Here is a 61416-nt window from a genome sequence, read left to right on the forward strand (position 1 = left end):
CACACGACTCAACAAGACAAATCCTAAAATTCTAATGCAGGACTTGACTCGGACCAGGATGGCCATCCATCCTAGCTGCACTACGTATCCCGGCCTCGGGAAGAATCAGAGCCAACGTAGTTCGGTGTCCTATACTAAACTACAATGCCTAAACCTCTAGGACCGCTATCCTAGACTCGATCAACTAGACTCGACTAGTTTTTAAAGCTTTTTGTGCGATTGCTTAAATTCAAGTGGATTGTGATTTTTACGACTCTCTATATGTCCTAACTAATGCAGGTTGTTTAGCCTTAAGCTAATGCAGGTGGGCCCTACATCCTATGTGTATCTAGGCTGTGCAACATAAAGAAAACCATGGGCTGACTATATGCTTCCTAGTCTAGCCATCGGTTCGACTAAGTGTCTGACCGATCGACTCGAGGCCTCCTAACTCTAGGGACACTCACACGACAGGACACACCACATCAATACAAATCAAGACCGACTCCTAACTCTAAAACACCCTAAATATCTAGGACAGACTCCTAACTCTAGGGGAAGATCTTTTTGAAAAGGTTTTGAAGTTTTTTGTATTTTTGGGAGGTTTTGAAGTTATGAAAAATGGTGAAAGTTGTGAGAAATATTTACAAAAATGGTGACTGAAAATGGTGAAAGGGTGTAAAAATGGTGTCTAAAAATGGTGAAAGGGTGTAAAAATGGTGTCTAAAAATGGTGACTGAACTCAGGGTGCCAGCAGCACGCCTGAGCTGCCTACGTACCCCTCAGCTAGGGATCAAGCCATCCGTAGTTCGGACCGAATTCCTAACTACTCTGCACATGACTCAAGATTTTTTGAGATTTTTGATTTTGATTATGCTTTTGGATTTTGAATTGTTTTTGAGATGTTTTTGAATTTTCAAGTGTTTTTTGGAATGTTTTTGTTGTTTTCAAGTATTTTTGAAATGTTTTTATTGTTTTTTGACACCAGAGAATAAAATCCTATCATCATACGGGTAGGGAGACTTCTGGAATCCCGCAAAGGTTGGACATCATCCTATACTTTGCGGGGGAACGAACAGGAAAATAACTCGGCAAGGGTTGGACAGCATCCTATACCTTGCCGGAGCGGGTAAAGATCACGACTTGATGAGAGGATGGACAGAATCCTAACCCCTATGATGATAGGAAAAATTCCTGGACTGACTGAAGGACTGACTCTCAAACTGGAAATTCTAAAAAATATATGCTAATGAGACAAGGCATGTCTCTTAAAGAGATGGAGGACAAATAAGGGTGTTAACACCATTTGCAAGAGGGTTGCACATACCAAAATGAAATGGGTTGCCATTATTAAAGTGAAGAGGGCTGTACAAACCAAAATGAAATGGGTTGCCATTATTAAAGTGAAGAGGGCTGACAATATCAAGATGAGGGGGCTGACATATATATATAAACAGAAAAATGAGGTGGCTGCCAATACAGAGTCGGTATGCTTGTGTGGGACCCGCTGTGGGACCCGCTGAGACCCGCCGCTGTGGGACCCGCTGATGTGGGACCCGCTGGGACCCGCTGTTGTGGGACCCGCTGTGGGACCCACTGATGTGGGACCCGCTGTGGGACCTGCTGTGGGACCCGCCGATGTGGGACCCGATGTGGGACCCGTTATGGGACCTACTGATGTGGGACCCGCTGTGGGACCCGCTGAGGGACCTACTGATGTGGGACCCGCTGTGGGACCCACTGGGACCCGCTGTTGTGGGACCCACTGTGGGACCCACTGTGGGACCCGTTGTGGGACCCGCTGGGACCCGCTGTTGTGGGACCCGCTGTGAGACCCGTTATGGGACCCACTGATGTGGGACCCGCTGTGGGACCCGCTGATGTGGGACCCGCTGTGGGACCCGCTGTAGGACCTACTGATGTGGGACCCGCTGTGGGACCCGTGTAGTGCGAAGAATGAATAATTATAAAATAAAATAAAAAAAATGAACTTACGCCAGCTATGGGAGGAACAAGAGATCCAGGAAGGTGTTGACAGAGTCGTGCTTGTGTGGGGCCCGCTGATGTGGGACCCGCTGATGTGGGACCCGCTGGAGGTGGGGCCCGCTGGAGGTGGGGTGGAGGAGATGTGGATGCCGGTGGAGCTCCGGTGGTTGGTTGGGAGGATGCCGGAGAAGGTGGCCGGAATCCGGTTGGGTTGCCGGAGGAGAAGAGGTGGTGGTCTGTGGTGGATGGAGGGTCGGATGATGGTGGTGGTGATCGGTGGATGGTCGGTCGGAAATGGGTTTGGCCTCGCCGGATTCCGGCTGGGTTGCCGGAGGAGAAGACTCTCTCTCTCTCTCTCTCTCTACAGATCTCTCCTCTCTCTCTCTCTCCCCTCTGCAGATCTCTCTCTCTCTCTCTCCTCTTTCTCTTTTTTTGTTTTTTTTTTTTTTCTCTTCCCTCTGGTTTTTCTTTTTTTCCTCTCTGGTTCCCTCCTCTGGTTCTCCTGTGCGAGAGATCAAGCTCTCCTCTTGAGTGGGGAGACCCATCATGAGGAGAGTCATCATCATCTTTGTTTGTCCCCCTCTTGTCCCCCCTAACTTCTTAATTTTCTCTTGATTTTTCAAAAAAAATCAAAACCCATCATCACAAATGGCATCGGATGCCATTCTTGTCCTTTTAAATTTAAAAAAAATGATTGAAAGAAATTTGAATATAAGCGGATCTCACATCAGTGGCCCCACACGAGCGGGTTCCACACCAGCGGGCCCCACACAAACGGGCCCCACAAAAGCGGGCCCCACAAAAGCGGGTCCCACACAAACGGGTTCCACACAAGCGGGTCCCACACAAGCGGGCCCCACATTCTCTTTTGCTCGGATTAATTTCATTCATTTTCCGTCTGACCTCGGGATTTTATTCGAATATGCGGGTTTAGGGCCTTGTCAAAATGGGGTGTCTACATTGCCGGACCTGGGAGAGGTATTTAATCATTCGCTCGTCGCGGGCTTCGTATATACCTTGGATTTGGTTGGCGACCAACTGGGAGTCACAGTAAGCTTTCAATCTCTGGGCTCCGGTCTGGACTGCAAGATTCATTCCGGTGAGGAGTGCTTCATACTCAGCCTCATTGTTGGAAGCGCGAAAGCCGAACCTCAAGGCGTAGTCTAGTGTGAAACCATCCGGCCCGGTTAAAACCAGACCGGCTCCGCAACCAGCCTTGTTTGAGGATCCGTCCACGTGCACTTCCCAAAGTGCTTCGGCGATTGAAGGATCATGCTCAACTGGTGGCATGGGGATGGTTCCTGCTCTGGCTCCATCTTCTGCTGGTTCTCCGGCTGTAGTAGCACCTTTCGCTGCTGGGGCTTGGGTGATTTCAGGTTCGGCGATCTGCTGGGGGATGGAGCACTCAGCTACGAAATCTGCCAATACTTGAGCCTTGATCGCGGGCCTGGGCATGTACCGGATGTCAAATTCACTCAATTCCACGGCCCATTTAACCAATCGTCCTGAAGTATCTGGCTTGTGGAGGACTTGTCTAAGCGGCTGGTCAGTTAGGACCTTTATCGTGTGAGCTTGGAAATACGGTCTCAGCTTCCTGGCCGCCATTACCAGCGCGTAAGCCAATTTCTCGACCCGCTGGTACCTTATTTCGGCGTCGTGCAAGGCTTTGCTAACGTAGTAGACCGGTTTTTGTTGGCTGCGCTCTTCACGAACTAGGACCGCAGCCAGAGCCAGGGGGCTTATAGATAGATACAAGATTAGCTCCTCACCGGGCTCCGGTTTTGTCAATAGCGGTGGAGAGGACAAATATTGCTTCAGCTCCTCGAAGGAGGTTTGGCATTCCTCTGTCCAGGGCGAGGTTTTGAGGCCTTTGACTGCGTTGAAAAAAGGGAGACACCTTTCTGCAGATTTTGAGACGAAGCGCCCCAGCGCGGCTATCATCCCTGTCACTCGCTGCACTTCTCTGATGGTTTTCGGCGGAGCGAGCTCCACCACGGCCTTGATTTTTTCTGGATTGGCCTCTATCCCTCTCTGGCTGACCATAAACCCCAGAAACTTTCCCGAGCTGACCCCAAAAGTGCACTTGGTGGGATTGAGTTTCATCTTATTGTCTCTCAGGACTTGAAACGTTTCCTCTAGATCGGAGACATGATCTTGCGAGCTTAGGCTTTTCACCAGCATGTCGTCGACGTATACTTCCATGTTGCGGCCAATCTGATTCCGGAAGAGTTTGTTTACAAGCCTCTGATACGTGGCCCCAGCATTCTTCAGGCCAAAGGGCATGACACGGTAGCAGTAAGTCCCCTGATCCGTTACGAAGGAGGTCTTCGGGATATCTGACTCATACATTCTGATCTGGTTATATCCAGAGAAGGCGTCCATGAAACTGAGCACTTCGTGACCTGCGGTGGCATCGATGAGCTGATCGATTTTTGGGAGCGGGTAGCTGTCCTTTGGACAGGCTTTATTCAAATCCGTGAAGTCGACGCAGGTTCTCCATTTCCCATTGGCCTTTTTCACCAGGACTACGTTTGCCAGCCAGTCCGGGTATTGGATTTCTCGGATGAAGTCAGCTCTTAGGAGTCTCTCCACCTCTTCTCTGATCGCCATCTGTCTTTCGAGGGCGAAGTGTCTCTTCTTCTGCTTCACCGGCCTGCAGGTCGGGTCGACACCTAGTCTGTGAGAACTGACCTCCGGGTTGATGCCGGGCATGTCCGTGGGGGCCCATGCGAAGACATCCGCATTGTCCTGGAGGAACTGGGTGAGGTTGTGCCGGACGCCGTCGTCAAGAGAGGAGCCGATCTGGACTACCTTTTCATCATCTTTCTCGCACAGGGGGACGGGGACAAGGTCTTCGGCGGGCTGAGTTCCCTGAGCTTCGTCCCTCAGGTCCAGTAGCTCGATTGGCAACGACTCCGTCGCATTTCTGCCCTTAAGCGTCATTGCATAACATTCCCGAGATTGCGGCTGGTCTCCTCGAACTTCTCCCACGCCATTGGGCGTTATGAACTTCATCTTCTGGTGATAAGCAGACGCGACGGCGCGGATCAGGTTCTGGCCAGGCCGTCCTAAGATAGCGTTATAGACCGAGGTGGCCCTCACTACTAGGAAGTTGACCATGGCGAAGGCCTGGCAGGGCGGTTCTCCGACGAGGACAGGGAGCTCGATTTGTCCCTCAACCTTGACTACTTCTCCTGAAAACCCGAAAAGATCTGAGTTCGCGGGCTTTAAGCGGTCGTCACCTATCATCATTCTTTCGAAGGCGTGATAGTACAGAATGTCGGCTGAGCTCCCGTTGTCTACCAGGATTTTCCTCAGCTCCCAGTTTGCGACGAGCATAGTCAGGACTAGAGCGTCGTCATGTGGTAATATCAGGCCGTCAAGGTCCGCGTCCGAGAAGGAGATCTCATTCTCCGTCTTCGCTTTCTTGCTGCATGTATGCACGGCATTGACTCGGCGCGCATATGCTTTCCGAGCAGCGGAGGAGGTGCCTCCAGCTGCCGGGCCGCCCATGATTGTGCCAATGACTCCTCTTGGTTGGGAGCCGTGTGCTTCTGGCGGTGGACTGGGCGGCGATGGAGACTGTCTTCGGACTGGGGGCGGTTGAGACCGCCGAGGGCTTCGGCCCTGGGGACCCTTCTCCTTGGGGTCACTCCCGCGGGTGTCACTCCGGACATATTTTTTCAAGTAGCCTCTGCTGATTAACTGCTCGATCTCCTCCTTCAGCTGTCGGCAATCGTCTGTATCGTGTCCGTGGTCCCTGTGGAACCGGCAGTACTTCGATTTGTCTCTCCTGTTTCCCTTGGAGATCATTGGAGTTGGCCATTTTATGAACTCTTCTCCGCTGATGGGCGCCAGGATATGCCTTCGGGAGGTGTTGAGAGGGGTGAAGTTTTCCTCCCTCCTGTGCGGGGATTTGTCCCTTCTGACGACCTTGTTGTCCCTGCGCTGCTTAGCATGGGGCTTGTCTTGGTTCCTGTCATCAGAGGTTCTCCTCCGACTCGAATCCAGAGCTGCCAGTGTCTCTTCTACAGATATGTACTCCTCTGCCCCGGACATTAGGTCTGCCAGGGAGTGAGGATTCCGGCAGGCCACTGCTCGGCGGAAATCATTCGATCTAGCACCCGCGAGAAGCACGTTCGTAGCGGCCGAGGGGTCCAAATCTGGCACTTGGAGTGCCTCCCTGTTGAAGCGGCTGACGAAGGCTTTGAGAGGTTCATTATCCTCCTGCCGCAAGGTCATCAGGGATGCTGCTGTTTTCTTTGGCCTGCGGCTGCTCATGAAGTGACGAACCAGGTCTTCCCCGAAGTCCTCGAAGTTATTGATGGAGTTCGGTCGGATCCTTGAGTACCAATCCCTAGCTGCGCCTGTGAGGGTTGTCGGGAATGCTCTACAGAGGAAACCGTCTGACGCACCGTGGAGGAGCATCAATGTCCGGAACGTCTCCAAATGGTCGACGGGGTCAGTGGTCCCATCATACTGCGGGATAACTGGCATTTTAAACCCCATTGGTGCTGGGGCACTCATCACATCGTCGGTGAACGGCGTTCTGCTCGAGAACGCCCTAGACACAGGCCGGCTTTGATCCTTAGCCAGCTCTTCGATTCTGTGGCCCATCTCTTCTATCCTTCGCATCACCGGGTCGTCTTTATGTTCTGGTGACCTGTTTCTCCCCACGGATTGGCCTGCGGCAGAGCCGGAGTGGCTCTCCGGACTCCGACGACGGGACCCTGATTTCGCCTGTGGCGCGCGCTCTTCATGAGCTCGGCGCCTTTGCGCAGAGCGAGACCTAGACCTCCTACGGCGGTGCGGCTCTGTCTGCGCATGCCTGGCTATGGGGTGACGGACTTGTCCGGGGGAATGGTGAGTCCGGTCTTCACTACGGCGCGACGACCCTCCCCTATGGATTTCTGGCCTTTCGAGGACAGGTTGTGGAGCTTCCGGAGGAGGTTGGGGGGGCGCCTGGAGCAGCTGCTGATACTGACCAACGAGAGCGGTCATCTGTTGGAAGAGAGCTTGGACTTGCTCTGGAGTCGGCATGGAGTTAAGATTTACGGAGCGAGGCTGGTTTTGTTCAGCCGTGGCGGAGGCTGCCACTACCAGCGAGGCGAGTCGCTCACTTCGAGTCCTGCCGGGTAGCACGGCTCGGGTGGTCCGTGCGGTTGGCACCCGCGCACTCTTGCGTCCTGCCATTTTTGTGAAGTGGTTGGAACAGCCTTTAGTTCAGCGGTCCCACGGATGGCGCCAATCTGTTAGGCCCAAAATCGGTTAACAGATATGGCAGTGACGTAAGAGCCGAGCTAGAGGGAAGTAGAGTCCGGATGAGCTGTATTCTGCACAAGAGCAAACGAGGTCAGAATGACCGACCCGGAGTGTACTCCGGACAGGCCCTTCGACACTCAAGTCAGTATGAGCCGGAGTGAAGAGGGTGCTTTAAGAGTGGTGGGTGAGAATTCAATAATCGATTTATGAGCTTTGGAAGCCTTTTTATAAGGAAAGTTTGGGGTAGGTAGGGAGTTAATGCCTCCAACGCAGGTGTCGACCAGCTATAGGTTCGGGTTCACCTACCCCGAGGGAATTACCAAACTACCCCTGCTGGCGAGGGTCCTGCGGTGGGCCCTCCTCTAGCCACGTGTTGGAAGCTAACAGGCTGCTGCGCTGTCGCACCCCATCAATAACCATTTCTCATCCCTTTCCCTCTACCTGTGGTTTTTCCCTTTCGTCTTCCTCACTGCTTTCCAAAGCTGTCTGTCTGGCTAGCTAAGCACCTCCCTTTTCTCCCGTTAAATTCAAATCGATTTCTGTCTTATCTTCACATAGTTGAAAGTTGAGAAATGGACTCGAGGCTTAATGCAGCATGTTGCAGTGGGGATGTAACCACTTCGCAATCTCTATCAAGAAAACGGAAACATTCTTTCACAGACGACTAGTATGCTGAACAATCCGTTACACCATGCTTCTCGTTTCGGACATTTAGAGTTAGTAAAGCTGTTGATTAAGCTACGACCCAGCTTGGTCTCGCCTGAGAACAGAGAGATTGAGCCCCCACTCTACGACGCATGTTGAAAGGGGCACCACAAGATGGCTGAGCTATTGTTCGAGGCCGAAACTTCGCTGGTTTATAAGATTAATCGTGACAAGGAGAGCGTCCTCTTCATGGCTTGTGATCACGGGCACTTGGATGTGGTGAAGCTTTTGTTGGAAATGTTATAGATTATGGATCTGATCTATGGTTTATTCGAACTCAGAAAATCTGCAACTTGAAATGAAAATAGAACTTATCTGTTTGGTTGAAAACCCTTTGGAAATCGGATTGAAAAGAATAAGGCTGAGTCGTGCCACTGGTCACTCTCCTTAAGAATCGTATCCGCCCCCTACCGGTGCAACCGGGATTTGCGAACCGACGCTCCAAGATAAAACAGCCGAAATTGGCCACAGTCCACATGCACTCGCTGACTGGTCCACCCAGAATCACCAATAGAATTGTGCTCAGAAAGAACGGAACGAAGGAGGAAGAAGAACAGAAAAACTTTGAGTGCAAAAACGTCTGTGTATTTTCTGTGTCTAAAACAATCTGTCTCGTCCCCTTTTATAGACCTGAAAGTGTCTATTGGGGAGAGCCACCATTAAAACACACCCTTAAAGGCCAAAAACGTTTTTTCTCCCAACAGTCATTTTTGTGACCGTTGAGATTCTAAACGGTTATTTGCAATTAAGGTGGTGTGTCCATATCAAAACCAAAGGGTAAAAATCAAAACGGTTTTTTGAAATAAAAATAACCTTTTCATTTAAACCCAAACCCAAACTCGGACCTCGGACCTCGGGCCACGGCCCTGCCCGGCGAAGCGAGGCGCGCGCGCGTGTTTGTGTTTTTTACTCATGGACTTGTGCTCTTCTAAAAGCCCAAGACCCAACAAATTCTAAAGCCCCATGAAGGCTCAAGCCTTTCTCCAAATCTCCATCTTATATGGATGAGAAAATTTCTCCCAAGCTCCCATGTGGGACTATTTATTTTGCCTTGGTTTTAGAGAGCACATTGTTCACACACACATCGAGGTCTTGGGTTCAAGTCCCCATTCAAGCAAAAGACTTTTGCCTTCCACATAAGAGAGGGAAAAACTTTAATTTGAATCTTCCCTCTAAATTTTGATTTAAAAATACTAACAGCTTTTCTTGTACAAGGCAGTTTTGCGCTTCGACAGAACGTCTTATCTTCACGTCGCTGCTTCACATGGATATACAGGTGTGAAAAACTCTTTCAAAAAAGAAAAATTACAAGAATTTTGCTCAATTTTGAAGGATTGAGAGGGGCTTCCTTTATATATATCATGGAAATCCACCCCTCTCTCTCTGTAGGGGCCGTGGTCTGATTTGGGTCAGATCCACTGCCTTAAATCATGTTCCGTTTGGATTCTTAGATCCTATTAAGGAGAAGAGGAAATGAGAACAGGGGAGGGATAGGAATAAACCCTAATCATTTTCGATTTAATGAAGGCTTGTTTAGAAAAAAGGAAAAGGTATTAATTAATAGAAATCTAGCATGGTAAAGTTAAAAAAGCAAGTTAAAAGGACTACTTCATAGTGTATCATACTGTGGCGATTGAAGTAGTAGGGGTCGACCAAACCCAGCATACCTAGCAAAAAAATAAGTACCAAAATGAAAAATGTAGAGTGAAGTAGTCGGGGTCGATTAAAACAGGTGAGTGTTGAGTTCATTTCTCTTGATCTTCCACTTTGTTTTTTACACACATCCTAGACGGAACATAAAAATGAACGACGATTTGGTTATTTCTTCTGTTTTTAGCGAACCGGGGGAGATTAGAGATCACTTTCTTGTCGTCTCGTGCATGTGTCACAACAGAGGATCCTAGTCATTTTTTAATAAACGGATCTGCGTTTTGCTAGCAGTCCTTGATTGATTATTAAACAATCTTGTTTACGACTAAAAAACTTAGTGGTGGACCCCTTGTGCGACCGTGGTCGCCATAATCTCGTCCTATATCTAAACTTACTGTTATTTTTTTACTACTTTTTCTTTTCATCTTCCTCAGCTCCACCCACCACTTTCCATAGCTGTTTGTCTAGCTAGGCAACATCCTTTTCTCCCATTAAATTGAACCCGATTTCTCCCCCTTCTTTCCAAATAGTTTACATCCTAGAAATTGTTTTCAGTCAAGAAATGGACCCAAGGCTTAACGAAGCATGTTGCAGTGGGGATGTAACCACTGTCGCCAATCTCTGGCAAGGAAACAGAAACATTCTTGTACAGACGACTAATCTGTTAAACACTCCATTACACTTAGCCGCTCGATTGGGACATTTAGAGTTAGCAAAGCTGTTGATTAAGTTACGTCCGAGCATGGTTTTGGCTGAGAATAGAGAGATGGAGACTCCAATGTACGAAGCATGTCGCGAGGGGCACGATAAGATGGCAGCGCTACTGTTGGAGTCCGAATCTTCGGTGGTTTATAAGCTTAACCGTGACGAGGATAGCGTGCTCTCCTTGTCTTGCGATCGCGGGCACTTGGATGTGGTGAAGCTGTTCTTGGACAATACATTTATGCGCTCGGACAGAACAGCTTATCTTCATATCGCTGCTTCACATGGATTTACAGGTCTGAGAAACACTTTCAAAACGAACAATGACATGAATAACATTATTTAACTGTTTAATTTTCAATGCCATCGCCAATAAAACCTTCATCAGCAACTGTATGCGACCAGCACCGGCCGGATTAGCGGGAAATAGCGGAATTATTTACTGGTCAGTCGATAGAAATAGCGGCGTTATTTCTGAAAATTTGCTCATGGTCTAAGTTATTTTTTGTCATTTTAATGAAAGCCTTAAAATTTACTTCTAAAGCCAATTAGTCCAACCATTTTTCTTCTTTTTCCCCTGATTTCCAGCACCATGTCGCCCTCTCCTCACTCTCTCTAGTCTCTCGGTATCTAATGGGTTAACATGAGATTCCATGAATATTTTTTTCATGGTTTCTAAGCATGCCCAAAAAGCAGCAAAAAAAGAAAATAAATCGAGAAAGAACAGGCCCTTTGTTATGCGTTTAGTTTCCCATGTTTCCACGTCTGCAGGTAAGTGGCTGACTGAGAATGAGTCCATCTGTCTATGTAACTGTTAATACCCATGTTAGTAGATGGGTGTAGAGAGTGCTGTCAAACAGGGAGGTGTGTGTGTGTGTGGGGGGGGGGGGGGGGGGGGGGGAGTCTATATGAGTGTTTTTAGTGTTGCTGTGTGAAAAACCAGTTCTAACTAATTTATGTTCTGCTTTCGAGGCTTGCTTCCCTCGAAGAAATTGTATCTGTATTTATCTTCTCTTGATCTGCTCCTTCAGAATCCTATCAAAATAGGTAAGAGTAAGAACAAGGTAGAGAATAGTGAGCTGTCATATATAGCTCCTGATAACATCCAAGGAAAGGATTACTCGATCAGTCTACAGGGCACATAACACCCTTAGTTAATGGATATTCTAAATTTAAGTTATTGTTTCTCAATATGAACCTTGTGTGCAGCTATTGTTCAAGAAATATTAAAAATAGAACCAAGGTTGGCATTGAGAAGGGACGAAAGAGGATTTTATCCATTGCATTTCGCTTCAAGGAAAGGGCATTTGGAGACTACGAGAGAGCTCCTTAAGGCTAACTCAGACCTGTCTTTCTTAAAAGACAACAATGGAAGAACACCTCTCCATTTGGCGGCAATCAGTGGTCAAGTCGACGTCATCAATGAGATTATCACGTCAAGTCCTGAATCTGCTCTCATGCAAACCCAATTGGGAGAAACTGTCCTACATTTGAGTGTCATGCACAATCAGTACGAAGCCGTAAAGTGCTTAGTGGAGAAGCTCTGCATCATCAACCTCATCAACATGCCAGATATCAATGGCAACACTGTGCTACATCTGTCGGCCATTGGAAAGCTCTCAGATGTAAGTATTTTTTTCAATATACATTTCTCTTTAGTTAAGTCAGTTAAACCACTGGTAAAGCAACTAATTGATTTTTCATTTTCCCAAGGATCACTACCCCCATCTGAATGGCTTCTTTTAGTACAATTTTTTGTTCTAATCTTTTCATATTGTGCTGTGTTTAAACTGGTCCTTAGAGAAGAACTCAATTTAAGGTAATGCCAAGTTTATTTCCAGTCCAAAACTGATTCTTGGCAAAATGAAGAGTTTCTTTCAATGTGTAGAATGGATTTGGGTCAAAAATAGATTCCACAGCTGCAAACCAAATGCCCAATTTTGCCAAGAATAAATTTTGGACTCAAAATACATTGTCAAAATCCATAACACACAGAGCCCCCCCTTCAATCTTCATATTTTTCTCTACATATTGTGCCTCCTGACTATGTAGCTTATTACCTGTTATTACATTTCAGATAACAAAGCTTCTTCTGAGTCAAAATAAAGCGGATATGAAGACTGTCAACAAGAACGGTTTAACAGTTTTGGATATCTTGAAGGAGGGTCCAACTGATGCAGAAGACAACGAGATCATCCAAATGCTTACTCCTGCCAAACCGGATAACAACCCAGTGAGTCTCCAGCCGCCCGACAAGTCACAGTCCGATAACGCGTCCTCCAAACATGGTAACCTTATCAATGATATCAGTGGAAGGCAGATTATCTATATGGCGGTGGCCATTCTTATAGCCATGGTGACCTTCCAAGCTGGGCTCAATCCTCCTGCCTGTCAAGATTGGACTGGTAATCCAATGACTAACTCCATTAAAGCTATTCAAGGTGAGGTGAATAACTGCAATTGGGATCAAGCAAGCTATAAATATTTCATGGCCTCCAACACAGTTGGTTTCTTTCTATCAACGAACTTGATTATACTGATAATATGTTGCCAGACGCGGGTTTTGCCATACATGAATGCAGTGATGGTGGGGGCTATTATATCTATGGAAACTGCTTTTTGGTACAGACCTTCTGTGTTCATGGAGAAGAACCCTTTTGGTTCTGGCCTCTCATTTTATCCTTTGGTTATGGTTTGCTTTGGTTTCTTATGTATTTGGGTGGGGTTGCGGTTGATGGAGTTTGAGAAGGAAAACAAAAAGAAGAAAGACGAGGAGAACAGCCATGGTTGAAGATGCGAAGGTATAGGAGAGTTTAAGTTGTGTCTGTCAAGTCTTAAGCATTTGATGAATATTTCAGTTTAGCTTTCAAACCTGTGTATATCTGTATGCTTGATTTACGAGTAGTTTATGCTGGAGAAATGAAAGAATATGTATATGCAATATTTGTTTCAGCACAGCTAGAAGGATTACCTATATGCGAGTACTTTATGACGGAGAAATGAAAGATATTTTTCATTTAATTTGATGTTATATATGCCATATTTGTTTCAGCGCTGCAATAAGGATTAACTATTGAGGAATGCTTGTAGGGCGCGCCCTCATTGTAGTCCCGTTAGGTGGTCCACTAAGTCACAGTGGGTCCCACGTTTGAATGTTCTGAACCATCCATTTGGTAGGCATTGCTTTGGATATCCTATTACCCACAAAACATTGAGGTAATGCCTATTCTGTAATAAAGATAAGATCAACTTTAGGAAGAGCCGAAGAGAGAATTGTAATCTAAATTAGTTTTGTAATCTATTCTGAAACCTCTCATCTAATGCTTGATGATCAAATGGTTAGATCTCACTAGATCTGATCTAATAAATCATCTCTTCTCGGGTGTCCATTCAACCCATTTGCTTCTGAATCCTCCATGACTGATGCACATTCCTCCGCCATCAACTTGACCATCACCACAATGTCCATCACCAAATCTCTATCAAGCTTGATTGGACGGACTACTTGGTGTTAAATCAGAGCCTCTCCTTGATCCACAAGGATATGTTAGACTATGTCTCTGGATAAGACTTATGTCCATCTTGCCTCATTCCCAAAGGCAAGTGGACGAAGAAGATAAGATTTGAGAGAAGAAAGTTGCTCTCGTGATACCAAACACACAAAGAACGAAGTTGTTACACTAGTTAAGAGATTTTAAACTTTATTAAAATGACTTGTTAAAAAAGAAGATACAAAGCCCAGAATATAGGTTGTCATTTCAAATCTGAGATTACCATTTCTAAACTATACTTAACTTCCATAAACTACTACTAACACAGTAACAAATATAAGACATGAATAAATTAAAAGACTTCTACAATTCCAAAACAAAACCTAAGTCTCAAGAGAGTTGATTTCCAAGATAGCATAGTTCCAATGTAGCAGGTTCCAATATAGCCAATTTGATGTACCAAGCTTCCAATGTAGCAAAGTTTCAATGTAGCAAGTCTCAATGTAATAAGTCATAATGTTGCAAAGTTTAAACGGTGAAGGTGGCAAGCTCCTAGCATGCATGGGTGGTCAAGTGGTCAAGCTTAGATTCCAGCAATGATCAAGTGGTCAACTTAGATTTCTAACAATGGTAAGATTTCCAACAGTGCCCGTTTGGATGCCAAGAAGATTTGGATTTGGATTTCTCACATTTGCAGCTCTTTTTGCGTTTTGATTTGGATCCTAATCAAATCTTTGGATTTCCAAATCAGCAACTGATAATGAAAAAAAATCAGATTTCCAAATATGCTTTGGAAATTCACAAATCTGGCAGCTTCCTTCACCCTCTTTGCTCCTCAACCTCTCCCCTCTACTAGGAAGTACTCTCTTGCCTCTCATTCTCCCTCAACATGAGCTGCCGGATCTATTCATTTTGTATTCAAAACTCAATTCCAAATCCAAATCTAAATACAAAATATGACGTACCCAAACAGGCCCTAACTCATCCCAAATCCCACCTATTAGCCTTGGATTTGTCAAGACCAACTCAAGCGATGTTCCTAGCAAATCCCATATTTTATATATATGGGCCCCATCAACTGAAGCGTTCAATCACACTAATATAATAATGTGAGGTTGGTGGGTCCACATTAAGCTTCTTAATAGTCTTTAATATAAACGACAATCACTAGTTCACAGCTTAAAGGGGCAGTTTCTATAATTATTTTCAACTTCAGGTCCCATTACTTCAACTCGGATCAGTCCCATCCGAGTCTCCGAGCCAACTCAGCTCGGAACCTTCCCAAACACTCCAGTCACAGATCTAAGCTGCTTTAAACTTCACTAACACTCCATTTTTACAGATCCAACCTCAAAAAACCCTAGAATTCTCTCTGTCTCTCATTTCCTACTTTTGCTCAACAGAGAGAATCAGATTCCGGACCCGAGACAAAACTCGAAGCCGGAATCAATGAAAGAGATGAGTTCCGCCTCAGAACCAATAGGCCAAAACCTAATCAAAATCATAAGCAACGTATGTTTCTCCTTTTTCGTCTTCTCCGTCCTCATATTTACAGTAATTGCCATCACATACCAACCTCCAGATCCATGGCTCGAATCTTCCAAAGCCCTGACTAGAGTTTTCTCATCCAATCTCCCTAACGCCACATTCCAAACCGATGATTCCGTTCTCAAAACAGGCGAAGATCTAATCGCAATCTCCCCCACCGCATCCTCCACCATCACAGCCCAATCGATCGAGAAATCTCTGCCGCAGATCTCTGGTTCGATCTGCAACGATTCTAACATCAATTGCTCAGATCCTCGCGTTTTGGCAACAATCGAGAGGTTTAATCTTAAGGTTTTTAAATCGATTGTGTTTTTGGATTATCAGACTCCGGTGGCCGGATCTAAGCCGGAGGAATGTGACGTGGCATGGAGGTTTAGGAACAAGAAGGAGAAATCATGGAGGAGGTATAGAGATTTCAGGAGATTTACACTTGCCGCCGGTGAGGATTGTAATTTTGAGGTTACGAAAGCCGGCCGGTGGCATTCCGGTACGAATGCTAGGCAGCCGAGGTCGGATCCGGCGAATAATGGAGGAGTTAGGGTTAAGGTTCGTGATGAAGATATCAATGATACGATTCCGAGTTTTGGATCGGAGTCGAATTTCAGGAAGGGGAGGTATTTGTACTACACAAGAGGAGGAGATTATTGTAAAGGGATGAATCATTTTCTGTGGAGTTTTTTGTGTGGTCTTGGGGAGGCGCAGTATCTGAACCGCACGTTTGTGATGGATCTGAGTATTTGCTTGGCTGCGACGTATAATCCGAGTCATAAAGATGAGGAAGGGAAGGATTTTAGATACTACTTTGATTTTGAGCATTTGAAGGAAGTGGCATCAGTTGTAGAAGAGATGGAATTCCTCACTGAATGGAAGAAATTGGATAAGAATCGGAAGAAGAATCGGATTCCGGTTAGGAAGGTTGCGAGTTATAAGGTTACGCCAATGCAATTGAAGAAAGATAAGAGTACAGTACTTTGGAGGCAATTTGATGGACCTGAGCCAGAGAATTATTGGTATAGGGTTTGTGAAGGGAAGGCTGCGAAGTATGTGCAGAGACCTTGGCATGCTCTTTGGAAGTCGAAGAGGCTGATGAATATAGTTTCGGAGATAAGTGGGAGGATGGACTGGGATTTCGATGCAGTTCATGTTGTTCGCGGAGAGAAAGCTGTTAATAAAGAGCTCTGGCCTAATCTTGATGGTGATACATCACCAGATGCTTTACTTGAGAAGCTTAAACAGTTGATTCAGCCTTGGAGGAATTTGTATATTGCGACCAATGAACCTTTCTATAACTATTTTGACAAGTTAAGGTCCCAATTTAAGATTCATTTGCTTGATGATTTCAAGGAGTTGTGGGGAAATAAGAGCGAGTGGTACAACGAAACAAGCATTTTGAACAATGGGAAGCCAGTTGATTTTGATGGGTACATGAGAGTAGAAGTTGATACTGAGGTCCTGTATAGGGCAAAGACACGTGTGGAGACGTTCAATAACTTGACAAGGGATTGTAAGGATGGCGTGAATACGTGCTGATCCGCATGGGAAAGAGGAGGGAGCATACCTGTGAGAGAAGAAATGGGACACTGCTTATGACTTCTTCTTGGTCAGTTGCTTTGAGTCTATTGCTTCGTTCTTGATTAGATTTAGAGTCAGAATACTGAGAATTTCCTTTGATATATTGCTAAAACAAAGAGGAAATTTCTTTGATATCTGGTGTTGTATTTGTTTTTTTATTCTCTTATTGTATTGATATCTTCTTTCTATCCGCATCTATTCATGGCTTCTTAGTGATGTACCCTGCATTTTCTTTTATTGAATTTCTTTTCATTTGTCTCTATCTGTTAGAGAGGTATCCAGAGGGGAACAAAATGGTTTACGACTCTCCCATATGGTGCTTTTTTTTTTTTTTACTCTATAGATCTTGACTATCCTTTCTGCATGATAGCAGGTGGAGTTCTAGAATCCATGTATTTAATTCTCATTTGCAGGAACCATTTCAAGCTTGACTTGTCTCTTAATTAGGGGTCATCTGTGGAAATTATCATTAATATATAAGTTCAGTTGTTCATTTTTATCAATGTTATCGAAAGGGATCAATATTTTGTCTTTTAGGGACTGTCTGGATTCCCATTAATTTAATGGTAATGATAAACAAGTTGTCAGCAAGGGTTCTTGGGAGGTAATGCTTTAGGGCCCCTTTTGATACACACTAAAATTTATTTGCATATAATCTTCTATTAGTATAATCTTTCCAAAAAAAAAAAAATCTTCTATTAGTATAATGTTATTTGCATATAATCTCATATGCAAATAATGGTTATACGACTTTTATTTCTATTCCAGTCAATTGCTTCCGAAGTGGCCTTAATTTCTCATCTGCATATAATGTTAACGTCAAATTATCTTATTTTCAAATATGGAGCAATTTGGGTGGTATCCAAAGAGGCCCTTAATCTATATGAACAATACCCACCTAATTAGCTGGATCAAAATGCCGCTTCAAAAACTTCTTCAATTCCAATTTTGAAACTCTGTTAGAGTCAGCTACAGAACTTTTTATCAGTCCATACATATCATATGTAATGCATCCTTGCATGAATACGAGACGTGAAAGACTATAGCTGAATACTTCAGCCATCCCAGAGAATAGACTTTTGTGAAATTTACAGAAGGATGTCATTGATTGAGCACCCAATGGAGATAAAACATGTCAATTTTTAAGTAAAAAAAATATGACATTGAGCTTCTGACCTGTTTCATTTTGACCTTCTGACCTATTTCATGTATGGAGCATTCTCTGGCCCTATTGTAATGGTTTGTTTTGTGGCTCAAAAAGAAAGAAAAAAAAAATTGTGCAGTATCATTTGTCTCTATGAATCAGTTTGTCACACATTATAAAAAATACAAAATACATGGTTGGTAGGCTGTTGAAACAGAAACCTGTTTCCTTTTTATGTTGTATTAATTCCAATGGAAACTTTTGCAGAAATGAAAGCCTGTTGTGTGTACATTGGCCTCCCATCTTAGAGTGTGGGTTTCCCTTTTCATAGGCGGAGGTTTCATGACTTGGAGGGCTGGCATCGGAGGTATCCTTAGAAATTCGAGGGGCAATGTTATTTGGGCCTTTGCTGGGCCAATTGGATTTTCAGATGCAAGCGAGGCGGAGGTTCAAGCAGTCCATCAAGGGTTTAAATGCTTAGATAGAGATTGTTTGGATCGGGTGATTGTGGAAGGAGATTCTTTAAACCTCATCTGTTGGCTTAGGGGTTCTTCGGTTTCCCCCATGGAGATTTGCCCTTTATTTTGAGGAAATCTAGGTTATTGTTGAAGGCGCTTTGATTCCCTTCATGCATGTTCGGAGGTTGGCCAGAGGTTGGCCAGCGTGGCCAGCGTGACGGATAAATTAGCCAAGGATGGCGTAGATAAATCAGGGCTTGAAATGTTTGATTTTCTCCCTCCTTGATCCATCGGATCTTTCTTCCCCATTATTTTTTTTGAGAATTAACAAGGAATTTTATAAAGTAAAAGAGGGACAAGGTGTCCCAGCACATAAAACAATATGGGGAATCAGGCAGAGCAGTGTCTGTGTCCCAGTACATAAAACAATATGGGGAATCAGGCAGAGCAGTGCCTAAAGAGACCCCGTAATATCATTACAATTAACAATCGTTCCCTCAATGGCTACCCCTTCTTTAGCCAGAATATCCGCACAAGTGTTAGCAGTTCCCCTCCTATGAGTAAGCTGTGGATGAAGGCTCCTTACCAGGTCTCGAATTTCATCAAGGATATTATGTAATCTCCATGGCCCGCCGCCTTTCTTCCCCATTATGCCTTCATTATTATATTTTCTTCTCATTGTATCGCTCCCAATGATCTGTCTTTTCCTTCTTGTAATGTTTGGAATGACCATCTCGGTCTTTCCCTTGCTACCATAAAAAAGGGTTCCATAACTTGAAGGATGAAGATGGCGTGAAGCCATGGTGAGGGCTGGCACTGGTGCCTATATCAGTACCGTTACTCTGCTCAGTTCTTGCAGTGATGACTCTGATAGTTGACGGGATGTCCCCTTCTTGTACATCTTTTATTCATCAATAAAATTTCATGTGCCGCTCCAGGTTCCTAGATAACTTCTGGGTGAAAAAATATAGTACAGTTGGACCTCCTTTATGCAGCAGCCAGTTTAGTTGCAGTGATTGAGAATTTTATGATGCTTTCACTCTTAAATATACCTTCTGATTTATTGTAAGCCCTCAAGGGTGTCTTCCACTCTTCCCATCTCCTTTTATCTATCGGTAGTATCATGTAGCTTGAATTTATGTACGTTTCTCATTTTCATTATTTTTGTAGTAACCACATCCATAGCAATTAATCCCTTCGATTAGTAGATCTTCTTTATGCTTCTATTAATTTTTTTTAAAGAATTTTGATTGAAAATTTCTCAAATATGAAATGAGTTTCATAAATCTGAAGATTTTTGTTTAATTTTATTGAATGCATAGTAGTGTCAGGATTAGACTTAGTCAATTTGATCCGGGTAGATCCTTTCACCTTCTTCATGAAAATTTTCTAAAGGATTCATTAGCTGACCCCAACTAGTTTGGGACAGAGCTTAGTTGAGTTGAGTTGTAGTTGAGTATAGTAGTGCCAGTTCTTCTCTTTAAGTAACTGCCAACTGTTGTTGCTCAATTCTGCTCTCTGGGCTCCGCTTGATGTGGGGACAGTTTCTCGAGCTTGATTTCAGTCTAGGTTTTTTTTTTTGCCTCATTTCAGAAACAGGAGCTAAATATCTCAAGCTTCAATTCAAGATATGGTCCTTGATAGACCACCGAGTCTCTTTTACTCAGTGCTGCTCCTCTTTGCCCCAATGTCCTGTTTCAGAGCCTCTCTTTTTCACTGCTTGCTCTCATTGTTGCCGACTGTAGTTTTAGCTCACTGATTCTGCGCTCTTTGTAATTAATAAAGTCGGTGTTGAAATTTATATTCTTGATCAATTAATTAGTTTTTTTCTTCATTTTTCTTAGTTATTACTGCTCAAGAAAAAATTTTGTTCTTGCTTCATCATCTGTATCTGAGTGAAATATGCTACATGCATAGATGAAGTTTGAAAAGCTGGTGGTGGGTTTCACTGGTATTATTGAGATCATTTTGCTAAAACTCTGACATTCAGATGAAAATCATTATAAAAATGCATTTGTCATCTGACAGAAAGGCGCGATACTATCAGAATTGTGCCGATCAAGGGGTGATGTTACATGCATTTAGTCTCTACTCTCTACTGAGATCAAAACTATGATAAACCACTTCCCATCCATCAGAATGGGAATTCGGCCAGTGGGGTACAGATCCATTCAAGGGAGGATGAGGATAATCTTCTTACAGTAGTTAGTGGTGTAATGCAACTGCAGCTCTGATGATTCTATCTAGAGTAAAATTCCTATATCTCTTTGTTTCCTCATTGTTCCAACATATGCTCGCTTATTTCAGCCTCATTTGCATCACAGATCCCCGCTGGCCCAGGAATAAGACGTCACAATATTACCATTTTCATCTCAAACCACGCCCCCATTCCTGCCTTGCCCGGGTTACCGATTGAACTTCCGTCGAAATGCAGTTTCATCCATCCCATCCGTGGGGTGATTGAAAGAGGAAATAAAGACAAAAAGAGAATGATGTAGTTGGAGTAGAGACATACGTTGCAGGAAATACAGATAGGGGAGATTGAACAAAAGAATAAAAATACAGTTTTTCTTAAGGAAACAAAGAATTCGCAAAAAAATGGAACTAATCAGAATTTAGAATGCCTTTTTTTTTAATGAAGAGCATATTATCAATGGGAAAAGAGAAACGCCCCGGGGCGAGGAGGACGGAGCTACAACAAGCAACTCGGGCTGCCATCTTCAATCTTCCAGCTCTTACTGGGAGCTACTTGGTCATGCATTGGTGCGTATTCCTGCACAGCCCACCAAAAGCAGTATTTAAGGCAATACAAATCCTGCATTTTATATTCTGAATCTGAAGCATATGATTTTTACTTCATAACTGTTGCATAGCATTGTTTGTTCTTTGCAGTAATAAACTAAAGTCAGTTTTTACCTTTATCTATACCATCATGTTTGGGATCCAAGGATGAAAAAATTTCCATGTAAAAAGGAAAAAAAAAAATTCATTGGAACCAATAGTTTTTCACTCACAATTCTTGCTGTCTCTCTCTTCTTTCTATGTATCAAATCTTTCAAGCAAGATTCTCTTGTTATGGTATTCGCACGCCTCCTTTTATTTAAACTTCTCTTATTGGCAGTTGATTGCTTGTCATGAATTGCCCCGCCAATGAGAAATTTATAACTCTAAGAGGAATGATAATATCAAAGCAAGGTAGTGCAGATAAATTTGTATGTTAGAGATTTTGTTATTATATAGTTAAAACCATATTATAACATGGGATTTGCTAGGGACCGTTGCAAAAGGCATGTCACCGGCTGGTGTTGCATGACAGAGCAACCATCTGGGATGAATTAAATGAATAAGACAAAATCTGAGCCTATGTGGCTGATCTCTCATGCAACAGCTCATAAATGCCTTATGACATGGTTCCTGGCAAATCCCTTATAACATACTATCCTATATTTCAAGAGGCATGCTAGACTCAAGGATGCCCTTGCAAAAATGGGCTGAAAGGTCCCCCATTGGCTGTTTGTTATCATGTGTAGATTTCTTTAGGGTGATGATAAATCCGCACCCCACTGACCCTTTTGGATAACTTGCACCCCCATTTAACATGATTTGACGTCAAACAGTGTTTGCCACAATTCACATTATCAGGGCTGCAAATTATCCTACAGGGAGTGTGAATTTATCATCTCCCTTCCTTTATCATGGTTATTTGTTATGTAAAGCATTTAATAGCTCTATAAAAATCTACGTTTAAAGATATTTAATAAGGGAAGTGATATTTACTTTACTCCCCTTTTGATCACCAGTGACACCTGGGGCAATCAAACCCATTGGATTTTTCTGAAGTCAAGTGCATTAGCCTCCCTTTAGTCATTGATACACTGGCGATGGGTGTCCCTGGTACTCATAAGGGGTGAAAATATCACTTCCCTTTAATAAATGTAAATAAATTTTGGGAAATGATTTCTTCGCTCAAGTGTTTTGATAAACACACGCTCCACTTGTTTGTCGTGTAGTATTGAAAGGGATGTCAGGATATTACGGTTCTCAAAAAGCTCTTAAAACCCTTTAAATACTACACGACAAACAAGTGGAGCGCGTGTTTATCAAAACACTTGAACCCAGAAACCATTTCCCTAAATTTATGTTTATAAGATTCTAAATAACCTAGCACTTGTCATGGCCACCCAAGATTTCCTATTATATATAGTGAGATTTGCTCGGCAATTCCGGGAAAGCCATTTTGCAGCTTGCTTTTGCAGGAGAGAACAGCCCCCTCGGATGAATTAAATGAATAAGACAAAATCTGCTAAAAAATAAGCATGTGTGGGTGGTCTCTCCTGCAAAAGTGAGCCACTAAATGTCTTTCTGGGAAATTGGGTAGCAAATCCCAACTTGAAAAATGAATTTACCTCCATTCTCTGGAATAATTCCGGAGGATCCGGGGCGGACACGATGATATTCCTTTGGGAAGGGCTTATAAACCCTTCTTCTACGCCTTTATCGAACAATGCAAGCAAGCAATCGTAGTATCCATTGACGTTCAAGAGGCCGATCTGGGTACAACACAGAACTTCACATTTTATCAAATCCATAAAATTTTACAACAATTAAATATAATTGTATTCAAACGAAACTGTTTGGATTAGAGGAAAAAAAATTCTGACAGAAAATATTTCCGATCATGGCTGCCAAAGTGGCAGAGTTCATTTGGGGAAAAAGATTTAAGTATATATCCTTCCTACTTAGATGGATATGTTTCAGTTACAATTCCCAAAGGGGCTGTTCTCGACGAGGATATCAAGCAGGGGCTTATTTTATCCTTAGCTAGGCTTGGTATCCTCTATTCATATTGAGAACAGTCCCAGTGGATAGGAAATACTATACAAGGGGGGTAGCCAATCCCAGGAAGAGCTTCTTCAAGGATTTCTCTCTCCCTGGAAAACATCCCTAAAAAGTTATACCCTGTCAGTAAAAAAAATAGCTAAATAAGGAGACGAAATCCATTATCAAATGAAGGGATCTTTTTTTAGAGCTTGGATATCATTTTATCAAAATGAACTCGATTATCAAATCAGGGTTTTTTTTTTTTTTTTGGTGGAGGGCTGCATAAACACAAGTTTGCATATCATTTTATAGAAACAATCAAAACAAGGGATTTTTTTTTTTTTTTGAAGGGCAATCAAAACAAGGGTGTTTAGAGGGCTTTCTTGTCATCTTACTAGAATATTTAATCACCATATCCCTCTACCATCTTAGGAAATACTCTCTCTCTCTCTCTCTCTCTCTCTCTCTCTCAAGAAGACATTTTAAGGATATCATAAACTTAAAGAAGATTTTTGAATAGAAATAGCTTACTGGTTTGTCATGGATTCCAAGCTTAGACCATGTTATCATTTCCAGCAACTCCTCCATGGTACCATAGCCACCTACAGTAATCATAAAGTTCTATATGTTACCAGTTCGAGGAGTGATCCTATGTATAAGGTTTATACACCACTGCCCAGTGTATAATTACATTTTCTATCATAACTTTGGGAAGATGGATACTCATGTTTTTTTCAAGAAAAAATATGGACAAGGTAAAAGTGAGGCCCATTTGTTCTATGATCAAAACCCCTCAATCTCTTTCAGTATATAATTATACAAAAATTCAATCCGATTATTAATTTTAGTAAGAGACTCCATATATTTATACCTGGAAGAGCAATGAAAGCATCTGCCCGACGAGCCATCTCGGCCTTCCTTTGGTGCATGTCGGTGGTAATCATCACTTCACCCACTGCATGGCCTGATATCTGATTACAAATATTTCTTATTATCCTATATACTAACATAGAAATGCAAAATTAGAGAGAGAGAGAGAGAGAGAGAGAGAGAGAGAGATTTCATACCTCGAGTGGAACAAGAGCACTAGGGATAACTCTAGCATTAGAAAAGGGGAAAAAAACAAATACTAGACATTAATATCATCATATATAAGATGTACACCATGTTATCTGTAACAGTAAATGGGTATTTGATTTTGAATCCTTTTTTTTCTCTTATTTTTACTCAACTCTCAACAACTCAAAAAAGCCTTTTGTCCCAAACTAGTTGGGGTCGGCTAAATGATTTTTGTCTTATTTTTACTATTTCATAAAAATCAATATCAGGATTGTGTTCTTATTTCAGATCAAGGCAGGATGGAACTGATTAGTTTACACCTCTTATTCAATGGCTACTGATATTGTCACTATAATGTTTGATAATTGCACAAGCTCATCTTGACTTTTATTATTTAAACAGCTGTCAAAGGTTTTTTACAGTTCCCAAAAAGCTATTAGAAGCCTATTAAAAAAAAAAGTGCCCGGCCTGTCGGCCCTTATGTTCCGGCCTCTTGGCCCCCTTGTAATGATTCTATCTTTTTAATGATATCTAGTAGGGGTCTTGCCTAACCCGGGGTCTTGCCTGACCCCAGCTTACCTATCAAAAAAAAAAAAAAAAAAAAGCCTATTAAAAAAAGAAAAAAATAAGCTGAGTTCGTGAAATTATTATAACATCGTAGTGCCAGTATCAGCATCAATAGCCTATTCAATTCATGAATTGTAGTCTGCAAGAGAAAATAAAAGGTATAAAAAACTTTTCTAACCCAAGAACATGACATCCCCCATCATAAACAGTCTTAGAGATCAATCCCATGAGCCCAGCACTCCCTCCTCCATAAATCAGATCTATCTTCCTTCTCACCTGTAAAATCATCATGGAAAAACCCAGTAAACAATCCAAAATCTTGCAATAGTGTGAAAAAAAGAGAGAGAATAAAAGCCAACACTAACCAGTTCTCTGCCGAGGTTAAGAGCTGAATCACTGAAAGCTGTTTTGTTCCCTGAATTGCTCCCACAGAAGACACAAACCCTCTTGAACTTGCTCATGATCTGTAAAATTTTCTTTGAATGAGAAACTCCTCACAGCTGTGGTGGTTTTCCTAAATGGCTTGGATAGAGGATTGAGATAGAAGAAAACAAGGGTAATATATGAAATGTGATGTAAATGATCTCACAAGGCTAAGTCCCTTTGTCCCAAAAATTCAGCCTTTCTAATTGTCAAAAGAAAGGAGAGTTTTCTTAATTATTTATCTAATGTGTGTAGGGTTGGATTGTCTGCTCATCATGTGACAGATATAGTCCGAGAACAATGGATTTTTATTGTAGAGTCAAGGAGGAGATTCTCTTTATTTTTCTTCCATGTTTTCTTATGATTTGTTTAATAAAATAAGAGGTTAATTAAATTCTTGATAAAGATGTATCTTGTTCTTGGTTGCACAAGAGGAGCAGTGTTTGGTGCAAGAGAATCTTGGGGGCCTCCCATATCAGTAAAAAATGGTTATAATAATGAGATCTGATTGCTGATTTGATAGCATTTGACTACAAGGCTGCTCCATGGGACTGACTGGTAGAGATTTGATGATATTTGATATAAAATTTACATATAAATCCATATCTATTTATCTATAATATATACTAAGCAGCAGCTTTCTTTCCATTTGTCATATGCTTTTTTTGGAAAAGCTTTTCCCCAGCAACCATTCTCTTGATTCACATTTTAGATTCAACGCAACTAAACTCAACTAAGCCTTTGTCCCAAACTAGTTGGGGTCGGCTAATGAATCCTTTAGAAAAATTTCATGAAGAAGGTGAAAGGATTTATCCGGCTCAAATTGACCATGTCTAATCCTGACACTAGTTGAGTTTGTCTACATGGAACATTTTAGATTCAAGTTGTTGAAAAAATGATTTTTTTTTCTTTGAGCAGTTGTGACAAAAAAGAATGAATTTTGTTTTTTCACATATATGTAGATCTGTAGAAGGCAGTGGATAAGATAACAAAAAAGCATTTGCAAACATTCACCAAAAAACATGGGCAACTTTTTTTTTTCTTTTTTCTTTTTTCTTTTAGAAAGATTATCATAATCTAGCAGGGTTTAAAAACTAAAACAAACCATAGTCTAATCATTTTTTTTTTTTGAAGTAAAGAAACTATTAAGGCGGTCAATGCATCTCCCACCTTAAACAAACAAGCTATGATTCATTCTCCGTGGCTCCACCAACACAGCTTCCAAGCGATACTTTTGCTTCTTTTCATCATTAGTATCCTCATCTCACCCATGAACATAAATCATCTCCTCATTAGGAATACAAATGGTTTTCTTTTCCCACAGTACGCTTGTCCCAAAAAATGATATCCAGATCTTTGTCTCCTCTCCAAATTGAACCAACCATTCCTTTATACCGCTATTGCCACTAATTTCACATTCTAGATAATCCTTCTGCGATAGTGAAATATTTACAGTTGTAGCCACCTTCTTGTGATGGTTGCTGGTCATGTTACAAGGATTGTAAGTGACCAACTTATGGTGCTTGGTATCAAAACAATACAAAACCTCAACTTTAGCTATATATATTTAACACATGTGATGGCTTTGAACTGCAGATGAGAGGGATAAGTGTGCATCTCCCATACTCTACTTCCATGACGACACATGTTGATCTCTCTAGTGTTAGTAGTAGGAGAAGTGGAGAACTACGAATAATGACCACAAAAACAATACATTATTTAGAAGTAGAAGGCGAGGAGAAGGTCGGGACATGATCTGAAAGTTCAAAACCTTTGATCTCAGGTAAGTCAATTTTAGCACGAGAGAAAATATTGAAGTAGAAGAGGTGCATCTGAAGAAGCCCTCTTCAATCAAATACTCCCATTAAAACAGAAGAAATCTCTATGGACTTGGTGTTAATGTTCAAGGTCATGAGGTTGCGGTCGGATTTAATGGCATCGATGATCGGAGGTCACCGGAAATTGTGAGGAAGAAAGTAATCGAATGGAGTGTGTAGCTCTTGGGTTGGAGGCCTAGGAGAATAAGTGAGGAAATGGAGGTTGTAGGTGGTGGTTGGGAAGGTAGAACTGGGTTAAAGTGAAGATGATAGAAATGATAGCAGAGGATACACCACATATGACGAAATTAGAGGCCAGCTTCTGGAGCGTTTTCCATTCTTTCCCTAAGGCTTCGGCCAGATGCCCCTTGCCTTAGATGAAATCCTTAATGTCTGTGTACCATGGTGTGCTAGTAACCATCCTTGTTCCGAGGCAATGCAACATGCACCTTTTAGCTCTGGGATTTGCATGAGGTAAGACTTGTGTGAGTCAAGAACATAAAGAAAGCAACTGGAGCATTCGTCGTAACCATAGAACATGATCCATGGAAATTGGGATGGGATTGGGGAAGTGATGAAGAAGTGAAGGAAGAACCTAATCGTCATTGCTGACATACGCATCGAAACTCATGAAATTCGATCAGATGCAATCGAGCAGCGATCAACGTTGTATGCCGGTTGGAAGATCTGTCCATCTTCTATTGCAACTTTTTGAGTTTGTGAGTCCCATGTTAGTTTTTGGAGAGATCCTTGCTTTACTCCTATTTGACAACCTTCAACGGATCTCTTTTCTTCTTCCTTTGAGCTCTGGTTCAGAGAGAAAGAAGACGACTTTATTTGAAGAACCACAAATGCTACTAAAGAACTCAATCCCCAAAGCCAAGAGGCTATTCAACAATACCCTTTTTTATCCCGGGTAAGAACATCGACTGAGAACTTGCTGTCCGAGAACAATAACCTTTTTTTTTAAAGAACTTCAAGAACTTGCTATCTGGAGGATATCAAAGGCTCCCCAAGACCTTGTTTATTATGGCTAAGAACACTAATTATTGCACTGAGAGGGATCTCACCCAATTTTTATTACTTTGTTACTTTTCAGATGTAAATCATGAGAAATTATATGATGCCCGATCTTCAAAATAAAGGGCGGAGAGAGACAAAATCTCTCTCCTTTGATTTTTAATCCAAGGGAAAACACCGTTTTTTACTTTTCCTTGGTTCAAAAACCAAGGCAGCAGTTTTTGTCTCCTTCCGCCCTTTACATTTTGACGGTCGGGCATCATATAATTTCTCGTAAATCATATAACATTTTTTTAAGTACGATGAGCTATAAGTACGATGAGCGTTCTTTCTTCTCCTTTTGTCTATATCTGAAATCAAATGATTAAAACTAGACGAGGAACCAATTTCTTTTTTGGTTTGAATCTGTCTTTCTAACATTGTGGCTCAACACAATACCTCCTCTGCCTTGTACATAGCTAAGAGATTAAATATTACTGTAATTGAGAGAAAGAGAAAACTGAAACTCTCCATGCTATTGGTACTTCTCGAAATAAATAGAGAGAGAGAGAGACCGACCGACCGACCTTGGAGATCCTTGGATAGGGAAGGAAGAAGAAAGGGTCGCCCAGAGAAGAAGGTTCAAGGGAAGAAGAAAGACTAGCTAAGAGAGGGTGTTAAAGTGTATCTTCGATGAACTCATTAAACGGATTTTTCGCCGCAAAATCCTGGTTTAGAAACATATATAACACTCTATTAAATGAATATCCTATGAAGCTGATTTTTTGGGCACACCCTATCTATGTGAGGGCCAATCAAATGAATGCTTTGGATCAACCAAACAATATGGGCCCCCACTGTATTTTAAGCTAGTGTGAGGATTTATATATGGCCCCTAGAAAATCGCTCCCCTTTTCAAAATCACTCCCAACAAAATCTCCCTTCCATAAAATTTGTCTTGCCGATTTACATCCCACTACTACATCCACCTTGCAAATTTATCCTATTAATTTGGCATCTATAAAATCGCCCCCAAATTTTGATTTTGGCTCCTGCTAATTCGGTTCACCCCTACGCCTTTGCACGAAATCGGTTTTTCCCACTGCCCCCTCTCCCTAAATTGTCCCTAAAAATTTGATTTTGCAAATTTATCTCACTAATTTGGCCCCTACCCTATGTATGGGTGTGGGTGGAGACGGTGGGACCCAAATTAGGAGTAAATGAAAACTGAGTTAGGACGCAGAATCACCGCACCGAAATTATCGATAGTGTAGGACCACAGTTTTGCACTTCATTTTTATGGCATAGGGTCCACCATTCCACAACTCATGTTTTGAATGGTGGCCCGCCATTTTACACCCATGCATAGCATGAACCAAAATACTAGTCTACAATATAGAGAAATTGTATGGTACGCGAGCAAAGTCCGGTACAGGCAATACGTCAAAAGTACATGGCACTTCACACTCGGCACTATATAAACACTCATATAATATATACTAAACATGTTTCTTTCCATTTTCATTCCATTTCTTTCCAACAATTTTTTCTCAAACAACTTTTTCGTAACAAAATTTTACTTGAATATTTTCTGACTCTGGATTTTTTTACATCATGCATAGCATCAGTAGAGCCCACCATTTTACACCTCATGTTTTGATAGGCCACCATCTCTACCCAAACTCATGTACCATTTTACACCCATGAGTGTGCCCACAGTCTCCACTAAACTCTACAAGGGTTAGACTTGGCAAACGGGTGGGCCGGGCCGGATTTGACCCGCCCGTACGGGCCGGGTCAAAATGACCCGGGAAAATTTACGGGTCACGAATCATGGACCGCACCTGGCCCGTACGGGCCGGGTCAACTCACCCGTGTTTTTAGTAAATTTTTGTTTTTTCTGGTTTTTTTTTGCTTTTATAGGTATTTGCTAGCCACCTTCTCCAAAGGCTACTTCTCGCCCATCCTTTGCAATTGTATGTGTTGAGAGATTTGTCTTATTAAACGTGGTGAAAACTGCATGGAAATACTATTTCTGGAAAGGTGGCTGGCAATAATAAGTACCAAAAGAAACTAGCAAAATCATAAGGTACTAAAGTTTTGGAGGAAAATTACAGAAAAAGTGTTATAAAGTAGAAAAATTACGGAAAAAAGTACCCAAAAAGAGTACCCTTATATGACAATTATGGAAAAATTACTTTGTTTCACTTCTACAGGCACCCGGGGGTCCACCCGGACCCACCCAGTTTTGACAGGCCGGGTTGACCCACGGGTCAACTTAGAAACGGGTCACAAAATGTTGACCCGGACCTGGAAATTACGGGCGGGCCGGGTCGACCCGCAAGTCCGAGTCAATTCTTGCCAGGTCTAACAAGGGTGCTCATCTCAGTAAAAGCATTATTTTATTCCTTTAATTTTAGGGCGGTGATAAATTTGCCCCCCTTGCAGGATAAATCCGCCCCCTTCAGCGCGTCTTTAACTAAAAGCGTTAAAGTCTGCCAGTTTCCCTCCCCTAACTGGTTTCCTTCCTTTAACCGTTTAATAGCAGTCTCTCTCTCTCTCTAGACGCTAAATGTTCGTATGCAGTTTGGATTAATTCATTAGTTTATAAGCATTATTTTATTTGTTTAGAAATTTTGATTAGTTTCCCTCCTTTAACGATTTTATATATAAATGTATTTTTTTATGAGAAAACCAATTACAAGTAAATTTTATTTTCTGAATATTTTTAGCTACATGGAATAAATGCAATCGCTCTTTTCTCTTTTCACGGATTCGAATATAAGCCGTTGGATTAAAAGTGCTTCTCTCAGAGAAAAGCAGATCGACTGTTCCTCTCATTGTTGCTCATATGTTGATAAACCCCCATCAGCTGGCTTATATTATCTCATATTAAGATGTTATAAGCAGATCGAATGTTCATATTTGTCCTACGTGTATAAAGCAAGCAAATCAAATAAGACAGAGAACATTTCGTACCTGAATTCATGGGTGTCAATAGCAATTCCCTTTGTTTTTCTCCCTAAAGTACCTTAAGTGTAGAGCAAAGCCCACATGAAAAATCAGTCATCAGCCCATAATAACAGAAATAACTCTGCTAGAGGGTGAAACAACAACGTTGGTGCAGTTGGCAACATGCACTTTGTATTAGCAAGAAGAATCAAATGACTTGAATTATATCTTTGTAGTACCAACATTCTAGGCTTTTCCAGAATCAAAACAATCGATCAAAAATCTTCATTCTTGACTGTAATCTAAATAACCCAATAAGCATATCGAAGTTTTCTAAATACCCCTTCTGTTATAGTTGGAGAAGATGTCTAAATTGGAAATGGTACTGTTATCCAAAGTGAAAAGATGCTAGTATCTTTGAAGTGATGTAGAGAATTCATGATCTTATTATCAGATAGTTCTTGGGTTAGTGCGAGCATCCACTGCGCTATGGCGTGCCACAAATGATTCGACAAGTGGGTTCACAAGATCTGGTGCCTCATCCTTCATGAACGAAAACAAAAGAAGTTAGAAACTATGCACCAAAAGAAACCAGTATCAGAAAACCGTCTTGAGAAAGTTGAAAGAGAACCTGAGGGCAATGGCCAACGTTGGGAAAGACAACAAAGTCTTCTACTGTATCAAAATCTCCATATGCTTTTCCAAGCTCGATGGGCTCCCATGGATCCTTATCTCCCCATGCCACCAGTACTGGACACTGCAAAGAAAGGAAGGAAAGAAGAAAAGAAAATGTGAGTAATATGGAAAACTGCATGTATAGTGGAACTCTTGATCGCAGTAGAGAGGTGTCTCACCTTCACTTGGGTGAGCAGTTCCTCGGGCAGAGGACCTTCTGAATAACAAATGAATTCGAGAAACACGTCAGCAGCTCCAGGCTCAAGTCCTGGGAGCAAAATCTTCTGAACTAGCTCGTCTGTCACCTTGGAAGTGTCATAGTAGCACTGAAAAACATTGATCAGAACCAGTTATAACAACTGGAGTCGAAAAAAGTTAGATGTGAGCCAATTTTCCTGTCTAAATGTGACTCTTTTTATTCAAGGGCTGCTAGTGAGACGGTGGAAGGGAGACTACTCTGTTTATTCTAGAAACATTACACTACGCATTGTGAGTCAAGCTATTTTCTACATCCCATGTACACATGATATAACAGTATTATAATACATCAGTTATCAATACCAGCATATCACGATTTGAGCTTCATTGCTTCACATTGTCAGAGACCTTGTATTCGTGTTTTGACACTGCCACACAAGTTTGTGTCCAAGTTCATCAGTTTAATGCCCTCCTCTTCACACTCTTCTTTAATTAAATGCATTCAAAAGCACAGTGGGACCTTCTGTGCATGCAGCAGCCAGTTTAGTTACAGACTTAAAAATGATAGAGCAAAACCAGTCTCTCACGGGCTTTGGTTTTGAATTTCATGATGCATTCAGTCTTAAATAGACTTTATTATTTAGGGAAGTGATATATCCGCCTCTTATGATTACTTGGGACACCCAGCAGCAGTGTATCAATGACTGCAGAAGGGCTGATGCACTTCACGCCAGAAGTATTCAATGGGGCTGATTGCCACGTACACTGCTGCTGGGTGTCCCAAGTAATCAAAAGGGGCACATATATCGCTTCCCTATTATTTATTGTAAGCCCTCAAGGGAGTTTTCCCTTCTCCCTTCATCTCTGGGTAGTTTCATATAGTTTTAATTTATGCAAGTTTTGCATGTTCATGATTTTTATAGTTACCGCATGCGTATCAATTAAAACATCTCATTGCATGTTCATTATCGTATTTCTTCGGATCACACTCTATTCTACTTTTCTTCCTTCTATCTTTTGGTAGCATTTTGTACTTATGGATTTCAGTAACCTTCATTCCTTGTTTTGGTTAAATAAATATTAAAGTTTAATCCTTTTCCTGCTAAAAATATGATTTCTAGTTCCCTTGAAATTAACAGTCTTCACACATCTTGGTATGCTAGCTAAAAGTGCCACTATAAGCACTTAATATTAGCTGATTTTATGCTTGATGAAATAAAGAATAAAAACTCAATCTAGTGGAACAGTATATCCCCTAATATTGATACTAAATTGGGAGTTCTGTGCATCTAGCTCACTTTCTTCATTTGTCTAGACTACAAAAATGAGAAAACTCAAAACTCTAAGCTCAATGCCATTGAAGTCAAATAATTCCAAGCATTTTATGTAACAGTGAAATTCAAAACTATGAAACGAGAATTAATATATACAAAACTTTTAATAGAAGGATACCTGGGAAAGGATACTTCTCACAGATTTTGGTGTAGCAACAGCATCGTAAAAGAGTTTTCCCACTGCAGTATTCCTGTCATAGTAGTGCCTAACTAGTGTAAGTCCACACGTGGCCAGGTACAACAAGATTGTACATAGCTCAGAATTTTCGAAAAGAAAAAGCATCAAAGCATCAAGTGGCAATTTACCTTAACAGACTCTGAAATGATCTAATAAAAGGTCTTCCATACCAGGGTTGCTTCTTAATATGAAGCATGCGTAAAGATATATTCAAAAGGACAATACCCTTACATATCTGAGGATCCATAGTGGCTGCTTGAAGGCCAACAAGTCCTACACAAAAATCACAAATTTTTTTATCGAAATCCAAATAGCAAAGCATTCTAAATGATTTAAAGTTGTAAAAATTACGGGGTACAGAATGGCAGGGATGGGATAAGAATTAGATGAGGAATATATCAAATCACCATGCTCATTCGAATAAAAATATTAGACCAGGGTGTAAGAGAGATTGTGATTTCCCGATTGAACAGAATCATCAACTGTGCAAAAAAATAAAAGGAGAGTTGCTTGAAGATGCCGATATGAAATGTGCGGCTCTACTATTGTCATGTAACAAGGATGTCAAACAGTAAAGCATCAAAACCAGATACTAACTAAATAATTTGTATAAAAGAAAACATAGAAAAAATGGTTACCTCCAATAGAGTTGCATATAAAGAACGCTTCATCTTTAACCACATCAACACAAAACTCATTCAACTGAGTAGCCCACGTCTCAAATGTATAAAAAGGTTTGAGCGCAAAGTCACTTGGATTTGGTTTATCAGAATAACCATAACCAATAAGATCAATTGAATAAACCTTATGTGATTTTGCCAGAAAAGGAAGGTTTTTCCTCCAATGATCGCTGTTAAAAATAAGACAAAATGAATCATAATTAATTCCAAGGAGAGTGGAAAGAAGCACTAATAGTGATTAAAAAACTAACACATAAAAATAGATAAATCTATTTTGTTTACAGAGCAAGTCTACCCTGTATTATTATGATTCAGTATAGAATGATTTGAAGTTGAACAACTGCAGATAATAAATAACTCTAAAGCCTAAACATTATGACTCCACTGTATCTAAGTATGCCATAAGCTCACCTCCACCGTTGATAGCTCATCTTCCATGATCTTAGTTCCACATATTTCTACACCTTCTATTTATATTATTTTTCCTAATTGTTACTGACAAATACAAGAGAATTTTTTGGCTTCGCGTACCTCATGATGGGTTCCAGGTGGAAACATATTTCTACACCATTGATACCTCATCTTCCATGATATTTGTTTGGCTCATTTTTTTATGTGACAAACATGGCTTCGATCAAATGTTTTCTAGATCATTTTACCAAAGGAATCCCTGATTCATAGACTATGCCATTTGCCACTTTAACAATAATGGAAAAAAAGAAACATTCAAATCAACTCTAATAACAATTATTTCATCTAAACTAGTCATAACTCTCTCGTGCCCTGTGGAACAATGAGAATCCCAATTAAATGTCCCTAACAAGTTCCCCCCCACCAAGAATCTACCTTCATCTCACTTACGAAAAGCCAAGGACCCGACAGAGGCATATGTGCCTCCACCTTATTAGCATCCGTATTGATGGACACCTAAAACACTTTCAAGATCTCCCATTTGCTACTCACAGAAAAATGCAAAACTTAAACCATCCCATAGCCTCTATTTTTTATTTTCCTAGCTCATTCATTAATGTGCCAAACTTTTAAGTAATATTAGGGCAGTTGGCTAACTTTGTTGGCCTATAGGGAGGCATGCGTACGTCTGTAATTGTGCATGATCATGAGTGGGGTGCTAAGATTTTCAAACTACAAGTGTTTGCAAGTTTTGCACACCTTCCAATGCTTGGAAACATGTTGCATGTATAGGTTTGTGAAAGTTGTTCTCAGATTCCCTTGCTATCCCTGTTTAAAGATATTAAGTCCTCTCGTGCAAATTATATAGATCTTAGAAAATAAGAAAAAAATTAAATAAATTACGTTTTTACCTCTTCTTTGTACCCTGCGAATTTACCATGCCAATCAACTTTACCTCTTCAAGATTCATTTCAACTTGGTTGGTCATTCAAGTATATAATTTACTTACAGAAGTGAAAACTTAATTGAATAAACTTGATCATGTCCGAAATCAAATATTTCATGGTTCCCAACGCACTACAAATTATCATCCCAGTACCACTACATCAAAAAATGTGTGGATCTTAGCAACTCGGCTCTCTATTTATGAATTGTCATATCTCTGTCTTTATCTAATATAAAATAAATCAAAACAAATTGTCCACATAAAAAAGGATCGCCTGCCACAATGCACAATACTATATCTTAAAATGGAGCACAAGAAATCTCTCATTGCTAACATATAAGAGAAAAAAAAAAAAAAAATCATGGATGTATGCAATGGAAAACACTTTACAAAAAGGAACATGTTTGTCAAGCAATATGTGCATTTAATACCAATGAAAATAAGTTGTTTGGTAATGGGAAGCTAAATGTACATGATGTCCACCTGTTTGCCCCAAAACCATGAACTAAAACTAATGCAGGGCCACTGTCTCCAGCAAACTGATAGCGAATGCGATAACCTCGCCAGTTCCACATGCTGCAAGAATAGACCCCTGTCAAATCTTAACAGGGGAAAAAAATATTTTTCCCTGTAATAAAAATATTCCTAAAATGACCTGGTAAGGCGGTAATAAAGTGAATGATTGCATGATCAATACCAAGCTCCACAAAATCAATTAATAGGAAGTAAATTGAGACCTTTCAATAAAAGTAATAGTATTTCTGTGACGAACAGCTCCAAATTATCAAGCTCATTACTGTTAGAATATATGTTTCACAAGGCCTCTGGAGTGAGAATCTTTTTAGAAAAAGGTATTTTTTATCTCGAAGTTTGTTTACTTTAATCTCCAAACCCAGTGTGAATAATAAAACCCAGTGTTTATATGACACCTCTGATAATATTGACACAAAATTAATCATTTATGGATAACAATTTGCAGCGGAAGCTCAAAGAATCCTTTTTGCTTGAAACTCTGTAAAGTGATAATCTATCGGGAATCTGAGAAAGCATTTGAATATAAGCCTCATGCATAAGAAAAGTCAGATCATGCATAAAAAATGTCCATCCTCACCGTTAATTATTTTCTGCACGCATAAAGGCCAAATATGAACAGCAAATTCATTTATGAACAAAAAATAATAAAAATGAAAACATATATAAACGGTTCAAGAGGATATTCCAAAGACATTAAAGAATTACCGCAGCATGTGCAGAACTGCAGACACAATTGAGAATTCAACACCAAGATGAAGAATGATGGTTTTTATGTGTTTGAAACGTATCAATGTGTTGGACACAAGTTACATTTATAGTGTGGAGTAATAATACTAAAAAATTATAATTATAATATTCACATCTCTCATGTTATATAATATAAAATACATGAAATTCATAAGCATACAATTTCCTAGGTGTAATGCTTTGTATGTGTATGGTGTCCAGTATTGCATTGACATGATTGCAGGCAGAGGTAGATGACCCACCATAGGGTTTGGATATCATAACTTGTAGGAAGATTTGGCAACAGAAGCATAACATAGCAATATTTCAGCTTTCTAAGATAAAAAATTTACACAACTTTACCAATCCCACCACAGGAAAAAAAACAAGGGATGATTGATTTAGCCTGCAAATGAATTGTAGGAGAAATTGCTGAAAGGCAAGGGCATCCTAGTTTAACAGAGTCTTGCTAAGTCATTGACAAAAAAGGCAAGCAAGTCCGAAAAGATGGAACAAGTCGAGTGGGGAGACATTGAAGCGAGAGCTGACGGCAATATTCAATTATGTCTTGCAGATAGTTTTGTGTTTATATGCTAGAAGAATCTGTGCTGATATTATGGTAGATATTAGAGAAGATTCACACATCGAAATTGGCCAAATGGTTGTATATGAAGCAGAGAGAGAGAGAGAGAGAGAGAGAGAGAGACTTAGTTTTTAACCTAAGTTATATAAGACAATGTTATACCTTATGCAAGGAGGTAGGAGATGTAGAGAGCTGGTACGTGTGAAAAGTGAAGGTGGGTTTCTCTTGCACAGTGGGTGCTCTCAGGTTTGATCTTTCATTCTTTTGGTGTTGTGAGCACTGAGCGTATGTAGATTGAGTTAAGGGAATGGTGGTCATCTCTTATAACCTTCTGTTCTTGTTGCTCGTAGTGGAAGATAGTTTCTCTCCCATGGATGTAGGCAATCTAGCCAAAGCATTATAACACTATTATCTTGTGGCTTGTGGTGTGTTTACTGTTTACGATTTTCATTGTGTGCGCACATTGTAGATAGTGGCATTACAAGACTGACAACTTTATCTCATGGTAAGAAATTATATGGTGCCCGAGCATGAAGTCTAGTGCAGGTGGCACCACCCTTGATATTTAATCCAACAGCAGCACCCTTTTTAAGATGTTGCTGTTGGATCAAATATCAAGGGCGGCACTCATGCCGTACTGCCTACTCTGGACTTCACGTCGAGCACCATACAAAAACTCCTCTATAGTCATTGTATTATCCCCGAAGTTACATAAAATGACAGGACAGATTATAAACAACACAATGCAGACTTGAAATTTGTCATCTATGGCCTTGTGGTGTATAATAATTCAATGCGCGCCAGTAACCCATTTGATTGTATATAGATATAGCCAAACAAAAATATTTTTAAAAAAAATGAAAGAAAATGACCAACTATGCAGCAGGTTTCGACTTTCAACAAGGTCACACCAACAATAGGGAAAAATCAATTAAAATTGCAAATTAAAAAACTTGCTAGATTGAGACATGTTCGATTGTTTAGTTAAGAACCTCATTTAACAGAAAGCATAATCTTCTCAAAAAAGCCAAAGACAGCAATTAAAAAAAACAACCGTATAATCTAAAGAATTGTACACGATAACATAAACAAAAACAGAAAGAAAGGTTACCCAATTTTAACTTCGAGTTCTGGAATCTCCGCCCTCGATATTGGATTGGAATGGCTCTTTTCTTGACCTGGGTCCATCAACGAAGCAGCAAAACAAGAAAATGAATGATGCCCACTTGAATTAAACAGAGAAAGGGGCCAAATTTTAGATGAAACGATTTTGGGTGCATGGATTGGGTTGAATTGGATAGGCGTTGCAATTCCCTTCTTGACCCGAGAATTGGAAACGGGAAAATCGAATTTGGAGAAGGTGAATGAGGAAGAACTCGTACTCGCCATCTAAAACTAATAAAATATGGACTGAAATGGGGTTATGAGATGTAGAGAAACGGTGCGAAGGAATGAGAAGTTGAGCAAAGCTGAATTCGTGTTCAATTTGAAGTGGTTGAAGTTCGAAGTTGGAGCCGTTTATACATACGTTCTATGTGATTAGTGTTGGAGAGAAGACACACGTTCTATGTGATTAGTGTTGGAGAGAAGTGGGAATCCCTCCAATGGGTGATCTTCACCACCCAAGGCCTTTGTTTTGGATTTTTAGACCCGATTGTAAGTCCGAAACTGATTGGACTCAAATTAGTAGGCCACATTTGTTTTGGATTGTAAGAATCGATTGAAGATAAAGAGTTCAATAATCGGTTTGGGGTTCACAATCGGTTAGGACAATCTGGAACGAACAGGACCTAAGATATCATGTCTGCCTCACAATCAAATGCTTCTTTAGATCGAAATAGTTTCATATCCCGACGCCCACCTCATTGTTGCGTCCAGTAAAATCGATTGCTCTTAGCCATTGACAATAACTTTATTCTTCTCAGGTACTTTGTTCTTGATCCCATAAACTTAAACCTATTTTCTCACTCTCATGTGGGTTCTAATAATCAATGCTCCATAAATTTATAATCTCTCATATCTTATTGCCCGAACTGGTAATTTCTACTCTCTTATTTCTAATATAGTAGGGGATCTAATAATTAATGCTCAATAAATTTATAATCTCTCGTGCCTTATTACTTGAACTAGGAACCAACAATGTTCTCACGTGTATAATTTATACTCGCTTATTTTTAATTAGTAAATACAAAAATCCAATGATATAAGACATAAGCGAATACCATCTAAGAGAACATTATGCAAATCACATACAGGTGGACAATAATGCTGCTCAAAGTGAATATTGTATGTAAGTGCATATTGCATGTAGGTACATTGGAAACGTTCTTCAGTCTTTAATAGAATTTGTTGTGGTGGCCGCAACAGCCACGGACACTAGCGTGGCAGTGATCGTGGCACCAATAAAAGATGCAAGATATATAGCAGGAGCACACTCCCACTTAACTTTGGTAGTAGGAAGCCACCGGGCTTTCCTCTTTCCAAACAGAGATGTATAAAAACCCAATGCATTGGAAACATAGGCAACACAATAGCAATGAGTTGAACAAAGAAAATAGTGTGAGAGTGGCTGGTGATGGACAACACTTATCTAAGAGTATTCCACGTTCCATTCCTCCTGGATAGGTATAAAATCTGATGCACCGGAAACATGGACAAGATAAGGACAATGAGTAAGACAAAGGAAGTGACACGTGGCTAAGTAGAGATAGGTCGCGATGGACAAAGGCTATGTTATAATTAATACAATCTAAGACCTTATATAAAATGGGGCCACAACAATATTAATTATTAGTGTGACATATGTATAGTTTTACTTCTACTTAAAGAAGGTGTTTACACAATCTTAGCCTAATCCAAGGGATAGAACCCTTCTAAGGCTTGTTTTCGTCAAAGACATCTGATGAAGACAAGGCAAGCAAGGTATAACATGAGTTGTGCTTGCTTAAGCCCTGTTTGTTTTGGATTTGAGAAAGTTTTGGACTCATAATCGACTCTCAAATCCAAAACAAACAGGACCTTACTATTAGTTGATATTATGTAAATAAGACAATGTCTCATCAAAGCTCTAAAAAGACATAACATGTATTAGAGCGTAGGCTTTGACTGGGGAGCCGATTGAAACCCCTTCCACCAATTTCATCATCAAATACATCAGCCTGAATGCATATAATCCAAAGGGGCTGTTTTGTGTATTGAAACTTTTTTCAAGAAAATAAAATTTCCTGCATCTGGTAGGCCGGATTAGGATTGTGATTATCTTTTAGATCTTATCTCTTACCATGTTTATCTTGTAAGTGCTTTATAAAAGCACCCATTGTGTTTAGTTGAAAATTATCCGAGAATTAGTGAAATTCCAAAATTTATCAACTACTAAAACGTACAACTAAGGCCGTATTCGGTGGGGATTATTCACCAACCAATTGCAATTATATCAACCGATTGTGACCATCACCTATTATACTAATATAATCTATCATGCTATTATCAATCGAACAGGGCCTAAACAGGCCCTAAACATTGTAATTTAGACTTTTTTTTGGTAGGTAAGCTGGGATTGAACCTCAGACCTTAGATTGTGCCACTTGTTGACACCGCCATCTACCACATGGGCAACACCTCTTATGCCACGTGGCTGCCAAATAGAAAAGTCATGCCCAATCAGCAGCCATAAACTCCACACATGGCAGCATGTCATAGGATCATAGCATAGTTTTCATTTTATGTCAAAGAGCAACAAAGACAATAGAGAGGCTAACCCAGACCCAGCAAATCCAAAAAGGCTAGCCGGCACTATTTCAACACATCCCTTATAACACGCCCACGGAGAAACTTATGACTAAACAACAAAAACAATCCACCTTTCCCTAATCAAGACAGTCCTTGCACACATCAAAACCATTAAACAAACACATACACCGTCTTTCACTCTATCACCTCCAAACCCATCCTAAGCCTCCCATATAAAGCCAAACACAAAATTCCAATCACAACCCAACATAAAAACCCCCACCCTCCAAAACATTATATATACACAAACACTACAGTGTACCATCCCCCAAACCCCCAAAAGAAAGTAGAGATGTGGAACAAGAACCAACCCAATCTTCTAATCCTCACTCTCTTCTTCATCTTAATTTCCCCAATCTCATCCCAAACCCCCCAGATCAACGTCTGGCCTAAGCCCCGTACAATCTCATGGCCCCACCCACAAGCCACCCTTCTCTCCCCGTCCTTTCGTATCTTTTCCTCTAACCACAAATATCTTGACGACGCCGTCTCCCGTTACTTCCGTCTCATCCGCACGGAACACCATAAACCCATAATCCCACCCGCCGTTAACTTCACCGCTACCCCTCCGTTAGACACTCTCACGATCTCCGTCACAGATCTCTCCTCCCCTCTCCAGCAAGGGGTCGATGAATCCTACTTTCTTTCTGTCCCTACATCTGGGGCCGAGGTTAATCTAACGGCTGAGACTGTTTGGGGCGCGATGAGAGGGCTAGAGACGTTATCACAGCTTGTTTGGGCCGATACTAGTGGGGTTTTGAGGGTTATGAGTGGTTTGATTATATCGGATGAACCGATATTTGCGTATCGGGGGGTTATGTTGGATACGTCGAGGAATTTCTATCCGGTGAAGGATTTGATGAGAACGATACGGGCGATGAGTGCGAATAAACTGAATGTGTTTCATTGGCATATTACGGATTCGCATTCGTTTCCTTTGGTGCTCCCGTCTGAACCGGAGCTTGCTGGTAAAGGGTCGTACGGACCCGGTATGCAGTATTCGGTTTCGGATGTTACGAGGGTCGTGGAGTTTGGAATGCGGCACGGGGTCAGAGTCTTGCCGGAAATTGATTCTCCAGGTCCGGTCTTCTCTCTTCTTCTTCTTCTTCTTCTTCTCCTTCTATATCTGCAGAAAAAAACAGAGGGGTTATCTGGGGACCACTCACATTATTTATTCGCCACCTTTTCTTCCCTAAGCCAGACCCTTGTAACACTGCAAGGGGCTGGCCCAAGGAACAAAAGCAGCGAATATATTACTTCCTTCTTTTTTAATCCAATCCGTTAAAATAGGAGCTTAGATAGAAGGAAAACACTTGGTATTTGTGTTGCACATGTGTCACATTTAAATCCCCCTTGCTTTTTCTCAATACCGAATCCCCTTTTTCTAGCAAACCTATACATAAAATAAAGGGGAAAATACACTTACAAGTAGACCCCTGTCACCCTGTGGTTTCATTTTGTTATAAGTAGACCCCCTCCGTCGTCAGTTTTAACCTGACGGAAAGTCCTAAACTAACTGTGGTTGATATTTTTGGGACAAAAATACCCTCGTCTCTCACTTTAGGGCAGAGAAGGGAGGAAGAGAAAACAGAGAAGAGGGTTTTATGGGTTTGGTTCAAGCTGTTTGGTGGCCATGAATGGCTGTTTTCACAAAGGGTCAAGAGGCTATGGGAGATCGAGAATGGATTCGAGTCATGGATAGAGGCGAATGGCAATTTTGGGGGTTTGTGTTAGGGTATGTAATAGGTGGGTTTTTTAGCTTGAGGGTTTTGATCTGCTTATTGGTTGATTGGAATTTGTCAAGGGTTTGGGTTTAATGGTTGTTCTTCTTTTATCGTTTTGTGGGTTTGGTCGTTTGCGGCGAAGGTGGTTTTGTTACAGAGATTTGGGCATTTTTTATGAAGGCTTGGATCTGTGATGAGGCATGGACAAGGGAAAAGAGGGTTAGATTTGGGCAATATCTGTGAGTTTGGCTGAAATTTGCTGCAGGGATTTGGGTTATAAGGGTTTGAATGGTGTTAGGATGTAGAAAAGAGGGTTGTTGCAGATCATTTGAAGCTACGGTCACTGCATGGGTCAAAGGGGTTGCTCGAATGGGGATGTGGTGGCTGATTTGTTGCAGGTTAATGGTCAATGGGCTGGGTTTTCATGGTGATGGGCTAAATTAACCATATTCATATCATTTGCCTAAAAAATGTGTCTCTCTTTCAAACAGGGCCACAGAACAGTCACCCTTTATTTGGTGGACCAATATTGTGGGACCCGTCCCAGCTTTACCCATCAACCAAAAAAAAAAATCTATTGTGGGACCCAAAAAAAAAGGGGAATCCCAACTGATACTTCTAACCGTTGGATCAGGTGTCTTACCATTCAATCTCTTAAAACGGACTTTATTGCAGGTCATACGGGATCTTGGGCGGAAGCTTACCCAGAGATTGTCACGTGCGCAAACATGTTCTGGTGGCCGGCCGGGACGGAATGGGCGGACCGGTTCGCATCCGAACCGGGAACCGGTCACCTGAACCCCCTCAATCCTAAGACCTATCAAGTCCTCCAGAACGTCATCCGTGACGTCACCACGATCTTCCCGGAATCTTTCTACCATGCAGGTGCGGACGAGATCGTTCCCGGTTGTTGGAAGGCCGATCCAACGGTCCAAGACTTCCTATCCAAGGGTGGGACCCTGAGTCAACTCCTCCAGATCTTCGTCAATTCCACTCACCCATTCATCGTCTCACAGAATCGTACGGTTGTCTATTGGGAAGATGTCCTACTGGACCCCAACGTAAGTGTGGACCCCACAATGCTTCCTACTGAGACCACCATCCTACAATCATGGAACAATGGCCCAAACAACACTAAGCGAATCGTGACAGCTGGTTACCGTGCGATCGTCTCATCATCTGATTTCTACTATTTAGATTGTGGGCATGGGGATTTCACCGGGAACGATAGCCAGTACGACCGTCAGATCGGGGACGATCCAAATCAGCCGTTCAATTACAAGGGAGGCAATGGTGGATCATGGTGTGGGCCCTTCAAGACATGGCAAAGGGTCTATGATTATGATATAACTTATGGGTTGAATGAGGATGAGGCAAAGTTGGTTTTGGGTGGCGAGGTGGCACTATGGTCCGAGCAGGCCGATCCGACGGTCCTGGATTCTCGGATTTGGCCGAGGACATCGGCTATGGCAGAGACAATGTGGTCGGGGAATCGGGATGAGAATGGGATGAAGAGGTATGCTGAGGCGACGGATCGGTTGAACGAGTGGCGGTATCGGATGGTGGGGAGAAGGATTGGGGCTGAACCTATTCAGCCATTGTGGTGTGTGACTCACCCTGGCATGTGCAATACGGTTCAGTGAATTGATCTGTTTGTATGAAACCAACTTATTCATGAAACTGTTCTTTTCAAATAAGAGATACAATGGAAAAACAAACTACAACATGGAGTGACTTTTCTTTCATTCACATGCAAATGATAATTTGTACTTGAATTTCTGTTCTTTTGATAACTTAGGAATGCTTCAATAGGGTGTGACCTAATTGTAATAAAATGTCGTGCCGGGCATAATGGGTTTCACCTTCTATTATCCGAACCGTCCATTTGATCAGCCTCGCATTGGATCTCCTTTGGATAAAAAAATCAGAATAATAATCCAATCCTTGCGTCCAGGTAATATGTAATTTGTTTATGATCCAAACCGTTCATCTGTTCGGGCACAACATAAATAGGTTGTGCCCGAAAAATTATTTCCAAAGGATGATCCTAACCCTCCGATCTTAACTGATCTGAATATGGAGATTTCCAAAAATCATGTATGGAATCTTCTACAGATCGGAGGGTTAGGATCATCCTATGGAAATGATTTTTGGGGCGCAACCTATTTACGTTGTGCCCAAACAGATAAACGGTTTTGATCATCAAAAAAAGCGGGTCATGCCTACTTTTTTTAGACTTCATGTGTTTTCACGGCCACCCATCATATAAATTCTCGGTGGGCCAATTCAAAGCCAAACAAAAATATCAAATAGATGGTTCTGATTGACTGATTCTGATCAACCAAAGGTGGGACCCACTTGAATACATTTGCCACGCCACAATGTGGTATTTCAGTCATTATAAGGAAACCTCGCAACTTTTTGGTAATTTGATACTTCTTCTTCTTCTTTTTCACTTAAATGAATCGTTGTGCTAGGGGTATGTTTTTTCGCTCTCGTCTTCTCTTTTGGGCGTCTAGGGTTTTCAGGACTTTTGAGCCTTAGCCATGGCCGTTGTAGCTCAGCCCGAAGTGAAGCTGTTCAACAGATGGTCATTCGAAGATGTCGAGGTCAGTCTCCCTCTACCGATTTTTATCTTCCTTTCGTTTTTCTACTCATCATTTCAAATGCCCACTGCATTCGAGATTCAATCCTTTCTTAGAAATTTTAACCTGATCTATTTTACGATTCAACGTTCATATGTGATCTTTGGTCTGCGAGGTCCCGATTCAATCCCTTTTGAGAAACATTAACTGGATCTATTATACAATTCGATTTTATGAGTGATCTCTGCTCTGAAAACCCTTTTTATACATTCGATGATTGTAACTGATCTTTGGTATGCAAAGCATGGATTAAATTTTCGGTTTCGGTACCGATTTCGGACCCTGAAATTTCGACCGAAATTTCGAAATTTCTGTCGGAATCCGGTACAACAAATAAAATAATATTTTATTCAATATTTAATGGGAAATGATATTTACGCCCCTTTTATCACCAGGGACACCCATTTTCCAGTGTACTTTGCAATCAAATCCACTGGATTTTTCTGACAAAAAGTACATTAGCCCCTTTTTCCATAGATACACTAACGGTGGGTGTCCCTAGTGATCAAAAGGACCGTAAATATCATTTCCCTATTTAATTTCGGTCGTAATTTCGGTGGAATACTAAATTAATTTTTTTTTAAAAAACAGGTTTTTTGGTTGAAATTTCGGAAAAATCAAAATTTTGACCGAGCCGAAATAAAATACCGTTTCGGTTTTTGGTGATTCCGGTGTCGGTCTCCACCGAAATTTCGGATTTCGGTCGAAATTTAAAACCATGATGCAAAGGTGATATTTCCGTGTTATGTATGATATAAAACGTTAAATTATCTGTTTAAAGTATACATACTATGTGGTTGGAATGTATTGTGAAGAAGATTAGCATACTCATAAGAGGATTTCTTGGATGCGTAGCGACTATCGAGATAGGTTCATTGCATTAGGTTTGGATTATTTGGGCCAATATAATCACCCTATCCTGGTCCAGTCACCTATTACCACCCCCTTGTCACTCAGGTATTGATGTCAATTTTTTCTTTAGATTGACACATTTAAGATCTGATTCCTTTATTTAGTCTGTCTTTTATTCGAGGAACTTGTTGGGGGTTCCACGCGAAAGCAAAGATCCCACATTGGAAAAGTGAATGGATGTGGATGGGGGACTTTGGGCACCCTCCCCTTAATGGCTAGCTTTTAAGGGTGAGTTCTACCCCGGTCCCAACAGAACTAATGTATAGAACCTACTCAGATTGATTAAGTTCATATTGTTGTATGAACGTAAAATCTTTGAATTTTTTTTATAAAATCTTTAGTGTGAATGATTAATTTTTATTTATTTTTTGAATGGTAGAAGATTTCATTAAAAATAAATAAAGACTGAGATGATCATTACAAGCAATAGAATAACGGAAGTATAAAAAAAAACCCCTGAGATATGAACAATAGAATAAGGAGTCAAGGGGGGAGGAAGTACAAAAGAAAACACCCTGAACGATTAATTTCTTATGTTTGATTTGTCTTGAGAATGTATGTTGCTGCCCATATTGAACTAGAAAGCGTACTAATGCTCCAAAGTTCCCAAAATTGACATCACAATCCTAGGTTTGCACTTTTGCCAAATTGCTAGTAAATATGGTTAATGCATGGTACTTTAAATGGGCCAGTAGGTTTTTGTTCATAGAAACAAAAAAGGTTCTTTGGGCATTTATTCAAAAGTTGACATCAGAATATGTAAATGGGCAGGTAAATTTCTCTTCATATAAACAAAAGGCTCTTTGGGAATTTATTGAAAGTTGGTCATTACAATATGTAAAGTAGGAACTAGTTATCTTAATTGGATTGAAAGTGTGTAGAAGATGAGGCTGAGGACTGGCTGAGGGTATTATTGAATGTCCCAAGTTGTCACTCTCAAAATCAGAAACAAGAGATATAGAAGTACTTTTTGTGGGAAATTCATGATTTAATTTTTGAATTGTGATTGCTGGGTTGTCTCTGATTCATCATTTGCTTTTTTATGTTGCTACTTTCAGCTAGAATTAGTTACCTCGAACATAACACAATATGACATTTCTTTCTGGAGTAAATGGAACTACAAAGATATATCAGGAGGGGCTTTTGTTATTTAAATTTCAGTTTATGCGTATTCTGTGATCCGGTATCTTCCCAAATCATTTTAAGTGATCATGTTGTTAGTCATCATACAGAAAGGAGCAGCTTACAAATAATAAACATACGATGACAGCCTCTATCTCTATGGATTTTTCAAAATAAGTCCCAATTGAGTGCATGTGTCACCAGTTGTGTATGTGGAGTTCTGGTCCATTGCCTTTTGCTGGCTAATCTTAAAATTTATGAAAATATAGTTATTGGTCTCAAGTAACATGCTTCCATGTACAGGTCCTCGAGTTTAATTGTCACTTTGTCCAACTCCTTTAGCGGGACAGTTCCGTTGGACTTTAGTGATTTCACAAAATATGCTACATTACCCAAATATTCGAGAGTAAAATTTTTGTTTTGATGCTTAAAATAGTAATCTTTGGCTTTTGCTTCCTTTAATAAATCGTCATTAAAAAACTGCTTATATTATTAAATATGGTGTCCCATGTCCTAGTATTCCCCATGACATGGGTAACAGAGGGTGACACAAAGACACGCTACTGCACTATGCAGTCTCATTCTTTGAGGGATACATGTCAAGATTGACACTGGAATGGATTCGTTGGGTTTCAATCTCATGGTTGCTTTACAGTGTCTTAAAATGCAAGTCACGTAATTTTTATATTGTTTATGAGCTTATTAAATCATGGCATGATAGTCTTAAGTTCGTGTCCAGGTTGGCGACATATCTTTGGCCGATTACATCGGTGTGTCTGCATCCAAACATGCCACTTATGTCCCACATACAGCTGGGAGGTACTCTGTTAAAAGATTCCGCAAGGCTCAATGCCCAATTGTTGAGAGGTTGACAAATTCCTTGATGATGCATGGCCGAAACAATGGAAAAAAACTGATGGCTGCACGCATTATTAAGCATGTGATGGAAATTATCCACCTCCTCACAGACCTCAACCCCATCCAAGTTATTGTTGATGCTGTTATTAACAGGTGTGAAAATGTAACGTCCTGTTGCCCATGTATATGCATTTCTTCTTTTCTTATTTTTCATTCTTCTTTTCTTATTTTTCATTCTTCTTATGTAGTGGGCCCAGAGAAGATGCAACTCGAATTGGTTCTGCTGGTGTTGTACGGCGTCAAGCAGTTGATATTTCTCCTCTCAGGCGTGTCAACCAGGCCATATATCTCCTAACGACTGGTGCCCGTGAAAGTGCTTTTAGGAACATCAAGACCATAGCAGAGTGCTTGGCTGATGAACTAATTAATGCGGCAAAGGGATCATCAAACAGGTAATTGTTTTTTACTTGTATATGTTGCTTTCTGAGTTTTCTTCCTAATCTCTGTATATAGTGACTATTTTCTGTTCTCCTGTCCTAATTGATTCACATGTTTACTCTTGTATGCTTTTACAGCTATGCTATCAAGAAGAAAGATGAGATCGAACGTGTTGCGAAGGCCAACCGTTAAGAGTTAGATTATAGTTGTTGTTATCACTGGACTTCCTTGACAGTTTTGTTTGCCTTTCTCCTTCCTATTAGGTAATTCTTGGATATCCAAGGTCATCATCTCTATATGCATTTTGTCAGCTGTGTTTGGGGTATTTTTCATTTGTTTCTGTGAAATATCAACAGTCTGCGGAGTATGAGTTATTAGATTGGCTGAATGAATTATTTGTTTTATGCCATGCCCAAAACATGGAATTGAACAGTTATAAGGCCCGTGGAAAAATACTCCTTTATTTGGTGTTATTAGCCATGTTGCGATTTTACTTGGTATTGGATTAACTTATGTCAAAATAATGTCTTTGCATAGCTTTACTTCTTTCAAACATAAAATGGGTGTAAAACAAATTTTATGCCATCAGGACCTTACCCTGGGAACATGCCGAGCTTAGCATTAGGAGAAAAAAAAATGAAGGTGTGACTAAGGCTGGCAACGGTTTGGTTTCGGTTCGGTTCAGTTTGACCCCCAAGCCGAACTGAATTGAACATGGTTACACTCCAAACCGAAACCAAACCAAACCTATGAAAAGGGGCGCATTTATCATTTTCCTATCAAAAGTGGTGCATTTATCATTGTCCAGACCGAACCGAACCGAAATTTGAATTGCTTTGGTTTAACAAAACTACTCGGTTTCAGTTCAGTTCGGCCAATTTTGCCACCTCTAGGTTTGACACTACGGTTGTAAATTTTTCACAAGATATGGGTTCTTTGAAAGCCCATGGAATGGCAGCCGGGCTCCAGTCACAACTCTTGCCGTTTGGTGGAGGCTGACCAAAGACTTTGAGTATGTTTGAATATCCGTAAATGCTCGCGCAATAAATCAATAAATACAGACATGTTGATCATTTTAGAGATGTAGTGTAAAAGGGTAGTCACAATTCACAAATCACTAGTGGGGGATGGCCCAGTGGAAAAAAGGGGGTGAATATTTCACTTTGTATCTAGGCAATGGTATTTTAGTAGGGTTGCCTTGCTGACGGGACATAAATAAAAAATCTCGCCCATCGAAACTGTCCTAGATTTGGGTCCATCAATTGGATTTACGATAGTAGGGTCTACTTCGCCTTGTTGATGCATCAGATTAAAGGGCTAGGATCATCTGATCAAGGTTTCCACAACTGTGATAGGCTAGCCTCATGATCTCCAATAGGTCAATGGATCCGATTGCACCCACGTGTGGCACCAGTAGGGCCCAAAAGTGTCTCTTAGGAAAGTACCTTCTTTTAGCATTTTTAAAAATCTGCCAACAAAATGCCATTTTGGTCATTTCACTTTTAAGAATATTATATAAGTTTGTGTATTCTTGCTCCTCATAACCAACTTCATTTTTAGAATGACATAAATACCCCTGGAAAGATCGGTGAGTTGAAAGAAAGGTTTAGACTCTTGGGGTGGGAATGTTTGGTCAGGGGTCTCGGGTCTCCCCTAGACCCGTGTGTGAGCCACACAAACATGCTAAATCTACCAGTCAATCCAAACAAACAAACATAGATCTAACGGTCGTTACACTTCCTCCTGCTATTTATATTTCTTCATCTTCCTACATGCATGTCCTTATACATTTGTCGTTCATCCACAAGTCCTCCATTCATCAATGTGTGGGACTGAACAGTTCTCTTCCATTATATAGTCTTCCAGTCTACCAATTTCCATTTTATTTTTCATTTTTCCGCTCCGCTATGATCTCCCCATCAACCCATGTGACTACGCCTGATGAACGGGAAGCGCCTTCTGCGAATTTGCGACTGATCAGCACAATGAGGTGAGGTATTTAACAACTTTGTTAATAGATTTAACTGTGAAATCTAGGTGAATTTTTTTCGTTTCCCTTTGATATTTACCTGTTATATGTCTACGTAGCGCCATCGATCATGAATTTACTCGAATTTCTTGGTTGGTTTCTTTCTTCAAATTGATGGGTTGTAATGTAGCATTTGTTTTAATTATTACAGTATGCTTTTTTTACTGAACATATAGTCCTACTTATTGGAATTTCATAAGCTTTACAATTAATAGAATTTAACAGGAATTTATGTTAATTTGAGATTATTTATTAAGACTAGTTAGTTTCTCATTGATGGTAGATAAGCAAGGATTGAACCCATGAAATTTCGCGTTCCATAAGTATGTTTAAACATGTATAGTTTTTAGAATATTTGCAGATAATTTGAATAATACATCTGTGGAATCGCCCGGAGTGCTTGTTTCTCACTATGATTTTTTTTTAATTTATCAGAATTTACATTTTGGATGTGGTTTTTTAAGAGCTAGAAGCCAGGGTTTAAGGGTAATCAATTTGATAAACGTTCACCGCATGGAAATGCCCTTCACAAAGTGGGTCGAATATTCACACGCCCTTGTTTTGATACTACACACCCACCCTAAATCTTAGAAGTATTATCATTGGTCTTTCCTAAACCTAATGACTTGTACCAGACAATGGAAGAGTCCAATATAGGAGAGCAAATAAAGGGGAATATTAAGCAAAAAAGACCCAAAGAATTTCAACCGATTTTGTTCTTCTGAAACTTGTCATTATATCATAATATAAAGGGAAATGTTATCAGGGGCACTCCTCATTTTATTAAAAGTACGGTATGGACCGCACCATAGGATGATCCAAACCGTCCATTAGATGGGCCACAGCCTAAATAGGTTGTGCCCCAAAAATCATTTACACAGGTTGATCCTAACCTTCCGATCTATAGAGGGTTAGGATCAACCCTCTAACATTCAGATCGGAGGGTTAGGATCAACCTATGGAAATAATTTTTGGGGCAATACCTATTTAGGTCGTGACCCATCTAATGGACGGGTTGGGTCATCTTATGGTGCAGGCCATACCGTACTTTTAATAAAGTGAGGAGTGCTCTCATTAAAATACAGTAGTGCTGATAACATTTCCCAACATAAAATGTCCTACCTTTATGGGTAAATACACTGCCCACAAAAAGTAATATGGAGCCCAGTTATATAATCGACCTGACCCATTCATTTACCGGCCCCATCCTAAATAGGTCATGTGCTCAAAATCCTCTTCATTGAGAAGAAGATTTTTGGGCCGGGTACGGCCAATCTACGAAGAGAACTAACAAATGAATGCTTTAGATCATCTAAACAGGTGACTTCCACTGTACTTTTTTCTGGGCACGTATTTACACCAAAATTTGATGTATATACTCATCTCTAAAATCTGATTTTAATGTGGAATGTGCCTTACAATACGTACACTGACATTTGGTGTGCATATTAATGAGAATTCGGTGTATACGCAATTTCAAAAAGGGAAAATGATTTCGTTTTTTAAATATGGTATGGTTAGAATTCGAAGCACCGGTAGAAAATCTATCGAGCTATTAAATACTTTATAATTTAAATTCCTTTATAGCTATTCAATAACTTTTAGAATAAAATAACCTGCAAAAAAAAAAAAAAAAAAAATTATAAAGTAAAATTTTTCCATAGGGGCCATGCATGCCATATGTAATAAAATCCAGTATATTGGTGGATAGTTAAAGTGGTGGATAGACCATTGCGGTTCGTCCCAACCAAGGTTTTAAATTTCGACCGAAATCATTTCGGTCCGAAATTTCTGGTTTCGGTTTAGACTGAAACCGAAATTGGGTAAGCTCGAAATGTTACAAAATTTTGACCAAAATTTAAGGAATATCACCAAAACATATGGGGTTTATTTATTATTTAATATTATCCCAAAATTTCAGCTGAAATTACCGAAATTTTGGCCGAAATTTCTGGGATTTTCCCAAAATTTTGTAGGGAATAGAATATGTTAAATGATTTCAAGAGATTTCGTTAGAAATTTCAAAATTTCGGCTGAAATTTCAATTTCTGTGAGGACGGAACTAAACACACTCCGAAACTGAAATTTAAAACCTTGGTCTCAAGCATGGTTTTAAATCTTGACAGAAATCCGAAATTTAAAAACCGAAATTTCGGATTTCGGTGAGGACCGAAACCAAAGAAATTTGGTCTAAATTTCAGGAATTTCAGCCAAATTTGCTATAAAATATTAATTTTTATTTCCATTAGTAAATTTCGTACGGAATTGCCAAAATTTTGGTAATTTCGGACGAAATTTGTTCCCAAAAAGAACGGCATTTCTTTAGCGAGAGTGGAATTTCGCTCAGGCTTTCGGCTGAAATTTCAGATAAGTTCAAAATTTTAGCCGAAACCGAAATTTAAAACCATGGTCCAAACATAGAACCTTGATCAAATAAGGCGTCTTTAGGAGCACACTAGACCACGTTTGGTGACCATAAATTGTTTTTTCCATGAAATTTTAGTTTATGGAGTGGTGAGAGAGGGCTAGTGAGCGTGGGAGGAGGAGGGTGAAAAAAGGCTGAAAAAGAAGAAAAGAAAAACTCTCGACTGAAGAGTGTAAGAAATGACTCATTAAAAAGCAGTGAAAAGAAAATTTGTATTTGGATTAGAGTTTTTCTTTTCTTTGCTTTTCAGCCTTTTCTCACCCTCCTCCTCCCACCCTCACTAGCCCTCTCTCACCACTCCATAAACTAAAACTTAATGGAAATTTTTTTTCATGGCAGCCAAACATGGCCTCAAAGAAGCTAAATCCAAGGATATTTATTATTCTTGTCTTCTTTAGGGTCATGTTGGTCACAGTGTAGGGATCCCCAAATCAATGCTCTCGATGACACATGTATAATAAGTGAACTCAAGTTAGATCATTAAGATCATATCTTAACAATGATCATTTACAGAGTAGACTCATAAATAGCACATTAAAGATACACTCCTTTATTTTAGATTTTTCTCATTGGAAGCCAAGAAATAAAGAAGAGTGGGTGTGTGGTACCAAAACAAGATGACTTTACTTATTGCTCCCAACCACTACCTTAGCTAACATGAGGGACTAACTGCCAGTCAAAGGTCAGACCTAAGGCCCTGCTAGAATTCCAAGAAAAATATTTCTGAGGGAAAAAATTTTACCAAGAAAATTTTTCTTTCCAAGATTTATAGGTAAATGATACGATTATAGTTTTTTTAAGGTCTCACTATTAAAAGTTGCACAGGGATGGTTCAAGTTGTCAAGTATAGTGTGTCAACAAATAGGAATTGAAATTCCTGCAATCTAAGCAGGGAGTAATGGAATGAATGAGTAGCAGTCCTCACAATGACTTGGTCAAGTAGAGACTAATTAGATGTTATCGGCTGTTACAATTCTTGAAAAGCTATCTACAGCCGATTAAAAAGTGTTTGATAAAGATGTGAAGTGGCACTACCAAAACAAGGGATTTCACTACATACCTTTCAAGTAGTACTAGGGGTGCAACTTGGGCTGGGTTCGGTTGAGCTTAAAGATGAATTGTAATCAACCTTAACCCAACTTGATTTTATGGTAAATGCTTCTCTCTCTCTCTCTCTCTCTCTCTCTCTCTCTCTCTCTCTCTCTCTCTCTCTCTCTCTCTCTCTCTCTCTCCAACACACACACACACATTTCCAATCTATAATTATAAATAGAGAGTAACAACTATCTATTTGCCGTCACTCTTGCAAAACAACATTAATTTCAAATTTTAATGATAAGAATATTCCTATTTATTGCTCTTTCTTGGAGCTCCTCACGTCATTATTTTTCAACATTTCATCATGTTTAGTGTTTTTTTTTTTTTTTTATTAGGTAAGCTAGGATCGAACATCTGACCTCAAGATTGAAGGCCAAAGCCTTTATCATTGAGCTAGAGCCTCAATCTCAGTTGATGTATACATCCATTCCAAAAATCAATCTATTATTTGCTAGGTTTTGATGTATGGATGAAATGTCTTTAATATGTTTAACTCGAAACAATGCCATTAAAATATGTCAAGTATTTCTCTGACATTTCATCGAATTTATGGCGTTGAGTCTCTATACGGTTGAGTCTAGCTTGAGCAAGGATGAGAGAGAGTATTACGATTTGGATTTTATAATTTTATTAGAGATAGAGGGTCGGTCACTCCACCCCCTCCATCCCCTGAAAAGTAGGAAAGAGCTTTGCTTTATTTATAGAAGAGGAATGTACTTATGTATCTATACATATAATTTCAACTTGGTTTGATTCCATATTTACATTCACAATCTCTAAACTTAGAAAACTCCCGTGAAAAATGTTAAGCGCTGCTTTGAACTTTGAACTTGACTTTTCATCATTGCAATATATTTTAGCTAAGTTGAAGGCAATGCATTTCGGTGTGAATATTTCTTGCTTTTCGTTGGCAATAATATTTTCAACTGGGTATTAATTTAGTCTTTGTGAACTTAATTACATCAGATGAATGTATAAAGAAAAATAAAGATCAATCTCAAACCTTGGCTTCTCCTTTTTGCTGTCTGGGATTTTATACCTGGCACTGTGGTTTTTTATGTGTTCGATCTTGTGTTTAATTCTTGATTTCATTATGCACTACATCGACCGGTCTCACCTTTGATTCTGGTGGCTGAAAAATCATAATGATCAAACAATCCTAATCTTTGACACTTCCAATATATTTGAGCAAGACTAAAATATTCTCTATCATCATTAAGCGTTGTTGCCTCTTTCTATGAGTATCTCCCATCTCTTGGAAGATTAAAGAAACACGGCACCTTCAATGTTTTGCAAACTTACATTTTCTTTTTCTTCCACACAATGTGCCATTGGATCACCTCATACAATTTTTGATAAAGATACATTAATGGATCTATTTAGTAAGTCTTACTAGATGTCAACATTTCTACATAGCAGGAAAGCTGTCACTTACTAGGACTCTTTTTAATTGTTTATTCCATGTAAACTCAAAGGCAAAAACTTTTTTGCAAACAAATAATCAACTTCTTTCAAGAAATTAATCCTAAAGTACTCCTTCCTGATTCTTTGTTTCCCAATCTCACTATGTTCAGGCCTTCTTTGTCTTCTCTAAATGCTCTTCTCGCTCTTTTCACGTGTTCCTACAATCATGCGTCTGTCGTTGCCCTTACCGGGCATGTCTGTACCTATCAAGTTAGTGATTTCCCATATTTCAACGAGAAAAAAGCTGAAATAACTAAAGCCTTGGTCTGTCATAGAAAGCACTGTTGTGGTTTATATCATAGTTTTAAAACTCCCCCGTGTCCGCGTCTACTGCCCCGAGTCGACTCCCTTTTATGTTGGCCGCGTTCCGCGTTGCACCGCATCCACTTTCCGTATTGTGCCTACAGAGTCAATAAAAACTTCTTCGACTCTCCCGAGTTATGACCACGTTAGCCAAGTACTCAACCACGCTAACCGCATTCTAGGTCGTGCCCACGCCGAGTCGAAAAGGATTTTTCTTGGCCGCGTTTCGCGTTGCATCCATTTTTTTAAACACCGGTTTATATCCAGAAGACAATCAGGGATACAACTAAATTAGTTCGTTTATGTATGTCCTCGTGACACTGATTACAAAGGAATGAAACCAAAACTTCATTATTGATTAAATACTTTTGGGTTGTTTTCAATGGTATTACACACTATATGTATCCTTTTACAAGAAGTCACTTAGCTTAGTAGTTAAAATTTGCCTTTAAATCCAATTCAAAACTATACTACAAATCTAACTCAGATCAATTTCCTAATCAAAGCAAATAGTTGCACGCCAAAGGAACTCATTCAATAGTCATTATGCAATGATTGTATTTATTTTTAGATGATCATTTTCCTTTTGAACAAAGTAAAATATTTAGATCAATTTAGATTGAATTGTAAATTTCAAACATCAATGTAGTTGTATTCAATCCTTCTTCTTTTTTGGGTGCAATTCTTCTCATTACAAAACACAGCTTGCAAGTGAAATTTTGGCTGTTCAAGGACAAATTTGCAGATGAAAGGTAACTTGCATGCGATTGTGCCTAGCATTAAAAATTTGTGACAGCTGCATCTTTGAATATTCGTTCAAACTTCAAACGTTGATGCTACAGTCTCTGGACTCATGATATCCAGAATAACTGCAAGAAAATGTTATTTGTGTTAGAACTGATCGATCCCTTGGTTTTCGAAAGGCTAATCTGGCAGAACCACCCTTCGGATATGGCCATATATGAATATAGAATGGTCTGTTTTTTATCGTCACTAACCAAAAGAAATTTCATGAATGCACGTACATGGAGAAGTGTGATATCTACTACCCCAAACCTTAAACACCGATAGCCATAACAAGGAAGATTATTTTGCAAAACCTTTTTGACATTTTCCAGCATACCAAAGTAGTCTCATATTGATCAGGGAGTCATGAGTTGTTGTTTATTGTTTTTGAGCTTCAAAAAGTGCTTTTGTATTACATTGTGTAGAACTGTAAACAATTTGAAGCATGTAAAAATAGATAAATTATATGATGAAGGGCCATATGAACACGTAAAGGTGGTACGATAAGGTACCACCACCCTTGATATTTGATCCAACAGCAGCTCCTCGATCAAAAAGTGAGCTGTTGGATCAAATATTATAACTTGAACCAACTTGATGAAAATGAACTCCTTGCATGCATATTTTATTTAGCTAGCCTGCTCATATGATCATACAGTTCAGAGTTCAGGTGTTATGAGTATGAAATTATTGGGATCAGACAACAACATGGATTATATTTTCATGAAATTGAATTCAATATATGGTATAATCTCATCTAAAATCATAAGCCAGTTTTTCATTCAGCGTGGTCATATCATGAGATGTTTAAAACGTACCAGAACTGGCAGATTATATAGTTTAATGGAGTTGAACCTATGAGTAGATTTCATCTGCAAGGTAGCCATCAATTTAATCTGTTGCTTTAATGCTATCAAATTGTCAATGGCTCCACAAAGCACAGTTTTTTTTTTGTTACACCGCATAGCTATTGCATTTGGATTTTTCTTCTTTTCATTGGATAAAGTTTCAAGCAGTTGCTTGAGTTAGCAGGAAGCAAATAAAGTTTCTTTGAAACAAAAATCAACTGTTGATGAGGCTATGGAGTATGGAGCTTTACATATGATAAGGGTGTTTCATTTCAACAAAGATCATTTTTCAATATCGTTTTCATCTGTAGAACGGAGTCATGTAAATGGCGTCAAAATGATAAACAACTGAAAATTAAGGTAGAGAAGTTGCAATATGGAGGGAAAGGACCGATAGTTAATTTCTACTTCTTCTTGCATGTTGAAAAACATTTTTTTTCTTGTAGTGGAGAAACTTCCTTTCATCATGCATTCATTCACTAAATTCTGACTGAGGAAAACCCAGAAGAAAATAATCAAATACAAATACAGAAAGCCTATCATATTTTGATGTACCTGCAGTTTGATCTGCAACTTATTAACAACAACAAGAACGCGAAAAAAAGCTGAAGAAATAGCATACATATAAATCACAATACTATCTTTTGATTTCTTTTTTTTTCTTTTTCTTTAGAGGAACAGATGATTCAAAACCGCTTATCAACACGATCTTCAAAGTCCCCATGTTCGCCTTCAACTGCACCAGTAGCAGACGAAACGGCTGGTTCCCAGAATGTGCCATTACCAAAAGTGGGAAGAGAAGAACATAGAGGATCCAAAGGTGCAACCAGATTCTGCTGTTGTATAAACATATCCTCATTAATCAGAGAATTCAAGAACGAAGAGAATATATCATCAGTGCAGTTTTCCATCTCATCGTCTTCGTGATCAAGGTTAGTCCCTTGCAAATACTTGTTACCATCAGCACTAGGACCCGTTTCTTCTGGCAGAGATAACTTAGGGTTAGGGATAGGGATAGGTTTTGGTGCAGCTGGAATAGGTGCATGAGAACTAGGGTTAGGGTTTAATGGCTTGTGTGTTCTTGGATCTATCCCTTGGCTGATGAGCTTCTTACTGAGATGGGTATTCCAGTAGTTCTTGATCTCGTTATCCGTACGCCCTGGAATTCTCCCTGCAATCAAAGACCACCTGAAGAAGAAAAACCCTAAAAAAATCAGAAAAAATGAAAAACAAACCCTAAAAAGTTGGTTTTGGAACAGATTGTCATGATGATGATGATGATGATGACGACCTGTTGCCGAGGAGGCGGTGGAGGCGGAGGATGAGATCTTCTTCATCTGGCGCGATCTGGCCACGCTTGACGGAAGGGCGAAGGTAGTTCATCCAACGGAGGCGGCAACTCTTGCCGCAGCGAAGGAGTCCGGCGCGTTTGGGAAGGGTTCGCCACCGTCCTTCGCCCTCTTTGTTGATGTAAGTAGAGAGAAGCTCGTCTTCGTTGGGGGTCCATGGTCCTCTTTTCAAGCCCACCTTGCTACAGCACGGTGTAGTCTTACTACCTGATGGTGATGATGATGGAATTCTCATCTCTCTCGCTCTCTCTCTCTCTCTCCCCGTTGTTTTCGGAAAAAGATAGTGTACAGGTGTATTTGTAATAGTTTTGAATAAATGAAAATTTTCATTTCCGGAAAAGACAAACAAAAGGGTGCCACAATTTAAATAGGTTGTGCCCAAAAAATCTATTCTATAGGATGATCCCAACCCTCCGATCTATGGTGGGTTTGGACTTGGAGTCGGATTGCCGGAATCAGGAATCGGAATCAGCATTCTGATTCCTATTCTGATTCTCATATAAACTGAATAAAAAAATAAAATTAAAAAGTAAATAAAAAAAATTTTAATAAAAATTTCATGGGGTGGACTGGAATTAGAAAAGCACCTCTTGGGGCTGGAAACATATTGGTATTGTCCCTATTTAAATTCACCCCTGTGTAAATTCCACCCTCAATTGGGCTTATATTTATGTTTGAACCAAATGTGCGCTTTATTGAATTTCATTTGGAAAATGATAAGAGACGGACCCTTTTTTGTTAAAGTAGAATTTAATTATAACTTCTGTCTTGCAATTAACTTAAATCGACCCCCATATGTCTTAAATGGACCCCCATTTAGGGCAGTGCTTAGAGAGAGAGAGACAGGGGGGAGAGAGAGAGATGGGGCTCAATTTAAGATATTAGGGGGTCGATTTATCACTGCTCTTAACATAGTTGTAAGAAAGAACAATGATGCCAAAAGCTGTTTTGTTGGTTCTAAATCAATGGCCCTAGTGTTGCCAGTGTACCAAGGGTATTTATGTGATTTTTGTTAAGAAAATGGGGGTGAGCCCACTTGGGGGAGGGGGGAGATAGTATTTAATCAGACATGAATGTAGAAATGGGACCAAATAAAGATGGGATTGCTTTCAATGCCTCCATCTCATAGTATGATACTTTTCTTCAAAATGTGTATTACAATGTGCACAGTTATTAAATAATTAAGCATCTTAAACGCTCATAGGGACCAAATAAAGATGGGATTGCTTTCAATGCCTCCATCTATCACATTTGGACAGAACGAAACAGGAGAATTCATGAACAAAAATTCCAGCACAAGAAATCAGTCCTCAATGAAATTCTCCTTATTATCAGATCAAGGTGCATTCATCTGGGTCTAAACGACCTCCCTTCCTCCAGAGCCTATTCCCTTTGTCAGAACCTTCAGCTCCCCGTTTTTGTGAATGTCATTGGTCCCCTCTAGAAACAAGCTGGTGTAAACTAAATTCTAATGCAGCTTTGGTAGGAGACGTTGCTGCTATTGGAGGGTTACTGAGAGATAACTCTGAAGAGCCCTTAACTGCCTTCTCCATTAACACTGCTGCTGCTACAATCCAAGAACTAGAAATCGATGCAATATTCTATGGTATTAAGCTAGCAAGGGAAAAAAAACATAGCAAATCTTTGGATTGAATCCGATTCCCTCCTTGCGGTTAACACCATTAGATGCCTCATTTCCTGCATTTGAAGAAAAAACACATACTGCACCAAATAAAATCTGAACTATGATCTTTTCAGAATTGGATCATATCCCATACATGGAGAGAAGTGAATAGAGGTGCTGATTTCCTCTCCAAGCATGACTGCCCGATCAAAGGAAAAAACATCCCGAATCAAAGCCTTCCAAAGGATCTTTTATCCGTCTGCATTGAAGATTTCTCTAGAAAAATATATATTAGATGTTGATGTTTTTAGGATCTTTCCCTAGATCAGAAGCTCTCTTGATATTAAACCCCTTTAGTTCCTTTTCTGCTTCTCTTCAATGTAATTTCAAGGGAGTGTGTTCCCTTCATTCTGACTGTTTTGTAGCCCTCTCATTGTAATCCTTTTGTGTTTTATATGATATCTTATTGGAGTCTTGCCTAATCCCATTTACCTACCAAAAAAAAATAAATATATAAATAAATAAATAAATAAAGATGGGATTCGCTAGCGTCCATCGCATTCGATAGCAGCCACCTCGTCAATGATGACAAAATCTGCTGA

The 61416-nt window shown here is 40.3% G+C and overlaps 7 protein-coding genes and 2 long non-coding RNA genes across 11 annotated transcripts; 5 read left to right on the forward strand and 4 right to left on the reverse strand.

Annotated features, from left to right (window-relative positions):
* Window positions 1–10012: 10012 nt before the first annotated feature.
* LOC143848241 (uncharacterized) lies at window positions 10013–13300 on the forward strand. The gene is made up of 3 exons (XM_077357135.1): window positions 10013–10580; window positions 11494–11909; window positions 12362–13300. The coding sequence occupies exons 1-3, from the start codon at window positions 10145–10147 to the stop codon at window positions 13073–13075; spliced, it is 1566 nt and encodes a 521-aa protein (XP_077213250.1). The 5' UTR covers window positions 10013–10144; the 3' UTR covers window positions 13076–13300.
* Window positions 13301–14985: 1685 nt separating this feature from the next.
* Window positions 14986–21412, forward strand: SUB1 (calcium ion binding protein). 3 transcript variants are annotated; one of them, XM_077357107.1, is made up of 3 exons: window positions 14986–16923; window positions 20526–20745; window positions 20822–21412. In XM_077357107.1, exon 1 carries the CDS (start codon window positions 15225–15227, stop codon window positions 16851–16853), a length of 1629 nt encoding a protein of 542 aa, XP_077213222.1. In that variant the 5' UTR covers window positions 14986–15224; the 3' UTR covers window positions 16854–16923; window positions 20526–20745; window positions 20822–21412. The 3 variants fall into 3 exon arrangements, with proteins under 3 accessions (XP_077213222.1, XP_077213236.1, XP_077213230.1); XM_077357121.1 differs by having other exon boundaries at window positions 20526–20710; XM_077357115.1 differs by lacking the exon at window positions 20526–20745.
* Window positions 20508–25429, reverse strand: LOC143848257 (cytokinin riboside 5'-monophosphate phosphoribohydrolase LOG8-like). Its single transcript, XM_077357156.1, has 7 exons — window positions 25310–25429; window positions 25123–25220; window positions 24386–24416; window positions 24190–24289; window positions 23850–23920; window positions 22904–23047; window positions 20508–21270 (listed from the first exon to the last, which is right to left on the reverse strand). Exons 1-7 carry the CDS (start codon window positions 25403–25405, stop codon window positions 21190–21192), a joined length of 621 nt encoding a protein of 206 aa, XP_077213271.1. The 5' UTR covers window positions 25406–25429; the 3' UTR covers window positions 20508–21189.
* Window positions 25430–31305: 5876 nt separating this feature from the next.
* Window positions 31306–39057, reverse strand: LOC143848246 (alpha/beta-Hydrolases superfamily protein). Its single transcript, XM_077357147.1, has 8 exons — window positions 38512–39057; window positions 36041–36133; window positions 34159–34370; window positions 33649–33793; window positions 33461–33533; window positions 31990–32136; window positions 31767–31892; window positions 31306–31678 (listed from the first exon to the last, which is right to left on the reverse strand). The coding sequence occupies exons 1-8, from the start codon at window positions 38787–38789 to the stop codon at window positions 31586–31588; spliced, it is 1167 nt and encodes a 388-aa protein (XP_077213262.1). The 5' UTR covers window positions 38790–39057; the 3' UTR covers window positions 31306–31585.
* A 2036-nt stretch (window positions 39058–41093) lies between these two features.
* LOC143848273 (uncharacterized) lies at window positions 41094–43380 on the reverse strand. Its single transcript, XR_013235360.1, has 2 exons — window positions 42616–43380; window positions 41094–42315 (listed from the first exon to the last, which is right to left on the reverse strand). It is a non-coding gene; the product is annotated as an uncharacterized LOC143848273 (long non-coding RNA).
* On the forward strand, window positions 41390–44688 carry HEXO2 (beta-hexosaminidase 2). The gene is made up of 2 exons (XM_077357166.1): window positions 41390–42268; window positions 43589–44688. Exons 1-2 carry the CDS (start codon window positions 41482–41484, stop codon window positions 44554–44556), a joined length of 1755 nt encoding a protein of 584 aa, XP_077213281.1. The 5' UTR covers window positions 41390–41481; the 3' UTR covers window positions 44557–44688.
* Window positions 44689–45366: 678 nt separating this feature from the next.
* Window positions 45367–49361, forward strand: LOC143860299 (small ribosomal subunit protein uS7-like). Its single transcript, XM_077370874.1, has 4 exons — window positions 45367–45522; window positions 48332–48603; window positions 48699–48902; window positions 49026–49361. The coding sequence occupies exons 1-4, from the start codon at window positions 45460–45462 to the stop codon at window positions 49078–49080; spliced, it is 594 nt and encodes a 197-aa protein (XP_077226989.1). The 5' UTR covers window positions 45367–45459; the 3' UTR covers window positions 49081–49361.
* Window positions 49362–50459: 1098 nt separating this feature from the next.
* LOC143848290 (uncharacterized) lies at window positions 50460–59541 on the forward strand. Its single transcript, XR_013235362.1, has 2 exons — window positions 50460–50878; window positions 58515–59541. It is a non-coding gene; the product is annotated as an uncharacterized LOC143848290 (long non-coding RNA).
* LOC143848280 (transcription repressor MYB5-like) lies at window positions 58333–59528 on the reverse strand. The gene is made up of 2 exons (XM_077357185.1): window positions 59133–59528; window positions 58333–59029 (listed from the first exon to the last, which is right to left on the reverse strand). The coding sequence occupies exons 1-2, from the start codon at window positions 59423–59425 to the stop codon at window positions 58528–58530; spliced, it is 795 nt and encodes a 264-aa protein (XP_077213300.1). The 5' UTR covers window positions 59426–59528; the 3' UTR covers window positions 58333–58527.
* Window positions 59542–61416: the final 1875 nt, after the last annotated feature.

The sequence above is a fragment of the Tasmannia lanceolata genome, unplaced genomic scaffold, assembly GCF_043159265.1.
Source record: "Tasmannia lanceolata isolate RefF3 unplaced genomic scaffold, GAP_Taslan_0.1 ptg000003l, whole genome shotgun sequence".
NCBI classification, from domain to species: domain Eukaryota; kingdom Viridiplantae; phylum Streptophyta; class Magnoliopsida; order Canellales; family Winteraceae; genus Tasmannia; species Tasmannia lanceolata.

What these genes read in the sequence shown, in the direction of transcription:
- LOC143848241 (XM_077357135.1), top strand. Translation starts at nt 10,145, where the DNA reads ATGGACCCAAGGCTTAACGAAGCATGTTGCAGTGGGGATGTAACCACT. An exon ending in TGCTTCACATGGATTTACAG is followed by an intron (nt 10,581 to 11,493) that starts GTCTGAGAAACA and finishes CCTTGTGTGCAG; the next exon opens with CTATTGTTCAAGAAATATTA. An exon ending in CCATTGGAAAGCTCTCAGAT is followed by an intron (nt 11,910 to 12,361) that starts GTAAGTATTTTT and finishes ATTACATTTCAG; the next exon opens with ATAACAAAGCTTCTTCTGAG.
- SUB1 (XM_077357107.1), top strand. Translation starts at nt 15,225, where the DNA reads ATGAAAGAGATGAGTTCCGCCTCAGAACCAATAGGCCAAAACCTAATC.
- LOC143848257 (XM_077357156.1), bottom strand. Translation starts at nt 25,405, where the DNA reads ATGAGCAAGTTCAAGAGGGTTTGTGTCTTCTGTGGGAGCAATTCAGGG. An exon ending in TTAACCTCGGCAGAGAACTG is followed by an intron (nt 25,221 to 25,309) that starts GTTAGTGTTGGC and finishes ATGATTTTACAG; the next exon opens with GTGAGAAGGAAGATAGATCT. An exon ending in AATTATTCCAGAGAATGGAG is followed by an intron (nt 21,271 to 22,903) that starts GTAAATTCATTT and finishes TGGGCTGTGCAG; the next exon opens with GAATACGCACCAATGCATGA.
- LOC143848246 (XM_077357147.1), bottom strand. Translation starts at nt 38,789, where the DNA reads ATGGCGAGTACGAGTTCTTCCTCATTCACCTTCTCCAAATTCGATTTT. An exon ending in TGAGAAGTATCCTTTCCCAG is followed by an intron (nt 32,137 to 33,460) that starts GTATCCTTCTAT and finishes AATGTTTTTCAG; the next exon opens with TGCTACTATGACACTTCCAA. An exon ending in AACTGCTCACCCAAGTGAAG is followed by an intron (nt 31,893 to 31,989) that starts GTGAGACACCTC and finishes CTTTCTTTGCAG; the next exon opens with TGTCCAGTACTGGTGGCATG.
- HEXO2 (XM_077357166.1), top strand. Translation starts at nt 41,482, where the DNA reads ATGTGGAACAAGAACCAACCCAATCTTCTAATCCTCACTCTCTTCTTC. An exon ending in GCCGGAAATTGATTCTCCAG is followed by an intron (nt 42,269 to 43,588) that starts GTCCGGTCTTCT and finishes ACTTTATTGCAG; the next exon opens with GTCATACGGGATCTTGGGCG.
- LOC143860299 (XM_077370874.1), top strand. Translation starts at nt 45,460, where the DNA reads ATGGCCGTTGTAGCTCAGCCCGAAGTGAAGCTGTTCAACAGATGGTCA. An exon ending in GTTGATGCTGTTATTAACAG is followed by an intron (nt 48,604 to 48,698) that starts GTGTGAAAATGT and finishes CTTCTTATGTAG; the next exon opens with TGGGCCCAGAGAAGATGCAA. An exon ending in GCAAAGGGATCATCAAACAG is followed by an intron (nt 48,903 to 49,025) that starts GTAATTGTTTTT and finishes ATGCTTTTACAG; the next exon opens with CTATGCTATCAAGAAGAAAG.
- LOC143848280 (XM_077357185.1), bottom strand. Translation starts at nt 59,425, where the DNA reads ATGAGAATTCCATCATCATCACCATCAGGTAGTAAGACTACACCGTGC. An exon ending in CACCGCCTCCTCGGCAACAG is followed by an intron (nt 59,030 to 59,132) that starts GTCGTCATCATC and finishes TTTCTTCTTCAG; the next exon opens with GTGGTCTTTGATTGCAGGGA.